We start from the raw sequence: 72,089 nt of genomic DNA on the forward strand, positions 1-72,089 counted from the left end.
AATAATCCAGTGTGGATATAGTCACTGAAAGTTGGTGAACACGCCTGTTGTCACCCAGGCAGAGAAGTGGTACTGAGAGAGAGGAGATATGTTGTTTTTGTCCAAGTTCAAGAACAAGACTTGCAGTCCTACCTTGGCCCTCGGCTGTCTCGGGAGCTGAACAGCCAGGACTCCAACAGCAGCTACACCACCCCCCCCCCCCCCCCCCCCCCCCCCCCCCCCCACCCCCCCCCCCCCCCCCCCCCCCCCCCCCCCCCCCCCCCCCCCCCCCCCCCCCCCCCCCCCCCCCCCCCCCCCCCCCCCCCCCCCCCCCCCCCACCCACACACACACACACTCCCTGATGGTGCTTTAGCACTTAACAGGGATTTATCGGTCCAGCCGATGAGATCAGATGAGATCAGCAGGGTTTAATACACAGCAGCCTCTCCTCTCTGACCAGGACCTGATACCACAGCAGCCTCTCTGACCAGGACCTGACACCACAGCAGCCTCTCCTCTCTGACCAGGACCTGATACCACAGCAGCCTCTCCTCTCTGACCAGGACCTGATACCACAGCAGCCTCTCCTTTCTGACCAGGACCTGATACCACAGCAGCCTCTCTGACCAGGACCTGATACCACAGCAGCCTCTCCTCTCTGACCAGGACCTGATACCACAGCAGCCTCTCCTCTCTGACCAGGACCTGATACCACAGCAGCCTCTCTGACCAGGACCTGATACCACAGCAGCCTCTCTGACCAGGACCTGACACCACAGCAGCCTCTCCTCTCTGACCAGGACCTGATACGACACAAGCCTCTCTGACCAGGACCTGATACCACAGCAGCCTCTCCTCTCTTACTAGGACCCGATACCACAGCAGCCTCTCCTCTCTGACCAGGACCTGATACGACACAAGCCTCTCTGACTAGGACCCGATACCACAGCAGCCTCTCTGACCAGGACCTGATACCACAGCAGCCTCTCCTCTCTGACTAGGACCCGATACCACAGCAGCCTCTCTGACCAGGACCTGATACCACAGCAGCCTCTCCTCTCTGACCAGGACCTGATACCACAGCAGCCTCTCCTCTCTGACTAGGACCCGATACCACAGCAGCCTCTCCTCTCTGACCAGGACCTGATACCACAGCAGCCTCTCCTCTCTGACTAGGACCCGATACCACAGCAGCCTCTCCTCTTTGACCAGGACCCGATACCACAGCAGCCTCTCCTCTCTGACTAGGACCCGATACCACAGCAGCCTCTCCTCTTTGACCAGGACCCGATACCACAGCAGCCTCTCCTCTTTGACCAGGACCCGATACCACAGCAGCCTCTCCTCTCTGACCAGGACCCGATACCACAGCAGCCTCTCCTCTCTGACCAGGACGGTTATGGTAACACTGGGGTTATGGTAACACTGGGGTTATGGGTTATGGTATCACTGGGGTTATGGTAACACTGGGGTTATGGTATCACTGGGGTTATGGTATCACTGGGGTTATGGTATCACTGGGGTTATGGTATCACTGGGGTTATGGTAACACTGGGGTTATGGTATCACTGGGGTTATGGTAACACTGGGGTTATGGTATCACTGGGGTTATGGTATCACTGGGGTTATGGTAACACTGGGGTTATGGTAACACTGGGGTTATGGTATCACTGGGGTTATGGGTTATGGTATCACTGGGGTTATGGTAACACTGGGGTTATGGTATCACTGGGGTTATGGTATCACTGGGGTTATGGTATCACTGGGGTTATGGTAACACTGGGGTTATGGGTTATGGTATCACTGGGGTTATGGTAACACTGGGGTTATGGTAACACTGGGGTTATGGTATCACTGGGGTTATGGTAACACTGGGGTTATGGTATCACTGGGGTTATGGTAACACTGGGGTTATGGTATCACTGGGGTTATGGTATCACTGGGGTTATGGTAACACTGGGGTTATGGTAACACTGGGGTTATGGTATCACTGGGGTTATGGGTTATGGTATCACTGGGGTTATGGTAACACTGGGGTTATGGTATCACTGGGGTTATGGTATCACTGGGGTTAGTGTATCACTGGGGTTATGGTAACACTGGGGTTATGGTATCACTCGGGTTATGGTTTATGGTAACACTGGGGTTATGGGTTATGGTAAAACTGGGGTTATGGTATCACTGGGGTTAGGTTATCACTGGGGTTATGGTATCACTGGGGTTATGGTAACACTGGGGTTATGGTATCACTGGGGTTATGGGTTATGGTAACACTGGGGTTATGGTATCACTGGGGTTAGGTTATCACTGGGGTTAGGTTATCACTGGGGTTATGGTATCACTGGGGTTATGGTATCACTGGGGTTATGGTATCACTGGGGTTATGGGTTATGGTAACACTGGGGTTATGGTAAAACTGGGGTTATGGTATCACTGGGGTTATGGTATCACTGGGGTTATGGTAACACTGGGGTTATGGTATCACTGGGGTTATGGTAACACTGGGGTTATGGTAACACGGGGGTTATGGGTTATGGTATCACTTGGGTTATGGTAACACTGGGGTTATGGGTTATGGTATCACTTGGGTTATGGTAACACTGGGGTTATGGTATCACCACAGCAGTGGACATGAGAGTGCCAGTGTACAGGGCAGGACTGGACTGGGGGACCAAGTGTACAGGGCCAAGCACCTGGGGTCTGTTGCATCTGCTGGGCTTATGACATAACGCTATGAATGTCCGACGTAGCATTCACTAGGTCAGACCAGCACATTATACCTGTTGCACCACCCAGACGTAGGCGGGTCCTTCCTTCTGCTACACCCGGGTCTAGATCCTACACTCGGTGAACAGGCATAGGTTTGAAACTCAGCGCCATCCTTCATTGTCTAGAGCAATGTGTGTGTGAGCGCTCCTCATCTCTGCTTTCTGCCTGCCTGTCGGTCTGGCTGTCCTCAGGTGAATCTGATTGATCCTGACCCCAAGTTAGAACAGCTCCAGATTACAGTGTTAGGATCAGTGAGCCAACCAACCTTCATGCTGTTACCTGAGGAGACCTGGGGATGTGACAACCGTTTGGACTACTGCACGGTTTCCCAAACTAGGTCCACATGGGTGCACATTTAGTTTTTTGCCCCAGCACTACACAGCTGACTCAAATAATCAAAGCTTGGTGATGAGTTGGTTATTTGAATCAGCTGTGTAGTGCTGGGGCAAAAACCTAAATGTGCACCAAGGGGGGGGGGGGGGGGGGGTTTGTGAAACCCTGGACTACTGCACCTTATAGACATGTGAAATGAAACCCTGGACTACTGCACCTTATAGACATGTGAAATGAAACCCTGGACTACTGCACCTTATAGACATGTGAAATGAAACCCTGGACTACTGCACCTTATAGACATGTGAAATGAAACCCTGGACTACTGCACCTTATAGACATGTGAAATGAAACACTGGACTACTGCACCTTATAGACATGTGAAATGAAACCCTGGCCTACTGCACCTTATAGACATGTGAAATGAAACCCTGGACTACTGCACCTTATAGACATGTGAAATGAAACCCTGGACTACTGCACCTTATAGACATGTGAAATGAAACCCTGGCCTACTGCACCTTATAGACATGTGAAATGAAACCCTGGCCTACTGCACCTTATAGACATGTGAAATGAAACCCTGGACTACTGCACCTTATAGACATGTGAAATGAAACCCTGGCCTACTGCACCTTATAGACATGTGAAATGAAACCCTGGACTACTGCACCGTATAGTCATGTGAAATGAAACCTGGCCCCATAATGTAAATAGTATACATGTGGATGACAGGACTCTTGTCTGGTGCCTGAATTGTGAAATAGTGTGTGAGTGGATATGTGCATGTGGAAGTGTGATTGTGTGGACTTACCACTGTCATTATTTTGGTTTGTTAGGTAGGAAAAGAGATGCCAATGCATAGGTTGGGTGAGGACATCAGAGGACTGTGTGACTCGTGATGTAACTCCTGGCCCAGTGTGACTCATGGTTTTACTCCTGGCCCAGTGTGACTTGTGGTGTAACTCCTGGACCAGTGTGACTCATGGTTTTACTCCTGGCCCAGTGTGACTTGTGGTGTAACTCCTGGCCCAGTGTGACTCATGGTTTTACTCCTGGCCCAGTGTGACTGTTACTCATTGGCGGTATTAATCTAGGTCTTCCGTAAGCCTACTGCATTAAGGCGACCTCTAAATCTATCTGTTCATTCAGCTTCTTTACCAGTCAGAGGTTAATGGAGACATAGACCTGCTTCAGGAGGAATTGTGATAATGGGGGGCACTAAAGAAACGAATGATTCTCTGCTAAAATCTGGGTAAAAGATTCAAAGGAATGTGAGTACTATTCACTACGTTTAGTAATGTCTTTCTTTTCTAAAGTCTACCAACCTTGCCAGCAGGCTTGTTAGTTAGACAAGCTACAGTGCATTCGGAAAGTGTTCAGACCCCTTGACTTTTTCCACATTTTATTACATTTCAGCCTTATTCTAAAGTGGATTAAATAATGTTTTTACCTCATCAGTCTACACACAATACCCCATAATGACAAATGAAAACAGTTTTTTAGAAGTTTTTGCTACTTTATTCAAAATAAAAAACAGAAATACCTTATTTACAGAAGTATTCAGACCCTTTGCTATGAGTCTCAAAATTGAACTCCAATGATCATATTTCCAATGATCATCCTTGAGATGTTTCTACAACTTGACTGGAGTCCACCTGTGGTAATTTCAATTGATTGGACATGATTTGGAACGGCACACACCTGTGCCTTTTCTGGTCCCACAGTTGACAGTGCATGTCAGATCAAAAACCAAGTCAAGAGGTCGAAGGAATTGTCCGTAGAGCTCCTAGACAGCACTGAAGGTCCCCAAGAACATAGTGGCCTCATCATTCTAAAATGGAAGAAGTTTGGACTCTTCCTAGAGCTGGCCACCCGGCCAAACTGAACAATCGGGGGAGAATGGCCTTGGTCAGGGAGGTGACCAAGAACCCGAAAGTCACTCTGACAGAGCTCCAGAGTTCCTCTGTGGAGATGGGAGAACCTTCCAGAGGGACAACCATCTCTCAGGCCTTTATGGTAGAGTGGCCAGACGGAAGCCTCAGTAAAGGCACAAGACAGCCTGCTTGGAGTTTGCCAAAAGGCACCTAAAGGACTCTCAGACCATGAGAAACAAGATTCTCTGGTCTGACGAAACCAAGATTGAACTCTTTGGCCTGAATGCCAAGCGTCACGTCTGGAGGAAACCTGGCACCATCCCTACGGTCAAGCATGGTGGTGGCAGCATCATGCTGTGGGAATGTTTTTCAGCGGCAGGGACTGGGGGACTAGTCAGGATCGAGGCAAAGATGAACGGAGCAAAGTACAGAGAGATCCTTGACGAAACCTGCTGCAGAGCGCTCAGGACCTCAGACTGGGGGCGACAGTTCACCTTCCAACAGGACAACGACCCTAAGCACAAAGCCAAGAAAACGCATGAGTGGCTTTGGGACAAGTCTCTGAATGTCCTTGAGTGGCCCAGCCAGAGCCCGGACTTGAACCCGATCAAACATCTCTGGAGAGACCTGAAAATAGCTGCGCAGCGACACTCCCCATCCAACCTGACAGAGCTTGAGAGGATCTGCAGAGAAGAATGGAAGAAACTCCCCAAATAAAGGTGTGCAAAGCTTGTAGCGTCATACCCAAGAAGACTTGAGGCTGTAATCGCTGCCAAACGTGCTTCAACAAAGTACTGAGTAAAGGGTCTGAATACTTACGTAAATGGAACGTTTCCGTTTTTTTTATTTATACATTTGCAAACATTTCTATAAACCTGTTTTTGCTTTGTCATTATGGGGTATTGTGTGTAGATTGGTGAGGGGAAAAACAATGTAATCAATTTTATAATAAGGCTGTAACGTAATTTTAAAAAAGTCAAGGGGTCTGAATACTTTCCAAATGCACTGTAGCTACTCTAACTTGATAGCCTGAAATGGCTCTTGGTAGTTAGTTGAGGCTAGCTAAAGCCAACTTCATAAAATTGCTATGTGGCTAGTAGTATTACAGAGAAACAACAACAACATATCTTTTTTATTATTCCTATTTTTTAAACAGGACACATCTGAGGGCATGATGCCTCTGCCTAGAGGATAATGTACTGGGGCCTTCTGTCACTCAAATGCATGTGTAACAGTTTAACTTTAGTCCGTCCCCTCGCCCAGACCCGGGCGCGAACCAGGGACCCTCTGCACACATCAACAACAGTCACCCACGAAGCATCGTTACCCATCGCTCCACAAAAGCCACGGCCCTTGCAGAGCAAGGGGAACCACTACTTCAAGGTCTCAGAGCAAGTGACGTCACCGATTGAAACGCTATTAGCGCGCACCACCGCTAACTAGCTAGCCATTTCACATCGGTTACACATGGCTCTTTATGACCTTTTTCCATTGCAGCACCAGTGTGTAACCAGTGATTACTGTTATTTTTGGGGAAGTGTCCATCACCCAGTGTGACACTAAAGACATGTGAAGAGGAGAATCAACAACTTCTGCATAATCAAAACAGTTGCTTTGTGAGAAAGTGTTAACCCTGGATCTTAATGCATGTTCACAGTTAGCCATTGGTATGTAAAGGAAACCATGTAGCCATACCAAACATAACATATCATACTACTACTATACTAATTTGGTATCCCAGAATTACGTTTACTATGTTATGTCTAGTCTATGAAACCAGGCTGTTATGATATGTCCCTGCTCAGTCTCTACAGTATCAGAAACATTGGCAGGGATACAGTAGCCTACACATGTGGAAACACACATCTCCACTTATCCACTGCTGCCTCTGGGTGGGAGGGCAGACCCCCTCAACACCACTGGTCCCGAGCCGTGAGAACGCACAAGGGTGAGGGAGGAGACACAGACTTGACGTCAAGGAAACCCTATCTCGCGCTGAGCCCTTCTTTATATAAATCTCGCCGTTGAAGAAATCCCATTATAACATTAGAGAGAGACCGATTTACGGGATTATACGCGCTCACAGTGTTCAGAGACCTCAACAACCAAACAGCCTCTTTCTTTCCCATCTCGAGGATTTAACTGTCTACCTGCACTGATGCGTGACTTCCACTGATGTGGGACAACTTCTGACGTTTGCTCGTAGCTCTTGATGAACTCTTATTCCTGAGTTTGTACATTCGGTTGTATCCAGTCTCAATCCATTTCACTCAATTATGGACTTTTACTTTCTGAGAATACTTTGGAGATTCTCATCTGTTCCATTATTTGTTTTATAGTCCAGTCCAAGGGTGTTTTTTCAGCGCACCTTTATTTTAAAGGGCGAGTTTTATTAGTTTGATTTATTTTATTATCTTATCATCATGCTGTTGAGCATGCGACGACATAGTCTGAGGCTGCAGCACCAACTCCACCGGTGGAGCATCAGTGATACCGGGAGCCACCTATCAGACAGCCTCGCGTCTCCAGCGTGCATGTCCCGCTCCAAATCCTGTACGAACTCCGCCGGGGAATCGGATGGGAGCCGCGACAGCTGGGCCTCTTTAGACTCCGCAGACTCCGTCATCTCCACTGGGTCTACCGGGAATGCCGGCGGCAGCACGAGACCGTTTCGCGTGGTGCTGCTGGGCGCCAGAGGGATCGGTAAAACCGCGATTGCCAGCATCTTCGCTGGAGCGGCAGACAGCATGGACAGTGACGAGTGCGAGCTCTATGGAGGTGAATGAATTACAATGCGCTTGATAAAAAGGAAAATATGTTTTATAGCGTAGGCCAATATTATGACTTTGTGATGGATGTATTTAATGCTTTTGTGCGTAATGGGAAACATCCACTTGGGCTCCTTTTTACGCATCCATCTTACATCAATATAAAAGTAAGATGCTTGAACAATTCTATTTGTATGAATCTAAATGTTGGTTGTGAATGTGGTTCTTAACACAGTGATTGGTTTGTTCTTCAGATGAGGTGTGTGAGCGGACCATCACAGTGGATGGAGAGAAAGCCACAGTCACTCTAGTGGACAACTGGGACTCAGAGGTAAGAGAGAAACTTCTAATGGTTACTTGATGAAACTCTAGTCTGTAGGCTTAGTCTCAACTCTGTCTTGCTGTGTGTGTGTTTTTGCCATACTCTAACAGTTTGTTTATATATCACAGCTCTAACGTAGTCTCTATTTGTGTTCCCTTCAGGATGAGGGAGGGTCGTCTCAGGACCAGTGTATACAGACAGGCGATGCGTACCTGCTGGTCTACTCTATAACTGACCGGTCCTCCTTCCTGCAAGCCTCAGAGCTACGTATATCCCTCCGCCAACACCGCCCTGCCCACCACACGCCAATCATCCTGGTGGGAAACAAGTGTGACTTGGTCCGCCGCAGAGAGGTGTCAGTTAACGGTGAGATTAGAGGCACAGGTGTGTGTGTGTGTGTGTGTGTGTGTGTGTGTGTGTGTGTGTGTGTGTGTGTGTGTGTGTGTGTGTGTGTGTGTGTGTGTGTGTGTGTGTGTGTGTGTGTGTGTGTGTGTGTGTGTGTGTGTGCGGCGTGCATGCGCATGTGTATACAGTTGATGTCGGAAGTTTACATACACTTAGGTTGGAGTCATTATAACTTGTTTTTCAACCACTCCACACATTTCTTGTTAACAAACTATAGTTTTGGCAAGTCGGTTAGGACATCTACTTTGTGCATGACACAAGTAATTTTTCTAACAATTGTTTACAGACAGATTATTTCACTTATAATTCACTGTATCACAATTTCAGTGGGTCAGAAGTTGACATACAGTAAGTTGACTGTGCCTTTAAACAGTTTGGAACATTCCAGAAAATTATGTCATGGCTTTAGAATCTCCTGATAAGCTAATTGACATTATTTGAGTCAATTAGAGGTGTACCTGTGGATGTATTTCAAGGCCTACCTTCAAACTCAGTGCCTCTTTGCTTGAAATCATGGGAAAATCAAAAGAAATCAGCCAAGACCTCAGAAAAAAATTGTGGACATCCACAAGTCTGGTTCATCCTTGGGAGCAATTTCCAAACGCCTGAAGTTACCACATTCATCTGTACAAACAATAGTACGCAAGTATAAACACCATGGGACCACGCAGCCGTCATATCGCTCAGGAAGGAGACGCGTTCTGTCTCCTAGAGATGAACGTACTTTGGTGCGAAAAGTGCAAATCAATCCCAGAACAACAGCAAAGGACCTTGTGAAGATGCTGGAGGAAACAGGTACAAAAGTTTCTATATCCACAGTAAAACAAGTCCTATATCAACATAACGTGAAAGGCTGCTCAGCAAGGAAGAAGCCACTGCTCCAAAACCCCCATAAAAAGCCAGACTACGGTTTGCAACTGCACATGGGGACAAAGATCATACTTTTTGGAGAAATGTCCTCTGGTCTGATGAAACAAAAATAGAACTGTTTGGCCATAATGACCATCGTTATGTTCGAAGGTTAAAGGGGGAGGCTTGCAAGCCGAAGAACACCATCCCAACAGTGAAGCACGGGGGTGGCAGCATCATGTTGTGGGGGTGCTTTGCTGCAGGAGGGACTGGTGCACTTCACAAAATAGATGGCATCATGAGTGAAGAAAATTATGTGGACATATTGAAGCAACAACTCAAGACATCAGTCAGGAAGTTAAAGCTTGGTCGCAAATGGGTCTTCCAAATGGACAATGACCACAAGCATACTTCCAAAGATGTGGCAAAATGGCTTAAGGACAACAACGTCAAGGTATTGGAGTGGCCATCACAAAGCCCTGACCTCAATCCTATAGAAAATGTGTGGGCAGAACTGAAAAAGCGTGTGCGAGCAAGGAGGTCTACAAACCTGACTCAGTTACACCAGCTCTGTCAGGAGGAATGGGCCAAAATTCACCCAACTTATTGTGGGAAGCTTGTGGAAGGCTACCCAAAACGATTTAAAGGCAATGCTAGCAAATACTAATTGAGTGTATGTAAACTTCTGACCCACTGGGAACGTGATGAAAGAAATAAAAGCTGAAATAAATAATTCTCTCTACTATTATTCTGACATTTCACATTCTTAAAATAAAGTGGTGATCCCCAACTGACCTAAGACAGGGAATTTTTACTCGGATTAAATGTCAGGAATTGTGAAAAACTGAGTTTAAATGTATTTGGTTAAGGTGTATGTAAACTTCCTACTTCAACTATATGTTACAGAGGGCTGTGGGTGAGCTATGGTGTTTGGTGGTGTGTTTATGAGTTTCTCAGCAGCGATCTGACTGTGACTGTTATTCTCTCCAGAGGGCCGTGCGTGTGCTGCAGTGTTTGACTGTAAGTTCATTGAGACGTCAGCAGCAATGCAACACAACGTCTGGCCAGCCTTCCATGGCATTGTACAGCAGCTACGACTACGCAGAGACACCAAGGAGAACAACGACCGCCGCAGACACACACACTCACACACACGCCGCGACAGCATACCCAAGAAGGCCAAACGCTTCCTGGACAAGATGGTGGCCAAGAACAATGCCAACGTCGCATTCCGTCTGAAGTCCAAATCCTGCCATGACCTTTCAGTGCTCTAAGACCCAGGACACACACACAACCCCACCCCTACTGCAGTCTACATTAGACTCACCCCTCAAAACTGTCACCCCATTCGCCAGCCTCTGTGACGGTCTGGAGAATCAACCAATGGACATGCAGTGTTCTGACAATCTCAGCCGACAGAGAGATTGAAATAGGAAAAGAGAGAGAGGTGCTAGATAATTAGTGATCTCTAATCCTTTTAGGGTCATGAGAGAGATGTTAATTCCTGTCCTTTTTTCATCCCTCACTGAGACTCTCTCCTTCTCTCTATCATCCCTCGTTCTCTCTCCCAAGTGCTTTACCTAGGTTACCCGGACAATTTGAAGCCTGATAACAAGGTGTTTGTATGTCCATGGTTTTGTACATAGTCCTATCTGTCCGATTGAGATAACTGACAATCTGCACTGCTCATCTTGTGTATGTTCTGCTGTGTGTGGATATTTACCGTTGGTTTTGTTTAGCAGTGGAATAAAATCCATATTTCCTTTCAAATGTCATTTCGTTCACTTGTTGTCTTGCTAGACTCCAATAACATCACAAACACGCTATTGGAACATGACACAGAGCAGTTATATCCTCCCCTCAGAGGTAACTCCTGTGTGTGTGTGTGTGTGTGTGTGTGTGTTCCCACCAGGATGATTGGCACTGACCCCCTAGACACCTGGGATTGGGGCCAGGGCAGTAGCGTGTGTGAGAGAGGGATAATTAGGACACACAGACATGTCTTGTATAGTGGCCTTACAAAATACTTTTAAACTGGAAGAACTTGTCCCGATTGGTATTTTTAAATCACTGATGAATGATCTTGAGACTGATTCCCTGACCTGTCAATGTTTTTAATTTGCTGTTTTTGATTTTTGTTATACTCTTGTGAATTTGATTGTTTTTACTAGATGACTTGTAGTTTTTCATGTTGTTTGTCTGTAATTTTTGTAATGACTTGGTGCTGCCTATCTTGGCCAGGATGCTCTTGAAAAATAGATTTTAAATCTCAATGAGCCCTTCCTGGTTAAATAAAGGTTAAATAAAATAAAAAAATTGATTGTGAGGAGGTGTCAAGAACCAGGAAGTGGTTCGATAGAAGCCTGATTAAATTGTGTTTGTCTGTCTGTGTGTGTGTCAGGGGCATAGGCATGGGTGGGCTGGGGTGTACACAGGCCCATCCACTAGGGAGACAGGCCCTGCCAGGTCCACCCAATTAGATTGAGCAAAAACAAAAAAATGCAGGCCTACCCACAAACAAATTTCTGGCTATTCCCCTGGTGTATGTGTATGTGTGCATGCGTGTGTCATGACTTCCGCCGAAGTCCTCTCCTTGTTCGGGCGGCGTTCGGCGGTCGACGTCACCGGCTTTCTAGCCATCACCGCTCCATTTTTAATGTATCCATTTGTTTTGTCTTGTTCCCTGCACACCTGGTTTTCTGTTCCCCATCATGTCTTTGTGTATGATTGTTTTGTGTTATGGGTATTTGGATATTGTGGACTTTATTACGCGCATTTATTTCTGTCTATGTTCCGTGTTTTAGGCACATTTATTGTTATTTTTGTGCTGTTTTCTTAACCGGAATAAATTGCGCCTGTTCACTACACTCTGCTCTCCTGCACCTGACTTCGCCTCCGATACACACTCATAACAGCATGTGTATTTGCGTTCCTTATCTCAGAGGCAAGGTAGGTTAGGTTGATATCCTAATCTTGTTTCAGTACTTCAACACTGATTGATCAAAGTAGATCATTATCGATTATGGATCACCTACTGAACGAGTCAGCAGGGAGATGAATACCTTCATCCTCATCATCATCATTGAAGGGTTTGCAGGATGGCAGCACTATTACTGACCAACCTTTCACGGAGGGACAGAGAACTACAGAGACATGGGTTTGTGCTTATACATTTGCGTAATTCTCAAATAACCACATGGTACCTTTAGATTAGACCAGTGGTTTTTAACTTTTTGGTTTATTTTTTATTTTACCTTTATTTAACTAGGCAAGTCAGTTAAGAACAAATTGTTATTTACAATGACGGCCTACCCCGGCCAAACCCAGACGACGCTGGGTCGATTGTGCTCCGCCCTGTGGGACTCCCAATCACGGAGGTGATGCAGCCTGGAGCCTTTTGAATCTTCTTGTGATGCTAAGTGCACAACACCAAGTCAGCAACTGTAAATACGACCAGATCACCTGGCCTGTCTGACTATTTGGGATACAGTTCCTTATTCCACCAATCAGCACACTGTATCTGTTCATTATTACAGGGGACATGTCAGAGGTGTGTGTGTCTGTGTGAGAAGCAGTCATATCTGTGTCTCAGCTAAGCTCCTCTAAACAGCTTACTACTAGACATTCTCAGACAGGAAGCAGTTCATAAAGTCAAAGGTTAAAGTCCTCTTTGAGTGAGAAACTTTTCCAGTCCTTTGTAATCCCCACCTCCACCCTTACAGATTGTTCAGTCTGCCTGCTGGTTCTGACTGTGTGGTGTTGAGTCCAGTAGCCAGTTGTATGGTTCTACAGAGATGAGCCTTTAGCTTGTAGTAACAGTAAGAACTCTAATAGGGGCTTAGCACTGAATATTCATACATTACAACCTACAGTACTTTGGTTCCTGTGTCCTGTTCATGGTTACCATTCTGTGACGATCATGTTATATTAATTTATTACATCCTTTAGTTACACTCACTTCTCCTGTCCCCCTGTTTCTCTATTGGCTCGGCCTGTTGTAGGGGCGGGGAGATTAGACAATGAATAGGTTCAATAAAGCATTGTGTGTTAATGTTGAGTTAACGTTTGACCAGGCTGGATGGGGCAGTAGTGATCACACTACAGTCCAAGGAGTGAAACGCGAACTCTTTTAAGCAAGGTATGTCTCTCCCTCTTGCTCTCTCACTCTTTCTCTCCCTATCTCTCTTTCTCTCTCTGTCTTTTTCTGTGTCTGAATGTTGAGTTGAAGCCTGTATCTATATGTTGGTTACTTCTGTTTTCTATATGCGTGTTTAATATTGAGCATTTTCCATTAGGGGATTTCTTTTGGGTGTGTGTTGTGATCTTGACTTGACTTTGCCAGGGCCTGTGTGTATATATGGCATCTTGAAGTCTGTGTTATTGAGCACCACTGTCCTGGGGTCTCTGGAGCCTCTGGGCTCTGGTTTCTGGGTCAGACACAGGAGCCTGGTTTTGATCTGTCTGGTCTGGTCTGGTCTTGGGGGCAGAAAGACACTAAAGGTCACTCAGTGTCGGCCTTCTAGAGACAGGCCTACATCAGGCCTCACACACAGTTTGAAAAATGCATTCTACAGGTCGAGATGAATCTGTTTTATAAGGGAGACATGTCCCAACATGTCAGAGTAGTGTGTTTCCTTTAGTCCTCCATCTGGTGCTTGTCTGGGAGTGCCGGTTTGCTGTGTTCTGATCCCCATGTGTTGTGCATGATTAGTTATTGCGATTCTGGCGTGTGTCAGTCAGCCAATCAGTCAGTCAGTCAGCCAGTCAGCAGGGACAGAACTCCTGGAGACACAGAGAGTGCAGAGAGCCAGCAGAAGAGAGATGTAACAAGTGACTAACAGAAGACAATTTGTGTTTTAGGAGAAGGTTGTAGAAAAGGTCATAGCAGTAGGTAGATAGTGAGACAGGTAATGGAAGTTCTATGTAGGCACCACAGGCGGCTGGTGGCACCTTAGTTGGGGAGGACAGGCTCCTAGTAATGGCTGGCATGGAATAAATGGAATGGTATCGAACACATCAAAAACATGGTTTCTATGTGTTTGATTCCATTCACTCCATTCCAGCCATTATTATGAGTCATCCTCCCCTCAGCAGCCATCTGTGGTAGGGAACATGGAGTGTAAATGGAGTGTCAGGTGGAGCGTATCGTGCTGTGAGGAAAGCAAAGGTCGTCTGCAGCGGCAAGCCTCAAAGTCACATTCACACTCTTAATATCTCCCTATCACCTCTCTCTGCCCTCTGCAAGACTGGTCATACACATGTACTGGACACACTATAGACTCACATGTACTGGACACACTATAGACACACATGTACTGGACACACTATAGACTCACATGTACTGGACACACTATAGACTCACATGTAGTGGACACACTATAGACTCACATGCACTGGACACACTATAGACTCACATGTACTGGACACACTATAGACTCACATGTACTGGACACACTATAGACTCACATGTAGTGGACACACTATAGACTCACATGTACTGGACACACTATAGACTCACACGTACTGGACACACTATAGACTCACACGTACTGGACACACTATAGACTCACATGTAGTGGACATATTTTAGACTCATGTACTGGACACACTATGTACTGGACACACTATAGACTCACATGTACTGGACACACTGACACAGATAGAGAAACAGGTAAAACACACTGACACAGACAGAGAAACAGGTAAAACACACTGTACAGACAGAGAAACAGGTAAAACACACTGTACAGACAGAGAAACAGGTAAAACACACTGACACAGACAGAGAAACAGGTAAAACACACTGTACAGACAGAGAAACAGGTAAAACACACTGTACAGACAGAGAAACAGGTAAAACACACTGTACAGATGCACATCCTGTTGAGGTGTATTCTATCTAGTCTGTTGTCGTTGTACATAACAGAATGTCCTGTAGCCTGTCATGAAGACGTGTACATAACAGAATGTCCTGTAGCCTGAAATGGAGACGTGTACATAACAGAATGTCATGTAGCCTGTCATGAAGACGTGTACATAACAGAATGTCATGTAGACTGAAATGGAGACGTGTACATAACAGAATGTCATGTAGCCTGTCATGAAGACGTGTACATAACAGAATGTCCTGTAGCCTGTCATGGAGACGTGTACATAACAGAATGTCCTGTAGCCTGTCATGAAGACGTGTACATAACAGAATGTCCTGTAGCCTGAAATGGAGACGTGTACATAACAGAATGTCCTGTAGCCTGTCATGAAGACGTGTACATAACAGAATGTCCTGTAGACTGAAATGGAGACGTGTACATAACAGAATGTCATGTAGCCTGAAATGGAGACGTGTACATAACAGAATGTCATGTAGCCTGTCATGAAGACGTGTACATAACAGAATGTCATGTAGCCTGTCATGGAGACGTGTACATAACAGAATGTCCTGTAGCCTGAAATGGAGACGTGTACATAACAGAATGTCCTGTAGACTGAAATGGAGACGTGTACATCACAGAATGTCCTGTAGCCTGAAATGGAGACGTGTACATAACAGAATGTCCTGTAGTCTGTCATGGAGACGTGTACATAACAGAATGTCCTGTAGTCTGTCATGAAGACGTGTACATAACAGAATGTCCTGTAGCCTGAAATGGAGACGTGTACATAACAGAATGTCCTGTAGCCTGTCATGGAGACGTGTACATAACAGAATGTCCTGTAGCCTGTCATGGAGACGTGTACATAACAGAATGTCCTGTAGTCTGTCATGGAGACGTGTACATCACAGAATGTCCTGTAGCCTGTCATGGAGACGTGTACATAACAGAATGTCCTGTAGCCTGAAATGGAGACGTGTACATAACAAAATGTCCTGTAGCCTGAAATGGAGACGTGTACATAACAGAATGTCCTGTAGCCTGAAATGGAGACGTGTACATAACAGAATGTCCTGTAGCCTGAAATGGAGACGTGTACATAACAGAATGTCCTGTAGTCTGTCATGGAGACGTGTACATAACAGAATGTCATGTAGTCTGTCATGGAGACGTGTACATAACAGAATGTCCTGTAGCCTGTCATGGAGACGTGTACATAACAGAATGTCCTGTAAACTGAAATGGAGACGTGTACATAACAGAATGTCCTGTAGCCTGAAATGGAGACGTGTACATAACAGAATGTCCTGTAGCCTGAAATGGAGACGTGTACATAACAGAATGTCCTGTAGTCTGTCATGGAGACGTGTACATAACAGAATGTCCTGTAGCCTGAAATGGAGACGTGTACATAACAGAATGTCCTGTAGCCTGTCATGGAGACGTGTACATAACAGAATGTCCTGTAGCCTGAAATGGAGACGTGTACATAACAGAATGTCCTGTAGCCTGAAATGGAGACGTGTAGATAACAGAATGTCCTGTAGCCTGTCATGGAGACGTGTACATAACAGAATGTCCTGTAGTCTGTCATGGAGACGTGTACATAACAGAATGTCCTGTAGTCTGTCATGGAGACGTGTACATCACAGAATGTCCTGTAGCCTGTCATGGAGACGTGTACATAACAGAATGTCCTGTAAACTGAAATGGAGACGTGTACATAACAGAATGTCCTGTAGCCTGAAATGGAGACGTGTACATAACAGAATGTCCTGTAGCCTGAAATGGAGACGTGTACATAACAGAATGTCCTGTAGTCTGTCATGGAGACGTGTACATAACAGAATGTCCTGTAGTCTGAAATGGAGACGTGTACATAACAGAATGTCCTGTAGTCTGAAATGGAGACGTGTACATAACAGAATGTCCTGTAGTCTGTCATGGAGACGTGTACATAACAGAATGTCCTGTAGTCTGTCATGGAGACGTGTACATCACAGAATGTCCTGTAGCCTGTCATGGAGACGTGTACATAACAGAATGTCCTGTAGCCTGAAATGGAGACGTGTACATAACAGAATGTCCTGTAGCCTGTCATGGAGACGTGTACATAACAGAATGTCCTGTAGCCTGAAATGGAGACGTGTACATAACAGAATGTCCTGTAGCCTGAAATGGAGACGTGTACATAACAGAATGTCCTGTAGCCTGAAATGGAGACGTGTACATAACAGAATGTCCTGTAGCCTGAAATGGAGACGTGTACATCAGAAGGCTGACGTTTTGATTGTGTGTGTTATGGAGTATATTTACATCTTAGTCATTTAGCACTCTATTATTCAGAGTGACTTACAATAAGTGCATTCATCTTAAGACATCTTAAAACATATCACAATGGTATCAGGTACATTTTCCCTCAACAAAGTATTTATCAGCAAAGTCAGTGCTAGTGGAGAAAAAGAAGTGACTTTTTTGTGGTGGGGTTTCAGATGTTTTCGAAAGATGTGCAGGGACTCTGCTGTATATATACAGTTGAAGTCGGAAGTTTACATACACCTTAGCCAAATACATTTAAACTCAGTTTTTCACAATTCCTGACATTTAATCCTAGTAACAATTCCCTGTTTTAGGTCAGTTAAGATCACCACTTTATTTTAAAAATGGGAAATCTCAGAATAATAGTAGAGAGAATGATTTATTTCAGCTTTAATTTCTTTCATCACATTCCCAGTGGGTCAGAAGTTTACATACACTCAATTAGTATTTGCTAGCATTGCCTTTAAATCGTTTTGGGTAGCCTTCCACAAGCTTCCCACAATAAGTTGGGTGAATTTGTGGCCCATTCCTCCTGACAGTGCTGGTGTAGCTCAGTCAGGTTTGTAGGCCTCGTTGCTCGCACACGCTTTTCAGTTCTGCCCACAAATTTTCTATGGGATTGAGGTCAGGGCTTTGTGATGGCCACTCCAATACCTTGACTTTGTTGTCCTTAAGCCATGTTGCCACAACTTTGGAAGTATGCTTCCATTTGGAAGACCCATTTGCGACCAAGCTTTAACTTCCTGACTGATGTCTTGAGATGTTGCTTCAATATATCCACATAATTTTCTTTCCTCATGATGCCATCTATTTTTTTTACCAGTCCCTCCTGCAGCAAAGCACCCCCACAACATGACGCTGCCACCCCCGTGCTTCACTGTTGGGATGGTGTTCTTCGGCTTGCAAGCCTCCCCCTTTTTCCTCCAAACATAACGATGTTCATTATGGCCAAACAGTTCTATTTTTGTTTCATCAGACCAGAGGACATTTCTCCAAAAAGTATGATCTTTGTCCCCATGTGCAGTTGCAAACCGTAGTCTGGCTTTTTTTATGGCGGTTCCTTGCTGAGCGGCCTTTCAGGTTATGTCAATATAGGACTTGTTTTAATGTGGATATAGATACGGTCGTACCTGTTTCCTCCAGCATTTCACAAGGTCCTTTGCTATTGTTCTGGGATTGATTTACACTTTTCACACCAAAGTACGTTCATCTCTAGGTGACAGAACGCGTCTCCTTCCTGAGCGGTATGACGGCTGCGTGGTCCCATGGTGTTTATACTTGCGTACAATTGTTTATACAGATGAATGTGGTACCTTCAGGCATTTGGAAATTGCTCCCAAGGATGAACCAGACTTGTGGAGGTCTGCAATTATTTTTCTGAGGTCTTGGCTGATTTCTTTTGATTTTCCCTTAATGTCAAGCAAAGAGGCACTGAGTTTGAAGGTAGGCCTTGAAATACATCCACAGGTACATCTCCAATTTACTCAAATTATGTCAATTAGCCTATCAGAAGCTTCTAAAGCCATGACATCATTTTCTGGAATGTTCCAAGCTATTTAAAGGCACAGTCAACTTAGTCTGTGTAAACATCTGACCAACTGGAATTGTGATACAGTGAATTATAAGTGAAATATTCTCTGTAAACTTGTGTCATGCACAAAGTAGATGTCCTAACCAACTTGCCAAAACTATAGTTTGTTGACAACAAATTTGTGGAGTGGTTGAAAAACGAGTTGTAATGACTCCAACCTAAGTGTATGTAAACTTCCGACTTCAACTGTATATAGACAGTGCCTTCGGAAAGTATTCAGACTCATTGAATTTTTCCACATTTTGTTACGTTACAGCCTTATTCTAAAATGGATTAAATAAATGTTTTTCCTCATCAATCTACACACAATACCCCTGTCGTGTCTTTACTGTCATTAAATTGAAGACTTAGTTTTTATCAAAGATTCTCTGTAATTAGTTATTACGCGATCAACTAAATAATAATGTAACAAATTAACTAGGAAGTTGGGGCACCAGGGAAAGTATTCAGATTACAAAATTATAATTTCCCAATATAACCTTTCAGATATTTTCATATCTGATCAATAGTCTTCTGATTAATGATTTATTTATTTTACCTCACGTTAGTCTCATTCCAAACGTCGTAAATTGTTGTTATCTGCACAAACCCAGTCTTCACTATGAGTCATCCATACATCAATTGTCTTAAATCATTTATTTATTACTAACTAAGTAATTCACAGAAATGCATAAACAAACAAACAAACTTAAAATGGTTATATGAAATGATAGGAGAATATGCCCTATTGGGCTAAACCGGCATGGCGGCATGTTAAACAAAGGGAAAATGGGGGGGGGGTCTACCAAGAAGTCACTACAGAGTTCATAATTATAACAATTGACATGCTAATCCTTTACACATGAACGCTCACTCATTCGGGAACAATTACAATCAATATATATATATATTTACGCTCAGTGTGTCGTCTTGATCGCTGGAGAAAAGTTAGTTTCTGTTGGAGAGTTTCGTCCGTCTCTGTCTTGGTTATTGTGGATAGTTCAGAGTGACATTCGTTATAGAATGGATGTTTCGGCGGTTGTCATTCTTCGCGTTCAATGATACCGAATTCCTTGCTGCAGACTAGTAATCAATATCAAAGACTTGTTCTTATTCTGTCTAAGAGTCTCTTCTGTCTCTTTAGTCTAAGAGTTTAACCACGTGGTATGGTTAAAAGATTCAACAATGGTACACAACCTTCGTTCCCCTCCTAATGGAGAAAAACATGGTCTAGTGATAATTTCTCAGAGTTGGGTTTTATTCGGAAATGCAGAAAAGGGCTGTCCCAGGATGTCTGACCCTAACTGGGATCAGGGCGGTCCTCGGATTTAGTTCAAATCAAAAGGGAATTGTATTTCTCTTCAGTAAACAGTCCAAAATCATATTACACAATTATACAAACAGTATCATACTCACTCATTCATCTTATACAACAATTAGATGTAAACCTCATATCTGAGGCTATTATATAAACAGCGTTATGGTAATGTAGCCACACAGTCTCCCATGAGTTTCCCAAGTTGTGACAAACGGACCAGTTAATAGCTGGAATCTTCACCGATCTTTTATACTTTTTCCGGAACATGAAATCTGTTCGTACCTCAAGTTCTGTGAGGTGGAAGAAATCCCTTTGTTCTCTATGAAAGTTTACCCTCTCTCTAATACTGTGTGTCCATGATGAGATTCTCAGGAATTTACGACGTCTCTCTGTGACCACAGCAGCCTAGTTGTAGGAGACAGGGAGAGGCAGGGAGAGGGGGATGGGGCTTTCTATACCCAAACAGGCAACGTCATGACACCCCATAATGACAAAACAAAAACAGGTTTTAGAAATGTTTGCACATGTATAAAAAAATAAAAACAGAAATACCTTATTTACATAAGTATTCAGACCCTTTGCTCTGAGACTCGAATTGAAGCATCCTGTTTCCATTGATCATCCTTGAGATGTTTCCACAACTTGATTTGAGTCTACTTGTGGTAAATTAAATTGATTTGACCTGATTTGGAAAGGCACACACCTGTCTATAAAAGTTCCCACAGTTGACAGTGCATGTCAGAGCAAAAACCAAGCCATGAGGTTGAAAGAATTGTCCGAAGAGCTCTGAGACAGGATTGTGTCGAGGCACAGATCTGGGGAAGGGTACCAAAAAATGTCTGCAGCATTGAAGGTCCCCAATAACACAGTGGCCTCCATCATTCTTAAATGGAAGAAGTTTAGAACCACAAAGACTCTTCCTAGAGCTGGCCATCTGGCCAAACTGAGCAATCGGGGGAGAAGGGCCTTGGTCAGGGAGGTGACCAAGAATCCGATGGTCACTCTCGCAGAGCTCTAGAGTTCCTCTGTAGAGATGGGAGGAACTTCCAGAAGGACAACCATCTCTGCAGCACTCCACCAATCAGGCCTTTATGGTATAGAGGCCAAGCAGATGCCACTCCTCAGTAAAAGGCACATGACAGCCCGCTTGGAGTTTACCAAAAGGCACCTAAAGACTCTCAGACCATGAGAAACAAGATTCTCTGGTCTGATGAAACCAGATTTGGCCTGAATGCCAAGCGTCACGTCTGGAGGAAATCTGTCATAATCCCTACGGTCAAGCATGGTGGTGGCAGCATCATGCTCTGGGGATGTTTTTCAGCGGCAGGGACTGGGAGACTAGCCAGGATCGAGGCAAAGATGAATGGAGCAAAGTACAGAGAGATCCTTGATGAAAACCTGCTCCAGAGCTTTCAGGACCTCAGACTGGGGGTGAAGGTTCACCTTCCAACAGGACAACGACCCTAAGCACACAGCCAAGACAACGCAGGAGTGGCTTCAGGACAAGTCTCTGAATGTCCTTGAGTGGCCCAGCCAGAGTCCGGACTTGAACCCGATTTAACTTCTCTGGAGAGACCTGAAAATAGCTGTGTAGCGACACTCCCCATCCAACCTGACAGAGCTTGAGAGGATCTGCAGAGAAGAATGGGAGAAACTCCCAAAATACAGGTGTGCAAAGCTTGTAGCGTCATACCCAAGAAGACTCGAGGCTGTAATCGCTGCCAAAGTTGCTTCAACAAAGTACTGAGTAAAGGGTCTGAATACTTATGTAAATGTGATATTTCAGTTTTATGTTTGTAGTAAATTAGCAAAATGTTCTAAAAACCTGTTTTTGCTTTGTCATTATGGGTGTTGTGATGTCATTATGGGGTGTTGTGATGTCAATATGGGGTATTGTGTGTAGATTGATGAGGGGGGAAAAAACTATTTAATCAATTTTAGAATAAGGCTGTAACATAACAAAATGTGGAAAAAGTCAAGGGGTCTGAATACTTTCCGAAGGCACTGTATATATATTTGTAAGGTTGACAGGTGTGTGTTGTGAATCCTCATGAGTGTTTATAGTGAAGGAGTGTCAGTAGAGATAAGACTTGGCTCTCAGTAGATGTATTCTGTTCCTCATATCTGTCTCTGTATGACTGTGCTGCTGTTGGGGCAGGGAGGAGCTCACAGACGGACACTATTTCAATCTACAGTAATACACACACAACTTTAGGGTGGTTTTACTCTCTCTGTTCCCCCGCCCTAAGCTGCTATATCAGGCTCTGAGGTCACTGTCAGGTCATGGGGGGGGGGGGGGGTCGCACACCTGAGTGACCTTTCACTAACGAATGAGTCACGTCTGGAGGGGGAGGGGGGTGGTGGTCATCCAGTCATCTTCAAAAGGGAATACTTCCTCTAGATAGCCTAGCTACCTGTCCCCTCTCTGCCCCTAGAGCTTAAAACTCCCATGTATGGTCAGTCATGGCTGCCGCTGGCTCAAACTTTCTGTTTCTAACCAGGGGCGGGGCTTTCTGGTTGAGTGGGAGGAGTCCTGCACATGAAGGCCATTGACTTCCCCATCAGCTCAAAGTCTGTCTGATAGAGAGAGAGATAGTGTGGCCCTGGCAAGGGACAGTTGTACTACAGTAACACTCCCTTAGTGGATCCCTGTTAGTGCTACTAAGAGAGAGAGATAGTGTGGCCCTGGCAGGGAACAGTTGTACTACAGTAACACTCCCTTAGTGGATCCCTGTTAGTGATACTAAGAGAGAGAGATAGTGTGGCCCTGGCAGGGAACAGTTGTACTACAGTAACACTCCCTTAGTGGATCCCTGTTAGTGATACTAAGAGAGAGAGAGATAGTGTGGCCCTGGCAGGGGACAGTTGGACTACAGTAACACTCCCTTAGTGGATCCCTGTTAGTGCTACTAAGAGAGAGAGATAGTGTGGCCCTGGCAGGGAACAGTTGGACTACAGTAACACTCCCTTAGTGGATCCCTGTTAGTGATACTAAGAGAGAGAGATAGTGTGGCCCTGGCAGGGAACAGTTGTACTACAGTAACACTCCCTTAGTGGATCCCTGTTAGTGATACTAAGAGAGAGAGAGATAGTGTGGCCCTGGCAGGGGACAGTTGGACTACAGTAACACCCCCTTAGTGGATCCCTGTTAGTGCTACTAAGAGAGAGAGATAGTGTGGCCCTGGCAGGGGACAGTTGGACTACAGTAACACTCCCTTAGTGGATCCCTGTTAGTGATACTAAGAGAGAGAGATAGTGTGGCCCTGGCAGGGGACAGTTGTACTACAGTAACACCCCCTTAGTGGATCCCTGTTAGTGATACTAAGACAGAGAGAGATAGTGTGGCCCTGGCAGGGGACAGTTGGACTACAGTAACACTCCCTTAGTGGATCCCTGTTAGTGATACTAAGAGAGAGAGAGATAGTGTGGCCCTGGCAGGGGACAGTTGGACTACAGTAACACCCCCTTAGTGGATCCCTGTTAGTGATACTAAGAGAGAGCCTGTTTGCCCTTGACTCTAGTCCTTCAGGTGAATTAGTAACAGACTCTACTACCAGGGAATATGCTGAAAAACTAACCACTTCTCACCACTGGTGGACCACTACACACACACACACACACACACACACACACACACACACACACACACACACACACACACACACACACACACACACACACACACACACACACACACACACACACACACACACACACACACACACACACACACACACACCTAGACCAGGGTTTCCCTAACTCGGTCCTGGGCCACCCCCTGGGTGCACATTTTGGTTTTTGACATAGCACTACACAGCTGATTCAAATAACCAACTCATCATCAAGCTTTGATGATGTTTCCCAAACTCTCATCTTCACATGACAATGTTACACAAACAAAGGACCAACCCTATTCAGGAACCAAATCCTAGAGGATGGGTTGGTGCACTGTAGTCAGAGTGCTAGGGAGGAAAAACAAAACGTGCACCGGGGGGCAGGGGCAGGGGGGGGGGGGGGGGGCGGGGGGGGGGGCGAGGGATGAGTTTGGGAAGCCCTGACCAACACAACCTCTCATTGACAAAGGGTTTATTACAGTCTACCTCTGTGTTTTCTAATCCTCCTCCACCCAATCCTCTCCCTCTCCTCTTCCTCCTCTCCTCTCAGAGTCTCGTGCCTGAAGCTCATCATGGCAATTCCCATAATTCACCTGCTGCTGCTCAGTCTCCTCATCGCCACTGTGAGTTCACTCCGACCTCAAATATTTTAAGTTATACTCTATTACTCTACATACATGAACTCTTACGTTGATATTTGATTGTCACTGAGGAGTGAGACTTCTCTGGGTTCTATTCCGGTTTGTTTCTGCTAGGTGAGCTTTGGCTCTGGTTGGCTTGGAAACGAGCCACAGGGCGTTGTGCCGCCCTCTGTGACTTATTAGCGTTACTGAAAGATTGAATGAAGGACAGACGCACAGGCTCACACAGGCCAGACAGTCTCCTTCAGTGGAAATCTGTAGAGTCGGTCAATGAGTAACTGTCCTTCTGCAAGGAGAGAGAGAACGTCTACCGCATGCTGTAGTGTTTTGTCCTTGAGAACACCAAGGGTTTTACATTTTCATTACAGCCCAATACTGGCACACCGGATTCAACTAATCAAGGTGTTCATTTATAGTTGAGTGATTGAATCAAGAGTGCAAGTACTGGGCTGGTGCAAAAATGTGCAACTCAGGAGCTTTTCAACGACTGGAGTCCAGGAACACTGGTCTACTGTATATTCATCACGTGTTGTGATAGGCTGCTGGGAAAGGCCTGGAGAAGGGACCACTGGAGAACAAGGTTCTAGACGTACCAGAGGGGACACCTGTACCTTACGCCCTCTACCAGGTAACACACACACACACACACACACACACACACACACACACACACACACACACACACACACACACACACACACACACACACATACACATACACACACACACACACACACACACACACACACACACACAACTGTCCCCTTAATTTCTGGTCTTTGTATTAATACATTCTCTGTCCGTCTGCAGTTCCAAGCGTCCCACCTCGAGGTTGATGGGTTCAGATTGACAGGAGAGACTGAAGGAAAGATCAGCATCTCAGAGGACGGCTGGCTCTACCTGGAACAGACCCTGGACTGGGCCCACACACAGACACATACTCTGGAGGTGACACACACACACACACACACACACACACACACACACACACACACACACACACACACACACACACACACACACACACACACACACACACACACACACAGACACATACTCTGGAGGTGACACACACACACACACTGTAGAAGTTAACACACACTGTAGAAGTTGACACACACAGACACACACTGTAGAAGTTAACACACACACACACACACACTGTAGAAGTTAACACACACACACACACACACACACACACTGTAGAAGTTAACACACACTGTAGAAGTTAACACACACGGACACACACTGTAGAAGATAACACTCACAGACACACACTGTAGATGTTAACACTCACAGACACACACTCTAGAAGTTAACACTCACAGAAACACACTGTAGAAGTTAACACACACACACACACACTGTAGAAGTTAACACACACACACACACACACACACACACACACACACACACACACACACACACACACACACACACACACACACACACACACTGCAGAAGTTAACACACACACACACACTGTAGACGTTAACACACACAGACACACACTGTAGACGTTAACACACACAGACACAGACACACACTGTAGAAGTTAACAGACACAGACACACACTGTAGAAGTTAACACTCACAGACACACACTGTAGAAGTTAACACTCACAGACACACACTGTAGAAGTTAACAGACACAGACACACACTGTAGAAGTTAACAGACACAGACACACACTGTAGAAGTTAACAGACACAGACACACACTGTAGAAGTTAACACACACACACACACACACACTGTAGAAGTTAACACACACAGACACACACACTGTAGAAGTTAATACACAGACACACACTGTGGAAGTTAATACACAGACACACACTGTAGAAGTTAATACACAGACACACACTGTAGAAGTTAACACACACAGACACACACACTGTAGAAGTTAACACACACACACACACACACACACACACACACACACACACACACACACTGTAGAAGTTAACACACACAGACACACACTGTAGAAGTTCACACACAGGCACACACACTGTAGAAGTTAACACTCAGACACACACTGTAGAAGTTAACACACACAGACCCACACTGTAGAAGTTAACACACAGACACACACTGTAGAAGTTAATACACAGACACACACTGTAGAAGTTAACACACACAGACACACACACTGTAGAAGTTAATACACAGACACACACTGTGGAAGTTAATACACAGACACACACTGTAGAAGTTAATACACAGACACACACTGTAGAAGTTAACACACACAGACACACACACTGTAGAAGTTAATACACAGACACACACTGTGGAAGTTAATACACAGACACACACTGTGGAAGTTAATACACAGACACACACTGTAGACGTTAACAAACACAGACACACACTGTAGAAGTTAAAAAACACACACAGACAAACACAATGTAGTTAACATACACGTGATACAAGTTAGTATTTGATGTCCATCCATGTCATGGATGTGGATAGACAGGAGATGATGTGGAAACTGCCCACTAGGGGCAACAGTGAGTGATGTTACCTTCAAGTAGGTTTTGGTTTTATGGACGGGGATGGTGGATGGGCCTAAGCATCTGCCTCTGATTCCAAAGGTTGCATGTTCAAATCCAGCAAAAAAAGTTGTTTCTGATTTTTTTAAATGAAACCTATCCCAAACCTTAACCCTTACCTTAACCAATCAGAGTTAATGTCTAACCTTAAGAATTTGGAGTTAAGCTTAACCCTAACCTTAACAATTCTAACTTAACACCTAAACTTAACCTTAAACACTTCCAAATTTGACATTTGTAACAACTTTAAAATGTGACGTCTAATTCTGACGTGAGACTGTGAGAGCTGGTAGGTACAGACACACAGACATTGTCGATTCACAGATCTGACAAGTATCTGCATGCACACACATACACCAAGACATTTAGTATAGACCCACACACACATCCCAGCTTCATGTTGTTGTTGTTGTTGTTGTAGCTGGAGGCCTTAGTGGGTTCAGAACCAGTAGAAGGTCCAGTCAGCATCACCATCAACGTGTTGGATGTCAACAACCACGCCCCCTCCTTCAACCAGACAGACTACATCGGCATCGTCAAGGAACGTACCCCCGCAGGTCTGTCTGTCTGACTGACTGTCTGTCTATCCGTCTGTTTGTCTGTCTGTGTGTGTGTTCATTATGTGTGTGTGTGTTGCAGGTGTTCCATTTGCGCGTGTGTTTGCTACTGACCTGGACGACCCAGAGTCTCCCAACGCCCATCTTAGTTACACCCTGGTCTCCCAGATCCCCAACAGAGACAACACCCTGTTCTTCCAGATCAACAGCAACACAGGAGAGATTTCTACTACTGCCGAGGGTAACACACACACACACACACACACACACACACACACACACACAAACGCATGCACACAGGTGCACAAACACACACACAAACACACACACACACACTCCCGGAGATCCTCAAAGTGCACACACATAGATCATCCCAGATGTTGTGGTCTCTAATCTCATCCTGTATGAGTGCTAATCTGTGAGTTCTGCATCCTTTAATCTCACACCAGCCCAGATTACCACAACACAACTCTCGTGCTCCAGATTAACACATGCTTGGTGTCAGATTGACCACATGTACCACGTGATTATATTACTGATTACGTGTGTGTGTGTGTGTGTGTGTGTGTGTGTGTGTGTGTGTGTGTGTGTGTGTGTGTGTGTGTGTGTGTGTGTGTGTGTGTGTGTGTGTGTGTGTGTGTGTGTGTGTGTGTGTGTGTGTGTGTGTGTGTGTGTGTGTTCCTGAAGGAGAGCGTCTGCTGAAGGCCAGAGAAAGTGTTATTCATTCCAGAGGAGGGGACTTCAGTGATTCTCTGAAGAAGAGGTTTGATGACTACTGCACCCCCACAAAGGACATCCCTTATGAACTCAACCCCTTCTACAGCTGTGTGCAGAGAGCAGGTCTGTGTGTACTTCACTATATTTACTTGTAGTTTAAGATGAAACCATAAAATCACTATTGTCAGGTAAGCCTGACCAAGATGGTCCAAATAGATAGATGATTGAGCCCATAGCAGACCACAAGGGGGGCGGATAAAGAGAAAAAGAGGAGGGCATTTCAGAGAGGAAGCAAATAGAGCAGAGCACATGCAGACACTTGGAAACATGTCAGGCAGAGAGAGGGGGGGGGGGGGTAAAGCGAGAGATAGGGATAGAGAGAGCGAGAAGGATAGAGAGAGTGAGAGGGATAGAGACAGAGGCATAGAGAGCGAGGGATAGATAGATTAATTCAAGTGATTAAGGCTGATTAAGAGGTTAATGGTGTGATTGAGAGGCTGCTGAACAGAACCTCCTCTACATAATGTTGTTGAGTTCAGCTGTGGCCACTGGCCAGAGCAGCCTGACCTCTCACCTCTGACCCCTGTGTTATCACACAGAGAGCCCCGAGGTCACTCTCAGGTATTCCCGTATAGTACACTACTACTAGTACACTACCTTTGTCCAGGGCCCTACGTTTGGCCAGTTCATCCATAGACATACAGGGCGACAATCAAACACAGTGTGCCATATGGGAAATAGGGCATCATTTGGGCCTGTCTTCTTCGGTGGTGCCTGTGTATTGACTGTGAATGGTCTTGTTTCTTCCTCTGGGGTTGTAGAGTCTCGGAGGCTGAACCCTCTGGAAGACCCAGACTTCACGCTGATTGTTCGTGTGGAGGACATGGGCGGGGAGTCGGTGAACGCTCTCAACGGTAATGCGAGGGTTAAAATTGTCGTGCAGGAGAACCTGTGGGTCAATCCTGGACCGATCAACCTCAGAGAACAGTTGAAAGGGATATACCCCATGCACATCGGCAAGGTACGGCAGGGGTGGAAATCACACTCACACAATCACTATAGGTGCCCCAGTACCTAACTAAGGAAACTGTTTAGAAAACACTAAGGACCTAAGGAGGCTGTTTAGAAAACACAAATGACCTAATTAGGCTGTTTAGAAAATACTAAGGACCTAAAGAGACTCTTTAGAAAACACTAAGGACCTAAAGAGACTCTCTAGAAAATACTAAGGACCTAAAGAGACTGTTTAGAAAACACTAAGGACCTAAAGAGACTCTTTAGAAAACACTAAGGACCTAAAGAGACTCTCTAGAAAACACATAATCAGCATGCATACCTTAAATTTGATCTCCTATTGACATCACTGCATGATTAAAGGAAAATGTTACATATAAAGCAGTTAAGATACAGTACATGTCTAAAGCTGTCTGTCTGTCTGTCTGTCTGTCTGTCTGTCTGTCTGTCTGTCTGTCTGTCTGTCTGTCTGTCTGGTCTGTCTGGTCTGTCTGGTCTGTCTGGTCTGTCTGGTGTGTCTGTGTGTGTGTGTTTGTCTGTGTGTGTGTCCGTCCGTCTGTCTGTCCGATGTCTCCCTGCAGGTCCAGTCTAATGATCCCAGTGCCTTCTACAGGCTGGTACAGAAAGAGCGGGAGCTGACGTTCCCCTTCAATGTCACAGAGGAAGGAGACATTCTGCTGACTGAGGAGCTGGACAGAGAGGACAAGGCCATGGTAACCAGCTAGTCCTCCTCATCACAATCACTATCTAACACTCTGGTCCCAAGCATCATTATTTAATGGAGTACTGTCCATCACTGGATAGTTCACATAAAAATAAATGTGTGTGTGTGTGTGTGTGTGTGTGTGTGTGTGTGTGTGTGTGTGTGTGTGTGTGTGTGTGTGTGTGTGTGTGTGTGTGTGTGTGTGTGTGTGTGTGTGTGTGTGTGTGTGTGTGTGTGTGTGTGTTCCAGTACATCCTGGTGGTGTTCGCTGAGGATAGCTATGGTAACCAGGTAGACCCTCCCCTGGAGGTGCAGGTGGTGGTGGACGATGTGAATGATAACGCTCCAATCTGTGAGGAGGAACTCAGTGTGTTTGAAGTGCAGGAGAACGAACCCACAGGTAACTAACTACTGGATGTGTGTGTGATAGGTTGGAGATGTGTGATACACTACACAGCCAAAAGTATATGGACACCCCTTTAAATTAGTGGATTTGGCTATTTCAGCCATAACAGTGTCGTGTCTTTGGCATCATTAAACTGAAGACTTATTTATCAAATAACTCTCTGTAATTATTATTACGCGATTAAACTGATTAATCAGGTAACTGTAATTAACTAGGAAGTCGGGGCACCAAGGAAAATATTCAGATTACAAAGTTATAATTTTCCTAATACAACTTTCCAGATATTTTAATATCTGATCAATTAGTCTTCTTAATTAATGAATTATTTATTTTACCTCACGTTAGTCTCATTCCGAACATCGTAAATTGTTGATCTGCACGAACCCAGCCTTTACTATGAGTCATTCATACATCAATTGTCTCAATCATTTATTTATTAACTAACTAAACAATCACAGAAGTGCACACACAAACAAACAAAGTAAATATGGTTACAAGAAATTATAGGGGAATTTGCCCTAGTGGGCTAAACCGGCATCGCGGCTTGTTAGACAGAAGGGAAATGGGGGTCGATAACACTACAAAGTTGATAATTATAACAATTGAAATGCTAATCCTTTGCACATGAACGCTCACTCATTCGGGTACAATTGCAATCAATATATATATTTACGCTCAGTGTGTCGTCGGGATCTCTGTTGAAAAGTTTGTTTCTGTTGGAGAGTCTGTCCGCCCTCTCTCTCTCTCTCTCTGTCGTGGTTAGAATGTATAGTTCAGAGTGACATTCATTCATGTCGTTATAGAATAGATGTTTCGGCGGTTGTCGGTCTTCACGTTCAATGGTACCGAATTCCTAGCTGCAGACTAGTAATTAATATCAAAGACTTGTTCTTATTCTGTCAGTATCGATAGTCTAAGAGTTTAACCACGTGTGGAGGCAAACTGGTCTGGTCTCAAACCTTGGCCCCCTCGTGGTGAGGTAAGCTGGTCTCAACCTTAGTCCTCTCGTAATTGAGAGAAACATGGTCTGTTGAGAAATTCTCAAGGTGGGGGTTTTATTCGGAATAGCAGAAAGGGCTGTCCCATGAGCCAGATCATGCCTGTGTTCATGGGGGCGTGCCAGTAACTTAAGTGAAACTTTACACAGAAATACAATTCTCTCACATTACATCATTACATAGCATCCCATAATTTCACAAATAGTTTAATCTTTCCTCATTCATCCTGTACAACAATTAGATGTAAGCCTCATATCTGAGGCTATTGTATAAACAGCGTTATGGTAATGTGGCCGTATTGTCTCCCATGAGTTTCACAAAATTGTACCAAACGGACCAGTTCGTAGCTGGATTCTTCACCGATCTTTTATACCTTCTCCAGAACATAAATGTTGTGACCTCAAGTTCTGTGAGGTGGAAGAAATTCCTTTGTTCTCTCTGAAAACTCACTCTCTCTATACTGTGGCCATGAGGAGACAATCTCCTCCAGGAATTTACAACCTGGGGTCGCAGCAGCCTGAGTGTAGGAGACAGAGAGAGGGGGATGGTGCTCGCTGTACCCAAAGAGGGCAACGTCATGACAGCAACAAAGGGGGGACCAACTCCATATTTATGCCCATGATTTTGGAATGAGATGTTTGACGAGCAGGTGTCCACATGTTTACTTTTACATTTCATTGACCATGATGTGCATTCCATAAATGTGTGAAAAGTCTCGTATCTTGTGACTTTGATGTTAGGACTGATATTAGGACTGTGTTGTGACTGATGTTAGGACTGTGTTGAGACTGATGTTAGGACTGTGTTGAGACTGATGTTAGGACTGTGTTGAGACTGATGTTAGGACTGTGTTGTGACTGATGTTAGGACTGTGTTGTGACTGATGTTAGGACTGTGTTGAGACTGATGTTAGGACTGTGTTGTGACTGGTGTTAGGACTGTGTTGAGACTGTTGTTAGGACTGTGTTGAGACTGGTGTTAGGACTGATGTTAGGACTGTGTTGTGAATGATGCTAGGACTGTGTTGTGACTGATGTTAGGACTGTGTTGAGACTGGTGTTAGGACTGATGTTAGGACTGTGTTGTGACTGGTGTTAGGACTGTGTTGTGACTGGTGTTAGGACTGTGTTGTGACTGGTGTTAGGACTGTGTTGTGACTGATGTTAGGACTGTGTTGAGACTGATGTTAGGACTGTGTTGAGACTGATGTTAGGACTGTGTTGAGACTGATGTTAGGACTGTGTTGAGACTGGTGTTAGGACTGTGTTGTGACTGATGTTAGGACAGTGTTGTGACTGATGTTAGGACTGTGTTGTGACTGATGTTAGGACTGTGTTGAGACTGGTGTTAGGACTGTGTTGAGACTGATGTTAGGACTGTGTTGTGACTGATGTTAGGACTGTGTTGTGACTGATGTTAGGACTGTGTTGTGACTGATGTTAGGACAGTGTTGTGACTGATGTTAGGACTGTGTTGTGACTGATGTTAGGACTGTGTTGTGACTGGTGTTAGGAATGTGTTGAGACTGATGTTAGGACTGTGTTGTGACTGATGTTAGGACTGTGTTGTGACTGATGTTAGGACTGTGTTGAGACTGGTGTTAGGAATGTGTTGAGACTGGTGTTAGGTCTGTGTTGAGACTGGTGTTAGGTCTGTGTTGAGACTGGTGTTAGGACTGTGTTGTGACTGATGTTAGGACTGTGTTGAGACTGGTGTTAGGTCTGTGTTGTGACTGATGTTAGGACTGTGTTGTGACTGATGTTAGGACTGTGTTGAGACTGGTGTTAGGAATGTGTTGAGACTGATGTTAGGACTGTGTTGAGACTGGTGTTAGGAATGTGTTGAGACTGGTGTTAGGACTGTGTTGAGACTGATGTTAGGACTGTGTTGAGACTGGTGTTAGGACTGTGTTGTGACTGATGTTAGGACTGTGTTGAGACTGATGTTAGGACTGTGTTGAGACTGATATTAGGACTGTGTTGAGACTGGTGTTAGGACTGTGTTGTGACTGATGTTAGGACTGTGTTGTGACTGATGTTAGGACTGTGTTGTGACTGATTATAGGACTGTGTTGAGACTGATATTAGGACTGTGTTGAGACTGGTGTTAGGACTGTGTTGAGACTGGTGTTAGGACTGTGTTGAGACTGGTGTTAGGACTGTGTTGTGACTGATTATAGGACTGTGTTGAGACTGATGTTAGAACTGTGTTGTGACTGATGTTAGGACTGTGTTGTGACTGATGTTAGGACTGTGTTGAGACTGGTGTTAGGAATGTGTTGAGACTGATGTTAGGACTGTGTTGTGACTGATGTTAGGACTGTGTTGAGACTGGTGTTAGGACTGTGTTGTGACTGATGTTAGGACTGTGTTGAGACTGATGTTAGGACTGTGTTGTGACTGGTGTTAGGACTGTGTTGAGACTGATGTTAGGACTGTGTTGTGACTGGTGTTAGGACTGTGTTGAGACTGTTGTTAGGACTGTGTTGAGACTGGTGTTAGGACTGATGTTAGGACTGTGTTGTGAATGATGCTAGGACTGTGTTGTGACTGATGTTAGGACTGTGTTGAGACTGGTGTTAGGACTGATGTTAGGACTGTGTTGTGACTGGTGTTAGGACTGTGTTGTGACTGGTGTTAGGACTGTGTTGTGACTGGTGTTAGGACTGTGTTGTGACTGATGTTAGGACTGTGTTGAGACTGATGTTAGGACTGTGTTGAGACTGATGTTAGGACTGTGTTGAGACTGATGTTAGGACTGTGTTGAGACTGGTGTTAGGACTGTGTTGTGACTGATGTTAGGACAGTGTTGTGACTGATGTTAGGACTGTGTTGTGACTGATGTTAGGACTGTGTTGAGACTGGTGTTAGGACTGTGTTGAGACTGATGTTAGGACTGTGTTGTGACTGATGTTAGGACTGTGTTGTGACTGATGTTAGGACTGTGTTGTGACTGATGTTAGGACAGTGTTGTGACTGATGTTAGGACTGTGTTGTGACTGATGTTAGGACTGTGTTGTGACTGGTGTTAGGAATGTGTTGAGACTGATGTTAGGACTGTGTTGTGACTGATGTTAGGACTGTGTTGTGACTGATGTTAGGACTGTGTTGAGACTGGTGTTAGGAATGTGTTGAGACTGGTGTTAGGTCTGTGTTGAGACTGGTGTTAGGTCTGTGTTGAGACTGGTGTTAGGACTGTGTTGTGACTGATGTTAGGACTGTGTTGAGACTGGTGTTAGGTCTGTGTTGTGACTGATGTTAGGACTGTGTTGTGACTGATGTTAGGACTGTGTTGAGACTGGTGTTAGGAATGTGTTGAGACTGATGTTAGGACTGTGTTGAGACTGGTGTTAGGAATGTGTTGAGACTGGTGTTAGGACTGTGTTGAGACTGATGTTAGGACTGTGTTGAGACTGGTGTTAGGACTGTGTTGTGACTGATGTTAGGACTGTGTTGAGACTGATGTTAGGACTGTGTTGAGACTGATATTAGGACTGTGTTGAGACTGGTGTTAGGACTGTGTTGTGACTGATGTTAGGACTGTGTTGTGACTGATGTTAGGACTGTGTTGTGACTGATTATAGGACTGTGTTGAGACTGATATTAGGACTGTGTTGAGACTGGTGTTAGGACTGTGTTGAGACTGGTGTTAGGACTGTGTTGAGACTGGTGTTAGGACTGTGTTGTGACTGATTATAGGACTGTGTTGAGACTGATGTTAGAACTGTGTTGTGACTGATGTTAGGACTGTGTTGTGACTGATGTTAGGACTGTGTTGAGACTGGTGTTAGGAATGTGTTGAGACTGATGTTAGGACTGTGTTGTGACTGATGTTAGGACTGTGTTGAGACTGGTGTTAGGACTGTGTTGTGACTGATGTTAGGACTGTGTTGAGACTGATGTTAGGACTGTGTTGTGACTGGTGTTAGGACTGTGTTGAGACTGATGTTAGGACTGTGTTGTGACTGGTGTTAGGACTGTGTTGAGACTGTTGTTAGGACTGTGTTGAGACTGGTGTTAGGACTGATGTTAGGACTGTGTTGTGAATGATGCTAGGACTGTGTTGTGACTGATGTTAGGACTGTGTTGAGACTGGTGTTAGGAATGTGTTGAGACTGATGTTAGGACTGTGTTGTGACTGATGTTAGGACTGTGTTGTGACTGATGTTAGGACTGTGTTGAGACTGGTGTTAGGAATGTGTTGAGACTGGTGTTAGGTCTGTGTTGAGACTGGTGTTAGGTCTGTGTTGAGACTGGTGTTAGGACTGTGTTGTGACTGATGTTAGGACTGTGTTGAGACTGGTGTTAGGTCTGTGTTGTGACTGATGTTAGGACTGTGTTGTGACTGATGTTAGGACTGTGTTGAGACTGGTGTTAGGAATGTGTTGAGACTGATGTTAGGACTGTGTTGAGACTGGTGTTAGGAATGTGTTGAGACTGGTGTTAGGACTGTGTTGAGACTGATGTTAGGACTGTGTTGAGACTGGTGTTAGGACTGTGTTGTGACTGATGTTAGGACTGTGTTGAGACTGATGTTAGGACTGTGTTGAGACTGATATTAGGACTGTGTTGAGACTGGTGTTAGGACTGTGTTGTGACTGATGTTAGGACTGTGTTGTGACTGATGTTAGGACTGTGTTGTGACTGATTATAGGACTGTGTTGAGACTGATATTAGGACTGTGTTGAGACTGGTTAGGACTGTGTTGAGACTGGTGTTAGGACTGTGTTGAGACTGGTGTTAGGACTGTGTTGTGACTGATTATAGGACTGTGTTGAGACTGATGTTAGAACTGTGTTGTGACTGATGTTAGGACTGTGTTGTGACTGATGTTAGGACTGTGTTGAGACTGGTGTTAGGAATGTGTTGAGACTGATGTTAGGACTGTGTTGTGACTGATGTTAGGACTGTGTTGAGACTGGTGTTAGGACTGTGTTGTGACTGATGTTAGGACTGTGTTGAGACTGATGTTAGGACTGTGTTGTGACTGGTGTTAGGACTGTGTTGAGACTGATGTTAGGACTGTGTTGTGACTGGTGTTAGGACTGTGTTGAGACTGTTGTTAGGACTGTGTTGAGACTGGTGTTAGGACTGATGTTAGGACTGTGTTGTGAATGATGCTAGGACTGTGTTGTGACTGATGTTAGGACTGTGTTGAGACTGGTGTTAGGACTGATGTTAGGACTGTGTTGTGACTGGTGTTAGGACTGTGTTGTGACTGGTGTTAGGACTGTGTTGTGACTGGTGTTAGGACTGTGTTGTGACTGATGTTAGGACTGTGTTGAGACTGATGTTAGGACTGTGTTGAGACTGATGTTAGGACTGTGTTGAGACTGATGTTAGGACTGTGTTGAGACTGGTGTTAGGACTGTGTTGTGACTGATGTTAGGACAGTGTTGTGACTGATGTTAGGACTGTGTTGTGACTGATGTTAGGACTGTGTTGAGACTGGTGTTAGGACTGTGTTGAGACTGATGTTAGGACTGTGTTGTGACTGATGTTAGGACTGTGTTGTGACTGATGTTAGGACTGTGTTGTGACTGATGTTAGGACAGTGTTGTGACTGATGTTAGGACTGTGTTGTGACTGATGTTAGGACTGTGTTGTGACTGGTGTTAGGAATGTGTTGAGACTGATGTTAGGACTGTGTTGTGACTGATGTTAGGACTGTGTTGTGACTGATGTTAGGACTGTGTTGAGACTGGTGTTAGGAATGTGTTGAGACTGGTGTTAGGTCTGTGTTGAGACTGGTGTTAGGTCTGTGTTGAGACTGGTGTTAGGACTGTGTTGTGACTGATGTTAGGACTGTGTTGAGACTGGTGTTAGGTCTGTGTTGTGACTGATGTTAGGACTGTGTTGTGACTGATGTTAGGACTGTGTTGAGACTGGTGTTAGGAATGTGTTGAGACTGATGTTAGGACTGTGTTGAGACTGGTGTTAGGAATGTGTTGAGACTGGTGTTAGGACTGTGTTGAGACTGATGTTAGGACTGTGTTGAGACTGGTGTTAGGACTGTGTTGTGACTGATGTTAGGACTGTGTTGAGACTGATGTTAGGACTGTGTTGAGACTGATATTAGGACTGTGTTGAGACTGGTGTTAGGACTGTGTTGTGACTGATGTTAGGACTGTGTTGTGACTGATGTTAGGACTGTGTTGTGACTGATTATAGGACTGTGTTGAGACTGATATTAGGACTGTGTTGAGACTGGTGTTAGGACTGTGTTGAGACTGGTGTTAGGACTGTGTTGAGACTGGTGTTAGGACTGTGTTGTGACTGATTATAGGACTGTGTTGAGACTGATGTTAGAACTGTGTTGTGACTGATGTTAGGACTGTGTTGTGACTGATGTTAGGACTGTGTTGAGACTGGTGTTAGGAATGTGTTGAGACTGATGTTAGGACTGTGTTGTGACTGATGTTAGGACTGTGTTGAGACTGGTGTTAGGACTGTGTTGTGACTGATGTTAGGACTGTGTTGTGACTGATGTTAGGACTGTGTTGAGACTGGTGTTAGGAATGTGTTGAGACTGATGTTAGGACTGTGTTGAGACTGATATTAGAACTGTGTTGTGACTGATGTTAGGACTGTGTTGTGACTCATGTTAGGACTGTGTTGAGACTCATGTTAGGACTGTGTTGAGACTGGTGTTAGGACTGTGTTGTGACTGATGTTAGGACTGTGTTGTGACTGATGTTAGAACTGTGTTGTGACTGGTGTTAGGACTGTGTTGTGACTGGTGTTAGGACTGATGTTAGGACTGTGTTGTGACTGATGTTAGGACTGTGTTGTGACTGATGTTAGGACTGTGTTGTGACTGATGTTAGAACTGTGATGAGACTGATGTTAGGACTGATGTTAGGACTGTGTTGTGACTGATGTTAGGACTGTGTTGTGACTCATGTTAGGACTGTGTTGAGACTCATGTTAGGACTGTGTTGAGACTGGTGTTAGGACTGTGTTGTGACTGATGTTAGGACTGTGTTGTGACTGATGTTAGAACTGTGTTGTGACTGGTGTTAGGACTGTGTTGTGACTGGTGTTAGGACTGATGTTAGGACTGTGTTGTGACTGATGTTAGGACTGTGTTGTGACTGATGTTAGGACTGTGTTGTGACTGATGTTAGAACTGTGATGAGACTGATGTTAGGACTGATGTTAGGACTGTGTTGTGACTGGTGTTAGGAATGTGTTGAGACTGATGTTAGGACTGTGTTGTGACTGATGTTAGGACTGTGTTGTGACTGATGTTAGGACTGTGTTGAGACTGGTGTTAGGAATGTGTTGAGACTGGTGTTAGGTCTGTATTGAGACTGGTGTTAGGTCTGTGTTGAGACTGGTGTTAGGACTGTGTTGTGACTGATGTTAGGACTGTGTTGAGACTGGTGTTAGGTCTGTGTTAGGACTGTGTTGTGACTGATGTTAGGACTGTGTTGTGACTGATGTTAGGACTGTGTTGTGACTGATGTTAGGAATGTGTTGTGACTGATTATAGGATTGTGTTGAGACTGATATTAGGACTGTGTTGAGACTGGTGTTAGGACTGTGTTGAGACTGGTGTTAGGACTGTGTTGTGACTGATGTTAGGACTGTGTTGTGACTGATGTTAGGACTGTGTTGAGACTGGTGTTAGGAATGTGTTGTGACTGATTATAGGACTATGTTGAGACTGATGTTAGGACTGTGTTGAGACTGATATTAGAACTGTGTTGTGACTGATGTTAGGACTGTGTTGTGACTCATGTTAGGACTGTGTTGAGACTCATGTTAGGACTGTGTTGAGACTGGTGTTAGGACTGTGTTGTGACTGATGTTAGGACTGTGTTGTGACTGATGTTAGAACTGTGTTGTGACTGGTGTTAGGACTGTGTTGTGACTGGTGTTAGGACTGATGTTAGGACTGTGTTGTGACTGATGTTAGGACTGTGTTGTGACTGATGTTAGGACTGTGTTGTGACTGATGTTAGAACTGTGATGAGACTGATGTTAGGACTGATGTTAGGACTGTGTTGTGACTGGTGTTAGGAATGTGTTGAGACTGATGTTAGGACTGTGTTGTGACTGATGTTAGGACTGTGTTGTGACTGATGTTAGGACTGTGTTGAGACTGGTGTTAGGAATGTGTTGAGACTGGTGTTAGGTCTGTGTTGAGACTGGTGTTAGGTCTGTGTTGAGACTGGTGTTAGGACTGTGTTGTGACTGATGTTAGGACTGTGTTGAGACTGGTGTTAGGTCTGTGTTAGGACTGTGTTGTGACTGATGTTTGGACTGTGTTGTGACTGATGTTAGGACTGTGTTGTGACTGATGTTAGGAATGTGTTGTGACTGATTATAGGATTGTGTTGAGACTGATATTAGGACTGTGTTGAGACTGGTGTTAGGACTGTGTTGAGACTGGTGTTAGGACTGTGTTGTGACTGATGTTAGGACTGTGTTGTGACTGATGTTAGGACTGTGTTGAGACTGGTGTTAGGAATGTGTTGTGACTGATTATAGGACTATGTTGAGACTGATGTTAGAACTGTGTTGTGACTGATGTTAGGACTGTGTTGTGACTGATGTTAGGACTGTGTTGAGACTGGTGTTAGGAATGTGTTGAGACTGATGTTAGGACTGTGTTGTGACTGATGTTAGGACTGTGTTGAGACTGGTGTTAGGACTGTGTTGTGACTGATGTTAGGACTGTGTTGTGACTGATGTTAGGACTGTGTTGTGACTGATGTTAGGACTGTGTTGTGACTGATGTTAGGACTGTGTTGAGACTGGTGTTAGGAATGTGTTGAGACTGATGTTAGGACTGTGTTGAGACTGGTGTTAGGAATGTGTTGAGACTGGTGTTAGGACTGTGTTGAGACTGATGTTAGGACTGTGTTGAGACTGGTGTTAGGACTGTGTTGTGACTGATGTTAGGACTGTGTTGAGACTGATGTTAGGACTGTGTTGAGACTGATATTAGGACTGTGTTGAGACTGGTGTTAGGACTGTGTTGTGACTGATGTTAGGACTGTGTTGAGACTGATGTTAGGACTGTGTTGTGACTGATTATAGGACTGTGTTGAGACTGATATTAGGACTGTGTTGAGACTGGTGTTAGGACTGTGTTGAGACTGGTGTTAGGACTGTGTTGTGACTGATGTTAGGAATGTGTTGTGACTGATTATAGGACTGTGTTGAGACTGATATTAGTACTGTGTTGAGACTGGTGTTAGGACTGTGTTGAGACTGGTGTTAGGACTGTGTTGTGACTGATTATAGGACTGTGTTGAGACTGATGTTAGAACTGTGTTGTGACTGATGTTAGGACTGTGTTGTGACTGATGTTAGGACTGTGTTGAGACTGGTGTTAGGAATGTGTTGAGACTGATGTTAGGACTGTGTTGTGACTGATGTTAGGACTGTGTTGAGACTGGTGTTAGGACTGTGTTGTGACTGATGTTAGGACTGTGTTGTGACTGATGTTAGGACTGTGTTGAGACTGGTGTTAGGAATGTGTTGAGACTGATGTTAGGACTGTGTTGAGACTGATATTAGAACTGTGTTGTGACTAATGTTAGGACTGTGTTGTGACTGATGTTAGGACTGTGTTGAGACTGGTGTTAGGACTGTGTTGAGACTGGTGTTAGGAATGTGTTGAGACTGATGTTAGGACTGTGTTGTGACTGATGTTAGAACTGTGTTGAGACTGGTGTTAGGACTGTGTTGTGACTGATGTTAAGACTGTGTTGAGACTGATGTTAGGACTGTGTTGAGACTGATGTTAGGACTGTGTTGTGACTGATGTTAGGACTGTGTTGTGACTGATGTTAGGACTGTGTTGTGACTGATGTTAGAACTGTGTTGTGACTGGTGTTAGGACTGTGTTGTGACTGGTGTTAGGAATGTGTTGAGACTGATGTTAGGACTGTGTTGTGACTGATGTTAGGACTGTGTTGTGACTGATGTTAGGACTGTGTTGAGACTGGTGTTAGGAATGTGTTGAGACTGGTGTTAGGTCTGTGTTGAGACTGGTGTTAGGTCTGTGTTGAGACTGGTGTTAGGACTGTGTTGTGACTGATGTTAGGACTGTGTTGAGACTGGTGTTAGGTCTGTGTTAGGACTGTGTTGTGACTGATGTTAGGACTGTGTTGTGACTGATGTTAGGACTGTGTTGTGACTGATGTTAGGAATGTGTTGTGACTGATTATAGGATTGTGTTGAGACTGATATTAGGACTGTGTTGAGACTGGTGTTAGGACTGTGTTGAGACTGGTGTTAGGACTGTGTTGTGACTGATGTTAGGACTGTGTTGTGACTGATGTTAGGACTGTGTTGAGACTGGTGTTAGGAATGTGTTGTGACTGATTATAGGACTATGTTGAGACTGATGTTAGAACTGTGTTGTGACTGATGTTAGGACTGTGTTGTGACTGATGTTAGGACTGTGTTGAGACTGGTGTTAGGAATGTGTTGAGACTGATGTTAGGACTGTGTTGTGACTGATGTTAGGACTGTGTTGAGACTGGTGTTAGGACTGTGTTGTGACTGATGTTAGGACTGTGTTGTGACTGATGTTAGGACTGTGTTGTGACTGATGTTAGGACTGTGTTGTGACTGATGTTAGGACTGTGTTGAGACTGGTGTTAGGAATGTGTTGAGACTGATGTTAGGACTGTGTTGAGACTGGTGTTAGGAATGTGTTGAGACTGGTGTTAGGACTGTGTTGAGACTGATGTTAGGACTGTGTTGAGACTGGTGTTAGGACTGTGTTGTGACTGATGTTAGGACTGTGTTGAGACTGATGTTAGGACTGTGTTGAGACTGATATTAGGACTGTGTTGAGACTGGTGTTAGGACTGTGTTGTGACTGATGTTAGGACTGTGTTGAGACTGATGTTAGGACTGTGTTGTGACTGATTATAGGACTGTGTTGAGACTGATATTAGGACTGTGTTGAGACTGGTGTTAGGACTGTGTTGAGACTGGTGTTAGGACTGTGTTGTGACTGATGTTAGGAATGTGTTGTGACTGATTATAGGACTGTGTTGAGACTGATATTAGTACTGTGTTGAGACTGGTGTTAGGACTGTGTTGAGACTGGTGTTAGGACTGTGTTGTGACTGATTATAGGACTGTGTTGAGACTGATGTTAGAACTGTGTTGTGACTGATGTTAGGACTGTGTTGTGACTGATGTTAGGACTGTGTTGAGACTGGTGTTAGGAATGTGTTGAGACTGATGTTAGAACTGTGTTGTGACTGATGTTAGGACTGTGTTGAGACTGATGTTAGGACTGTGTTGAGACTGATGTTAGGACTGTGTTGTGACTGATGTTAGGACTGTGTTGTGACTGATGTTAGGACTGTGTTGTGACTGATGTTAGAACTGTGTTGTGACTGGTGTTAGGACTGTGTTGTGACTGGTGTTAGGACTGTGTTGTGACTGATGTTAGGACTGTGTTGTGACTGATGTTAGGACTGTGTTGTGACTGATGTTAGAACTGTGATGAGACTGATGTTAGGACTGATGTTAGGACTGTGTTGTGACTGGTGTTAGGAATGTGTTGAGACTGATGTTAGGACTGTGTTGAGACTGGTGTTAGGAATGTGTTGAGACTGATGTTAGGACTGTGTTGAGACTGATATTAGAACTGTGTTGTGACTAATGTTAGGACTGTGTTGTGACTGATGTTAGGACTGTGTTGAGACTGGTGTTAGGAATGTGTTGAGACTGATGTTAGGACTGTGTTGTGACTGATGTTAGAACTGTGTTGAGACTGGTGTTAGGACTGTGTTGTGACTGATGTTAGGACTGTGTTGAGACTGATGTTAGGACTGTGTTGAGACTGATGTTAGGACTGTGTTGTGACTGATGTTAGGACTGTGTTGTGACTGATGTTAGGACTGTGTTGTGACTGATGTTAGAACTGTGTTGTGACTGGTGTTAGGACTGTGTTGTGACTGGTGTTAGGACTGTGTTGTGACTGATGTTAGGACTGTGTTGTGACTGATGTTAGGACTGTGTTGTGACTGATGTTAGAACTGTGATGAGACTGATGTTAGGACTGATGTTAGGACTGTGTTGTGACTGGTGTTAGGAATGTGTTGAGACTGATGTTAGGACTGTGTTGTGACTGATGTTAGGACTGTGTTGTGACTGATGTTAGGACTGTGTTGAGACTGGTGTTAGGAATGTGTTGAGACTGGTGTTAGGTCTGTGTTGAGACTGGTGTTAGGTCTGTGTTGAGACTGGTGTTAGGACTGTGTTGTGACTGATGTTAGGACTGTGTTGAGACTGGTGTTAGGTCTGTGTTGAGACTGGTGTTAGGACTGTGTTGTGACTGATGTTAGGACTGTGTTGTGACTGATGTTAGGACTGTGTTGAGACTGGTGTTAGGAATGTGTTGTGACTGATTATAGGACTGTGTTGAGACTGATGTTAGAACTGTGTTGTGACTGATGTTAGGACTGTGTTGTGACTGATGTTAGGACTGTGTTGAGACTGGTGTTAGGAATGTGTTGAGACTGATGTTAGGACTGTGTTGTGACTGATGTTAGGACTGTGTTGAGACTGGTGTTAGGACTGTGTTGTGACTGATGTTAGGACTGTGTTGTGACTGATGTTAGGACTGTGTTGAGACTGGTGTTAGGAATGTGTTGAGACTGATGTTAGGACTGTGTTGAGACTGATATTAGAACTGTGTTGTGACTAATGTTAGGACTGTGTTGTGACTGATGTTAGGACTGTGTTGAGACTGGTGTTAGGAATGTGTTGAGACTGATGTTAGGACTGTGTTGTGACTGATGTTAGAACTGTGTTGAGACTGGTGTTAGGACTGTGTTGTGACTGATGTTAGGACTGTGTTGAGACTGATGTTAGGACTGTGTTGAGACTGATGTTAGGACTGTGTTGTGACTGATGTTAGGACTGTGTTGTGACTGATGTTAGAACTGTGTTGTGACTGGTGTTAGGACTGTGTTGTGACTGGTGTTAGGACTGATGTTAGGACTGTGTTGTGACTGATGTTAGGACTGTGTTGTGACTGATGTTAGGACTGTGTTGTGACTGATGTTAGAACTGTGATGAGACTGATGTTAGGACTGATGTTAGGACTGTGTTGTGACTGGTGTTAGGAATGTGTTGAGACTGATGTTAGGACTGTGTTGTGACTGATGTTAGGACTGTGTTGTGACTGATGTTAGGACTGTGTTGAGACTGGTGTTAGGAATGTGTTGAGACTGGTGTTAGGTCTGTGTTGAGACTGGTGTTAGGTCTGTGTTGAGACTGGTGTTAGGACTGTGTTGTGACTGATGTTAGGACTGTGTTGAGACTGGTGTTAGGTCTGTGTTGAGACTGGTGTTAGGACTGTGTTGTGACTGATGTTAGGACTGTGTTGTGACTGATGTTAGGACTGTGTTGTGACTGGTGTTAGGAATGTGTTGAGACTGATGTTAGGACTGTGTTGTGACTGATGTTAGGACTGTGTTGTGACTGATGTTAGGACTGTGTTGAGACTGGTGTTAGGAATGTGTTGAGACTGGTGTTAGGAATGTGTTGAGACTGGTGTTAGGACTGTGTTGAGACTGATGTTAGGACTGTGTTGAGACTGGTGTTAGGACTGTGTTGAGACTGATGTTAGGACTGTGTTGAGACTGGTGTTAGGACTGTGTTGTGACTGATGTTAGGACTGTGTTGTGACTGATGTTAGGACTGTGTTGAGACTGGTGTTAGGAATGTGTTGTGACTGATTATAGGACTGTGTTGAGACTGATGTTAGAACTGTGTTGTGACTGATGTTAGGACTGTGTTGTGACTGATGTTAGGACTGTGTTGAGACTGGTGTTAGGAATGTGTTGAGACTGATGTTAGGACTGTGTTGTGACTGATGTTAGGACTGTGTTGAGACTGGTGTTAGGACTGTGTTGTGACTGATGTTAGGACTGTGTTGTGACTGATGTTAGGACTGTGTTGAGACTGGTGTTAGGAATGTGTTGAGACTGATGTTAGGACTGTGTTGTGACTGATGTTAGGACTGTGTTGAGACTGGTGTTAGGAATGTGTTGAGACTGATGTTAGGACTGTGTTGAGACTGATATTAGAACTGTGTTGTGACTAATGTTAGGACTGTGTTGTGACTGATGTTAGGACTGTGTTGAGACTGGTGTTAGGAATGTGTTGAGACTGATGTTAGGACTGTGTTGTGACTGATGTTAGAACTGTGTTGAGACTGGTGTTAGGACTGTGTTGTGACTGATGTTAGGACTGTGTTGAGACTGATGTTAGGACTGTGTTGAGACTGATGTTAGGACTGTGTTGTGACTGATGTTAGGACTGTGTTGTGACTGATGTTAGGACTGTGTTGTGACTGATGTTAGAACTGTGTTGTGACTGGTGTTAGGACTGTGTTGTGACTGGTGTTAGGACTGATGTTAGGACTGTGTTGTGACTGATGTTAGGACTGTGTTGTGACTGATGTTAGGACTGTGTTGAGACTGGTGTTAGGACTGTGTTGTGACTGATGTTAGGACTGTGTTGTGACTGATGTTAGGACTGTGTTGAGACTGGTGTTAGGAATGTGTTGAGACTGATGTTAGGACTGTGTTGTGACTGATGTTAGGACTGTGTTGAGACTGGTGTTAGGAATGTGTTGAGACTGATGTTAGGACTGTGTTGAGACTGATATTAGAACTGTGTTGTGACTAATGTTAGGACTGTGTTGTGACTGATGTTAGGACTGTGTTGAGACTGGTGTTAGGAATGTGTTGAGACTGATGTTAGGACTGTGTTGTGACTGATGTTAGAACTGTGTTGAGACTGGTGTTAGGACTGTGTTGTGACTGATGTTAGGACTGTGTTGAGACTGATGTTAGGACTGTGTTGAGACTGATGTTAGGACTGTGTTGTGACTGATGTTAGGACTGTGTTGTGACTGATGTTAGGACTGTGTTGTGACTGATGTTAGAACTGTGTTGTGACTGGTGTTAGGACTGTGTTGTGACTGGTGTTAGGACTGATGTTAGGACTGTGTTGTGACTGATGTTAGGACTGTGTTGTGACTGATGTTAGGACTGTGTTGTGACTGATGTTAGAACTGTGATGAGACTGATGTTAGGACTGATGTTAGGACTGTGTTGTGACTGGTGTTAGGAATGTGTTGAGACTGATGTTAGGACTGTGTTGTGACTGATGTTAGGACTGTGTTGTGACTGATGTTAGGACTGTGTTGAGACTGGTGTTAGGAATGTGTTGAGACTGGTGTTAGGTCTGTGTTGAGACTGGTGTTAGGTCTGTGTTGAGACTGGTGTTAGGACTGTGTTGTGACTGATGTTAGGACTGTGTTGAGACTGGTGTTAGGTCTGTGTTGAGACTGGTGTTAGGACTGTGTTGTGACTGATGTTAGGACTGTGTTGTGACTGATGTTAGGACTGTGTTGTGACTGGTGTTAGGAATGTGTTGAGACTGATGTTAGGACTGTGTTGTGACTGATGTTAGGACTGTGTTGTGACTGATGTTAGGACTGTGTTGAGACTGGTGTTAGGAATGTGTTGAGACTGATGTTAGGACTGTGTTGAGACTGGTGTTAGGAATGTGTTGAGACTGGTGTTAGGACTGTGTTGAGACTGATGTTAGGACTGTGTTGAGACTGGTGTTAGGACTGTGTTGTGACTGATGTTAGGACTGTGTTGAGACTGATGTTAGGACTGTGTTGAGACTGATATTAGGACTGTGTTGAGACTGGTGTTAGGACTGTGTTGTGACTGATGTTAGGACTGTGTTGAGACTGATGTTAGGACTGTGTTGTGACTGATTATAGGACTGTGTTGAGACTGATATTAGGACTGTGTTGAGACTGGTGTTTGGACTGTGTTGAGACTGGTGTTAGGACTGTGTTGTGACTGATGTTAGGACTGTGTTGTGACTGATGTTAGGACTGTGTTGTGACTGATGTTAGGACTGTGTTGTGACTGATGTTAGGACTGTGTTGAGACTGATGTTAGGACTGTGTTGAGACTGGTGTTAGGAATGTGTTGAGACTGATGTTAGAACTGTGTTGTGACTGGTGTTAGGACTGTGTTGTGACTGGTGTTAGGACTGTATTGAGACTGTTGTTAGGACTGTGTTGACACTGGTGTTAGGACTGATGTTAGGACTGTGTTGTGACTGATGTTGGGACTGTGTTGTGACTGATGTTAGGACTGTGTTAAGACTGATTTTAGGACTGTGTTGTGACTGGTGTTAGGACTGTGTTGTGACTGGTGTTAGGACTGTGTTGTGACTGATGTTAGGACAGTGTTGTGACTGATGTTAGGACTGTGTTGTGACTGATGTTAGGACTGTGTTGAGACTGGTGTTAGGACTGTGTTGTGACTGATGTTAGGACTGTGTTGTGACTGATGTTAGGACAGTGTTGTGACTGATGTTAGGACTGTGTTGTGACTGATGTTAGGAATGTGTTGTGACTGGTGTTAGGAATGTGTTGAGACTGATGTTAGGACTGTGTTGTGACTGATGTTAGGACTGTGTTGTGACTGATGTTAGGACTGTGTTGAGACTGGTGTTAGGAATGTGTTGAGACTGGTGTTAGGTCTGTGTTGAGACTGGTGTTAGGTCTGTGTTGAGACTGGTGTTAGGACTGTGTTGTGACTAATGTTAGGACTGTGTTGAGACTGGTGTTAGGTCTGTGTTGAGACTGGTGTTAGGACTGTGTTGTGACTGATGTTAGGACTGTGTTGTGACTGATGTTAGGACTGTGTTGTGACTGGTGTTAGGAATGTGTTGAGACTGATGTTAGGACTGTGTTGTGACTGATGTTAGGACTGTGTTGTGACTGATGTTAGGACTGTGTTGAGACTGGTGTTAGGAATGTGTTGAGACTGGTGTTAGGAATGTGTTGAGACTGGTGTTAGGACTGTGTTGAGACTGATGTTAGGACTGTGTTGAGACTGGTGTTAGGACTGTGTTGAGACTGATGTTAGGACTGTGTTGTGACTGATGTTAGGACTGTGTTGTGACTGATGTTAGGACTGTGTTGTGACTGGTGTTAGGAATGTGTTGAGACTGATGTTAGGACTGTGTTGTGACTGATGTTAGGACTGTGTTGTGACTGATGTTAGGACTGTGTTGAGACTGGTGTTAGGACTGTGTTGAGACTGGTGTTAGGAATGTGTTGAGACTGGTGTTAGGACTGTGTTGAGACTGATGTTAGGACTGTGTTGAGACTGGTGTTAGGACTGTGTTGAGACTGATGTTAGGACTGTGTTGAGACTGATGTTAGGACTGTGTTGAGACTGATATTAGGACTGTGTTGAGACTGGTGTTAGGACTGTGTTGTGACTGATGTTAGGACTGTGTTGTGACTGATGTTAGGACTGTGTTGTGACTGATGTTAGGACTGTGTTGAGACTGATGTTAGGACTGTGTTGAGACTGGTGTTAGGAATGTGTTGAGACTGATGTTAGGACTGTGTTGTGACTGATGTTAGGACTGTGTTGAGACTGGTATTAGGACTGTGTTGTGACTGATGTTAGGACTGTGTTGAGACTGGTGTTAGGACTGTGTTGAGACTGATGTTAGGACTGTGTTGAGACTGATGTTAGGACTGTGTTGAGACTGATGTTAGGACTGTGTTGTGACTGATATTAGAACTGTGTTGAGACTGGTGTTAGGACTGTGTTAAGACTGATGTTAGGTCTGTGTTGTGACTGATGTTAGAACTGTGTTGTGACTGATGTTAGGACTGTGTTGTGACTGATGTTAGGTCTGTGTTGTGACTGATGTTAGAACTGTGTTGTGACTGATGTTAGGACTGTGTTGTGACTGATGTTAGGACTGTGTTGTGACTGATGTTAGGAATGTGTTGAGACTGATGTTAGGACTGTGTTGTGACTGATGTTAGGACTGTGTTGTGACTGATGTTAGGACTGTGTTGTGACTGATGTTAGGAATGTGTTGAGACTGATGTTAGGACTGTGTTGTGACTGATGTTAGGACTGTGTTGTGACTGATGTTAGGACTGTGTTGTGACTGATGTTAGGACTGTGTTGTGACTGATGTTAGGACTGTGTTGTGACTGATGTTAGGTCTGTGTTGTGACTGATGTTAGAACTGTGTTGTGACTGATGTTAGGACTGTGTTGTGACTGATGTTAGGACTGTGTTGTGACTGATGTTAGGACTGTTGTGACTGATGTTAGGACTGTGTTGAGACTGATGTTAGGTCTGATGTTAGGACTGTGTTGTGACTGATGTTAGGACTGTTGTGACTGATGTTAGGACTGTGTTGTGACTGATGTTAGGACTGTGTTGTTATATTAAAGGTATGTGTGTTCAGAGCTGAAGCATTCTAATAGTAACTCATATAACCTGTGTGATTGGTTCCTCTGGGTTCCAGGCAGCCCAGTTGGACATCTGATGGTGCATGATGCTGATGATGACAACACACCCAACGCGCTGCTCTCCTATTCGCTGGTGTCCCAAACCCCTTCCTCCGTCTTTACCATCGATGGCATCAGCGGCCGCATCCAGGCCAAGCAGATGCTCCAACGCAAAGACGCAACAGAGTACCACCTCACTGTCAGAGTAAACGACCCAGGTACATGCACACACACACTTGACCTTTGTCTAAAAGTTGGAACAGCACAGACACGTGTTTGCTTCAATGGGTCCTCACATACTGTTGTGTGTCTTCGCCAGGTTTCAGCACAGAATGTAAGGTCCTCATCAAGGTTATCGACATCAATAATGAGCTGCCCATCTTTGAGATGAATGACGTGAGACATACCTGAGACACACACCTGAGACATACCTAAGACACCTGAGTTTCATAGATGCTTTAGTTGGTATGGGTTGTTGACCTGTGACCTTTAATACTGTCTCTCTCTCTCTCTCACTTTCTCTCTCCCTCTCTCTCTGTCTCTCTCCCTCCCTCTCTGTCTCTCTGTAGTATGGTAGTCACAACCTGTCTGAAGACACAGCTCTAGGCCACACCCTCCTGACAGTGAAAGCCATAGACGCTGACGACCCTGGAACAGGAAGCTCCCGCATTGAGTTCCACATAACCGCTGGCAACGAAGACGGAGTTTTCGCCATGGAGACAGGCGACAATGGGGAGGGCAGGCTTGTTGTTGCTAAGGTAACTTCATACTGGAAGATTTTGATAGGTGATGATAAAGATGATAATCTTATCCTAGATCTATGGTTGTATTGATTATTAAAGGAAACGTCCACCAGCAGCCTGAAACAAACCCACAAAAACGCTTCCATTTTGCTCCAGAATGCTCACAGACCTCCCCATCTGCCTCCCTCCCCCTTCCCCTCTCTTTCCCTTCCTCTCCCCACCTCCCCCTCCCTTCCTCTCCCCTCTCTCTCACTTCCTCCCGCTCTCTCTCCCTTCCCTTCCTCTCCCCTCCCTTCCTCCCCCTCGATCTCCCTTCCTCCCTCCCCTCTCTCCCTCCTTCCCCCTCTTTCTCCAGCCTCTGAACTATGAGACTGCTTCATCCTATAAGCTACAGATTGATGCTCGTAACCCAGAGCCGCTGGTGAGCGGTCTCGAGTACGGCGCTGAGTCGTCCGCCGTGGTCTCGGTGGCGATCAGTGACGTTGATGAGGCTCCAGTGTTTGACATGGACATTCTGGATGTCACGGTGCCAGAGGACACCAAGGAGGGAGCTACGCTGCTCAAAATAGACGCCAAGGACCCAGAGGGCAAAGAGATACTGTAATCACATTATGAGAGGGATTGATGTTGTGTGTGTGTTATGGCTCTGATAGTGTATGTTTTGTGCTCTAACTGTGTGTGTATTGTAGGTTCAAGATGGAGGGAGACACTAAGGGTTGGTTGGAGATTGATCCTGCTACTGGAGAGATAAAGATAAAGAATAAAGCTGTGCTGGACAGAGAGACGGTGGAGGCCTTCCACTTTACTGTTGTCGCCTTCGAGAAAGGTGAAGAACACACATATGTATATTTCGGATACTTTTTGGACCCACACACTGCCAGTTTGAGTCCAGGTTAGAGAATATCCATAATGAATAATATCTCTCCACCCTCAGCCAATCCAGAGCTGTCCTCAGAGCGCGAGGTGTCTGTGAGGCTGCTGGATGTGAATGACAATGTCCCCAAGCTGACAGAGAACCAGGCCTTCATCTGTGTGAAGAAGCCCCAGCCTATAGTCCTGACGGCCCTGGACGCAGACGCAGACCCCTTCGGAGCACCTTTCACATTCAGCCTGGCCCAGGGCAAGAAGTCCCCCAACTGGGACCTAAGCGCTGTGGACGGTACACATTTGTTAGACAAGACTACATCTCCTAGAGATCCTGTCTATTAATGTGCTCCCGTGCTGATGTGGGATTGTGTCTCTTCCCTTGGTTTCCTGTAGGTACGTCTGCTAAACTGACCCTGAAGAAATCTCCCAGCGAGGACAAAACCTTCCTAATCCCCATCAACATCAAAGACAATGCTGGCATGGGCATCACACAGAAGTTTGAGGGTGAGTGGTTACAGCCAGCTTTGTGTGATAACACACATCACACACAATACCATGTAGCTGTGAGTGGGTGTCTTTTACCAATGTGTATTTGTCTCTGATGTGTGTGTTCTCCCTACAGTGCGAGTGTGTAACTGCACAGAGCTGGGATACTGTTTCACCGAGCCAGGCGTTCATGCAGGGGTGTTAGGAATGCCCACCACCATCGGAATCCTGGCTGGAACTGTCGGATTCATCGGTGAGTAACAGGCGCTGTTGTTCACTAGTGTTGTTGCTATGCACTTTAAGGGAAGAGGGCGGAATGGTACAATCGAGGATCGAGTATCTAACGAGTATCTAACGCAATTACGTAGGATTTTAGTTCTGGGTTTCCCATATTATTTTTTGACTGTTATTGATGGGTGATGTCACTTCCTCCCTAGCCCTGGTCCTGATCATCGCTTTCCATCGTATAAAGAAGGACAACCAGAAGAAAGCCTTGCTGGGAGAAACGGACGCCATTCTCTAGAAACACATGAGATAGCATGTGTTTGTTTAATTGTTATATTTCTGAAGAACAGATCTACTTTGATTGGTTGTATGCATATGTTATAAATACTACCTGGTTTCGTCATAATCATGCACTCATGCAGCTCAATAACTTATTTCCCTTGTCAGTGAATTTTGTCTGTATTTAGAATTTAGACTGTCCATTCTCAGCTGGTGTGTCTTGACTGGCTGTGTACTGTGTGATGGTTCAAACACTCCATTTCAAGCTGCTTGCTGTAATTGTGTAGACTGTTGCTCAGAGACTTCAGTTCACCGTTTGCCTCTGACTGTTTTTTTGTGGTTGATATGTCTTTATACTGATACTCCATGATGTTTTTTTAATGAGGCCTGATATTAGTGAAGATGCTAGCTAGCTGAGGGTTAAATTAGGACGGTTCCACCACTTTAGAATGGGAGAAAGACTGCATACAGTAAAGAGTAGAAATGACCATGGAAAAACAACCGATGTTGGAGACAGTTCCAACACCTAAACATCCCTCAGTTTAACCCTTGGTGTTAACTGTTTGACAAGCCCAGTGTAAATTGAGTGCCTGGTGAATGTCTGAGTGTGTACCATGTTTATTATAGTTTTGTGATTTTCTATTAAATTTGATTTCTATTACTTATTCAATAAAAAAGAAAAATCAGTTTAGTTTCCATTCTGTTTCAGACTTGATTTACTAGTTTTTATTCTGTTTCAGTACGATAAAAAACATATTTTGTTTTTATATTATTCAGTTGTAGTTTCAGTTTGTTGTATTTTTTGTGTGAGGGACAGAAAGTAGCCTCACGTGTCCTTATGCTAGGGGCCATGTATGTGATGTAGGACTATAGCAGGGGTACTCAAGTACTATTTGAGATGGTCCGGTCACACACATTTCCTAGGTGGCAAAAGTCCTGATGGATATTTTCATTTATCGGCGTAGTAACAAACCCCCACCTCGCAATCCATGCCACAACAAACTGTTCAAACCGTTCACACCCTTCTTGTTGGTAGAGAGAATCATTTGTCGTTTTAAAGCTCATTGTCGGCAATTCTACATATTATCCACGTCTTATGCGTGTTCACATGATACCGGGAGTTGAATCCTCAGCGAATTACAAAAAATAAAACAATAGCTATCTCCCCATCTTTATCCTGAAATTCTTTGTGGGTGCTGTACAGATGAACTTTGAGGTTGTGGGATGCAGGGTGGGATGCAGGGTGGTATGCTGCTGGCTGGCAGCAGTGGGATGCAGGGTGGTATGCTGCTGGCTGGCAGCAGTGGGATGCAGGGTGGTATGCTGCTGGCTGGCAGCAGTGGGATGCAGGGTGGTATGCTGCTGGCTGGCAGCAGTGGGATGCAGGGTGGTATGCTGCTGGCTGGCAGCAGTGGGATGCAGGGTGGTATGCTGCTGGCTGGCAGCAGTGGGATGCAGGGTGGTATGCTGCTGGCTGGCAGCAGCATACCACTCTAGATCCCACTGCTGGCTTGCCTCTGAAACTAAGCCCGGTCGGTCCTGGTCTGTCCCTGGATGGGAGACCAGATGCTGCTGGAAGTGGTGTTGGAGGGCCAGTAGGGGGCACTTTTGCCTCTGGTCTAAGGAGATCCCCAGGGCAGTGAAGGGGACATTGCCCTGTGTAGGGTGCTGTCTTTTGGATTGGATGTTAAACGGATGTCCTGACTCTGTGGTCATTAAAAAGCCCATTACTTATCATAAGAGTAAGGGTGTTAACACTGGTGTCATGACAAAATTCCCAAACTGGTACCATTCCCATCATGACCACCTAATCACCCCCCCCCCCCCCCCCCACCCCTCATTCTAATTGGCATATATCAATTAGCTGATGTTGCCGTTCATCACCCAGGTGGGTTCTACACATTGGAGGTGAGTTTCCCCCTACAATGTAAAGCGCTTGGAGTACCTCAGTTGGTAGAAAAGTGCCATATAAATCCAATAAATTATTATTAGCTTCTGACACTACAATACATTTGCTTTTGTCCTTTCCAGCAATGTACTCCAAATAATCCCATACACGGCTTTGTCTTTTGCAACCAACCACTGCTGGTGTTGTGTTTGCTGCTACCATTGTTCAAGCTCATGCTTCGTCCTCGGATTTCTTCCGTTAGCTAGCGATGCAGCGATGCACCAGCTAGGCCTATTTGAAACATCGCCATCTACTGGCAGCATTTACCCTCAGATTCAGAAGTTCAAAAACCCCATTAGAGAAAAAAGCTTCAAAACCCCATTCGATTTTTGTCCAAAGTTTAGAAGGAAAAAAACAACTGAACATAATTCATGATGGTTTTAATTTAGTTTGTTTTGCAGTCAAAGATAATAGTTCCAGTATAGTTTTAGTTTTTCAGTTTACTCAATTGTTTATCCAATTTTTGTTTTTAATTAATTTTCATTTCAGTTTTCATTTACTATTATAACCTTGGTGTGTGCAACACAGTAATGGAGAGAGGAGTGGAGAAAATGTCTATCTGAATAAAGGCTATCTGGACCTACTGCTTTTGAGTAAAATTGTGTGCTTTGGGCTGAGAGAGGAATGTAATATTATGTGCATGTGTGTGTGCTTTGGGCTGAGAGAGGAATGTAATATTATGTGCATGTGTGTGTGCTTTGGGCTGAGAGAGGAATGTAATATGTGCATGTGTGTGTGCTTTGGGCTGAGAGAGGAATGTAATATTATGTGCATGTGTGTGTGCTTTGGGCTGAGAGAGGAATGTAATATTATGTGCATGTGTGTGTGCTTTGGGCTGAGAGAGGAATGTAATATTATGTGCATGTGTGTGTGCTTTGGGCTGAGAGAGGAATGTAGGTGCGTGCTTGTGTATGTTTCTGAAAGGTGAGTGATGAGGTAACTGTAATAACCATTAAAACTCCTCTACTCTGGTCATAACTGCAGAGAACAGTCTGTCACGTTGATTGTACAGCAGCAGCTTTTTATACCTCTGTGAAAAGGCTTCTGATGAGGAAAACTCATTATAGGTGGTATTTAAGTGGTATAACACCTGAGAATTAATACATTAGTTTCTGTAGGTCTTTCTCTCTCTCCCTGTTTTTATGTCTACCTGTCATTCTGTCCTCAATGCTACTGAACTGAATGATGATGACTCGTCTCAGTGAGAGAGAAAGAAAGAGAAATAAAGAGAGAAAGAGAGAGGGGGAGATGGAGAAGGTGTTCTTCACCTTTCTTAAAGGTACTGGGAGAATGAAAGCAAATTATCTCTCTGCAAATTATTTCACAGCTACTCTTTCAAAATAATATTTATTTATTGTAAGACACATACTGATGTAATCAGTTAATGGCAGCACCTGTCAATGATTTAAATGGTTTCTTTGTCCAGATCCGTCTACACTTGTAAGATATCCAGACACAATGTGTGTCTGACTACCTCCGGAGGTGATCTGATCACAATGTGCCTTTTGACTGTCTAAAAATGTGGGCACAATCAGAATGTGGAGAAGATCAGGACAAAAGACGCAGGTTAGAACCATGTGTAACAGTATAACTTTAAACCGTCCCCTCGCCCCGACACGGGCGCGAACCAGGGACCCTCTGCACACATCAACAACGGTCGCCCACGAAGCATCGTTACCCATCGCTCCACAAAGGCCACGGCCCTTGCAGAGCAAGGGGCAACACTACATCTAGGTTTCAGAGCAAGTGACGTAACTGATTGAAACGCTACTAGCGCGTACCCGCTAACTAGCTAGCCATTTCACATCCGTTACACTCACCCCCCTTTCAACCTCCTCCTTTTCCGCAGCAACCAGTGATCCGGGTCAACAGCATCAATGTAACAGTATAACTTTAGTACGTCCCCTTGCCCCGACACGGGCGCGAACCAGGGACCCTCTGCACACATCAACAACAGTCACCCACGAAGCGTCGTTACCCATCGCTCCACAAAAGCCGCGGCCCTTGCAGAGCAAGGGGCAACACTACATCTAGGTTTCAGAGCAAGTGACGTAACTGATTGAAACGCTACTAGCGCGTACCCGCTAACTAGCTAGCCATTTCACATCCGTTACACATGCAGGTATAAACGGGCCTAGTGTGTGTGTGGAGACAGAGGCAGAGTGGAGTTTAGGTTTCAGAGCTCATAAAGTGCATCTAAGCATCAGACAACTTTTATTGTTTACGCCTGGGTCCACTCTGCTCTCGTAACCTGGTAACGCATTCCACAACAACAGACCCAAACACACCCACCAGAGAGACAGAGAGACACCGAGACAGAAGAGATAGTGATAGGATGTCGTTACTGTCACAAAACACAAATGTGTGCAGGTCAGTGTGTGTGTGTGTGTGTGTGTGTGTGTGTGTGTCATCACAGCTTCTCATGACCATCAACTGACCTCTGATCTCTCCGCCCATGCAACACATATCACCAGAACGGCCCTTACAGGGGTGTCCTTTAACTGTGTGGTGTGTGTGCATGTGCGTGTGTGCATGTGTGTGTTTTTGTTTGCCAGTTTGTGTGTGTGTGTTACAAATTCCTATTCAACTTAAAAAATCGAATGTAACACCATCAACACGCTGTTCAGCAAGACACAAAATACTGTTTTGTGAGGAAATGAAGGTCTTTTAACATTGACAATAGAGTCTACATGTTTGTTTTGTATATGTTTCACAAGAGTTTAGTTTTTCAGAACAAAAACACAACACGTAGCTACCAGGGTAAAACTGCACCTGCTAGATGTCCTCATGTAACTGTGACACGGCCAGAGGAATTCCTGTAAAGACATTACGAACACAAGTGACAAGCAGTGTGTGTGTGCAGAGGGGTGAGCCAGGGGACAAGGATGTGACATAACAGGAAGAGGCTCCTCCCCCCCGTCACCATCGCTGTTCCACAGGGAGATAGCAGGATAACGCAGGTCTCATGAGAGACTCACGCACACGGAAACAAGATGATGTTTACTATTAGTTAAGCACGAAGAGGTGTCAGAGCGTGGAGTCTGGGCTGTGTAGACACAACCCTTAAGGTAAACTCTGATCTGTGATCAGTAAATAACCTCCCAGTGGTGCGTTAGTGAGTGATGGTGGAGCGTTCTCCTTCAAGTGTTCCCGTAGCAACACCCACTCCTCCACTCCTGACAGGAAGTGGTGATGCGTGAGCGTTCCAGAGTGGAGCATCTGTTTCTGTGACTCAGTCCTTCTCACACACTCACACTGCAGGGCCACAGTCCAGAATCCCATTGGATCCCAGCAGGGAAGTTCTGGAACAGTAACACAGGGGTCAACACTGCCTTCTACTACTGGGCCTATTCTTGTCCACCAGCCGCCTCTATGTCTGATCTACTGTTGATGCCATTGTTATTTACCTGGGGACAAGGTCACTTTATGCCAGACTCGTGTGATGACTGAAGCTCTGAATGGGTGTTGATTACTATCAACTCAATAAATAAACATCACAACGAAAAATCTAATTGTATTTGTCACATGCGTCATAAGCAACAGGTGTAGACTAACAGTGAAATGCTTACTTACGGTTCCTTTTCTAACAATGCAGTTCACTTTTTTAATAGAAATAGTGACACGAGGAATAAATGAAAAACATGGCTCTATACAGGGATTACCAGTACAGAGCCGATGTGCAGGAGTAGATACAGTTGAAGTCGGAAGTTTACATACACTTAGGTTGGAGTCATTAAAACTCGTTTTTCAACCACTCCACAAATTTCTTGTTAACAAACTATAGTTTTGGAAAGTTGGTTAGGACATCTACTTTGTGCATGACAAGTAATTTTTCCAACAATTGTTTACAGATTATTACACTTATAATTCACTGTATCACAATTCCAGTGGGTCAGAGGTTTACATACACTAAGTTGACTGTGCCTTTAAACAGCTTGGAAAATTACAGAAAATTATGTCATGGCTTTAGAAGATTCTGATAGGCTAATTGACATCATTTGAGTCAATTGGAGGTGTACCTGTGGATGTATTTCAAGGCCTACCTTCAAACTCAGTGCTTCTCTGCTTGACATCAAGGGAAAATCAAAAGAAATCAGCCAAGACCTTAGAAAGAAATTGTGGACATCCACAAGTCTGGTTCATCCTTGGGAGCAATTTCCAAACGCCTGAAGTTACCACATTCATCTGTACAAACAATAGTACGCAAGTATAAACACCATGGGACCACACAGCCGTCATACCGCTCAGGAAGGAGACGCGTTCTGTCTCCTAGACATGAACATACTTTGGTGCGAAATATGCAAATCAATCCCAGAACAACAGCAAAGGACCTTGTGAAGATGCTGGAGGAAACAGGTACAAAAGTATCTATATCCACAGTAAAACGAGTCCTATATCGACATAACCTGAAAGGCTACTCAGCAAGGAAGAAGTCACTGCTCCAAAACCCCCATAAAAAAGCCAGACTACAGTTTGCAACTGCACATGGGGACAAAGATCGTACTTTTTGGAGAAATGTCCTCTGGTCTGATGAAACAAAAATAGAACTGTTTGGCCATAATGACCATCGTTATGTTTGGAGGAAAAAGGGGGAGGCTTGCAAGCCGAAGAACACCATCCCAACCGTGAAGCACGGGGGTGGCAGCATCATGTTGTGGGGGTGCTTTGCTGCAGGAGGGACTGGTGCACAAAATAGATGGCATCATGAGGGAGGAAAATTATGTGGATATATTGAAGCAACATCTCAAGACATTAGTCAGGAAGTTAAAGCTTGGTCGCAAATGGGTCTTCCAAATGGACAATGACCACAAGCATACTTCCAAAGTTCTGGCAAAATGGCTTAAGGCATTGGAGTGGCCATCACAAAGTTCTGGCCTCAAACCCATAGAAAAATTGTGGGCAGAACTGAAAAAGCGTGTGCGAGCAAGGAGGCCTACAAACCTGACTCGGTTATACCAGCTCTGTCAGGAGGAATGGGCCACAAATTCACCCAAATTATTGTGGGAAGCTTGTGGAAGGCTACCCGAAACATTTGACCCAAGTTAAACAATTTAAAGGCAATGCTACCAAATACTAAATGAGTGTATGTAAACTTCTGACCCACTGGGAATGTGATGAAAGAAATAAAAGCTGAAATAAATCATTCCCTCTACTATTATTCTGACATTTCACATTCTAAAAATAAAGTGGTGATTCTAACTGCCCTAAAACAGGGAATTTTTACTAGGATTAAATGTCAGGATTTGTGAAAAACTGAGTTTAAATGCATTTGGCTAAGGTATATGTAAACTTCCGACTTCAACTGTAACGTGACTACGCAACAGGATAGATAATAGACAGTAGCAGCATATGTGGTGTGTGAAAGTCTGTGTGTGTGTGAGTGGCGCCAGTATGCATGTGTGTGCGTGTTATATGTGTGTGTATGGCTGTGTGGTTAGAGTCCAGTGTGTGTGCATAGTGTCAGTACAGGAGAGTTAGTGCAAAAAAGGGTCAATGTTGGTAGTCCGGGTGTCCGTTTTACTAACTATTTAGCAGTCTTGTTTAGCAGTCTTATGGCTTGGTAGTAGAAGCTTTTCAGGGTCCTGATGGTTCCAGACTTGGTGTACTGGTACTTCTTGCTGTGGGCTAGCAGAGAGAACAGTCTATGGCTTGGGTGGTTGGAGTCTTTGACAATTTTTTGGGCCTTTCCTCTGACACCGTCTGGTATAGAGGTCCTGGATGGCAGGGAGCTCGGCCCCAGTGATGTACTGGGCCGTACACACTATCCTCTGTAGCGCCTTGCGGTCGGGTGCCTTGCAGTTGCCATACCAAGCACTGACGCAGCCAGTCAAGATGCTCTCAATGATGCAGCTGTGAGGATCTGAGGGCCCGTGCCAAATCTTTTCAGCCTCCTGAGGGGGAAGAGGCGCTGTAGTTCCCTCTTCATAACTGTGTGGGTGTGTGTGGGCCATGATAATCCCTACGTGATGTGGACACAGAGAAACTTGGACGCTCTGGACCAGCTCCAATACAGCCATGTCGATGTGGATGGGTTGAGCTCGGCCTTCTGTTTCCTGTAGTCCACGATCAGCTCCTTTGTCTTGCTGACATTGAGGGAGAAGTTGTTGTCCTGGCACCACACTGCCAGGTCTCTGACCTCCTCCCTATAGGCTGCCTCATCATCCTCTGTGATCAGTCCTACCACCAATGGTGAGGACTTGATGATGGTGTTGGAGTCGTGCATGGACACACAGTCGTGAGTGAACAGGGAGTACAGGGGGGGCCCCAGTGTTGACGGTCAGCGTGGTGGATGTGTTTTTGCTGCCTAGGGGCGGCCCGTCAGTAAGTCCAGGATCCAGTTTCAGAGGGAGGTGTTCAGTCCCAGGATCCTGAGCTTGGTGATGTGCTTGCAGGGGACTATGTTGTTGAATGCTGAGGTGTAGTCAATGAACAGCATTCTTACATAGGTATTACTTTTTTCCAGGTGGGTGAGGGCATTTTGGAGTGCAATAGAAATTGCCTCATATGTGGATCTGTTGGGGCGGTATGTAAACTGCAGTGGGTCCAGTGTGACCAGGCTTTCAAAGCATTTCATGGCTACAGATGTGAGTGCTGGGGTTAATAGTCAATTAGGCTTTGGCGTTCTTGGGTACAGGGACTATGGTGGTCTGCTTGAAACAAGTTGGTACAGACCGGGTCGGGGTAGGTTGAAAAGTCTTAAATCATCTCGGCTACAGAGAGTGAAATCACACAGTTGTCCGGAACAGCTGGTGCTCTCATGCATGGTTCAGTGTTCCTTGCATCGAAGCGAGCATAAAAGGCATTTAGCATGTCTGGTAGACTTGCGACATTGGGCAACACGCGGCTTGGTTTCCCTTTATAATCCTTGATAGTTTGCAAGCCATGCCACATCCGTCAAGTGTCAGAGCCGGCGTAGCAGGATTCGACCTTAGTCCTGTATTGATGCTTTGCCTGTTTGATGGCTCGTCTGAGGTCGTAGCGGGATTTCTCCTTGAAAGCGGCATCTCTAGCCTTTAGCTCAGTGCGGATGTTGTCTGTAAACCATGGCATCTGGTTGGGGTATGTGCGTACGATCACTGTGGGGACGACGTTGTTGATGCAATTATAAAGAAGCTGGTGACTGATGTGGTAAACTCCTCAATGTTATCATATGAATCCCAAAACACATTCCAGTCTGTGCTAGAAAAATAGTCATGTAACTTAGCACCTGCGTCGTAGGAACACTTCTGTATTGAGGGTGTCACTGGTACTTCCTGTTTGAGTTTTTGCTTGTAAGCAGGAAGCAGGAGGTTATGGTCTGATTTGCCAAAGGGAGGGCAAGGGGGGGCTTGTATGTGTTTTTGTGTGTGGCGTAAAAGTGATATAGAGTTCTGTCGCCTCTAGTTGCACAGCTGACATGCTGGTAGAAATGAGGTAAAATGGATTTCAGTTTCCCTGCATTAAAATCCCCGGCCACGAGAAACGCCACCTCTGGATGTGCATTTTATTTTTTGCTTATGGCCCTATACAGCTCGTTGAGTGCAGTCTTACACCTTGCCCAAACCGGCTACGCGCGTGCGCTATCGTGCATAAATGTATTTTGCCCCCCCACACCAAACGCGATCACGACACGCAGGTTAAAATATCAAAACAAACTCTGAACCAATGACATTAATTTGGGGACAGGTCGAAAAGCATTAAACATGTATGGTAATTTAGCTAGTTAGCTTGCACTTGCGAGCTAAGGTTAATTTGTCCTATTTAGCTAGCTTGCTGTTGCTAGCTAATTTGTCCTGGGATATAAACATTGAGTTTGTAACGATTGTTGTCTGGAGAAGGAGAGGAGGACCAAGGTGCAGCGTGGTAAGTGGTCATATTTTTAAATAAAATACGAAAACACTTGACAAACAACAAAAACGACAAATGAACAGTCCTGAAAGGTGAAACAAAACACTAAACAGGAAACAACCACCCACAAACAAAAGTGGGAAAACAGGATACCTAAATATGGCTCCCAATCAGAGACAACGATAGACAGCTGCCTCTGATTGGGAACCACACCAGGCCAAACACACAGAAACAGAAAACCTAGACCTACAACATAGAATACCCGGACATAGAATACCCACCCACATCACACCCTGACCAAACTAAAAATAGAAACATACAAAGCAATCTACGGTCAGGGCGTGACAGAGTTGTTATTTTACCTGAAATGCACAAGGATCTCTACTCCGACAATTAATCCACACATAAAACGGCCACCCGGATAGTTTCTAGTCATCTCTCCTCCTTCCAGGCTTTTTCATCGTTTAAATTATATGGTGATCGCATCCAAACTTTCATTGTATTACCACTACTACCAGCAAAACAATTCGTCTTTCTATCACCCACGTGGGTATAACCAATGAGGAGATGGCACGTGGGTACCTGCTTCTATAAACCAATGAGGAGATGGCACGTGGGTACCTGCTTCTATAAACCAATGAGGAGATGGGAGAGGCAGGACTCGCAGACGCTCGTTGGCGCGCGCAAGCAGTGTGGGTGCAATAATTGAATAACATGGATTTCTAAATTTATTTTGTGACGCTCGCGCACGCGACGTGTCCGGTCTGGTCAGCATGTTAGTGCCAGCATCGGTTTGTGGTGGTAAATAGGCAGCAACTAAAAATATAGATGAAAAATCTATTGGTAAATAGTATGGGCTGCAGCTTATCATGAGGTACTTTAATTCAGGCAAGCAAAAACTCGAGACTTCCTTAACATTACAGATTGCGCACCGGCTGTTGTTAACACCGCTACGCCCTTCGTCTTACCCGAGTCAGCCGTCTGGTCTTGACGATGCATAGAACAACCAGCAAGATGTATATTATCCATGTTCTCGTTCAGCCACGACTCGGAGAAACACCAAATATTAAAAATGTTCAGGTCCCGTTGATAGCATAGCCTTGAACGGAGCTCATCCAGTTTGTTTTCCAGTGACTGCACGTTCGCCAATAGAACTGAGGGCAACGGTGGTCTATTTGCTCTCCACCGTAGTCTCGTCAGGATGCCGCCTGCCTCTCCTTGGGCTTGGTCCGGAGGAAACACAACATCCAGAGCTGCCTACTCGTTGAAGTAGAAATGTTGATCCAGATGGAGGTTAGCGATCGCTGTTCTGATGTCCAGCAGATGTTTTCAGTACTAGGAATGATGGCGGAGACATTATGTACAAAAAAAAAGTTAAGATCAGCGTAAAAAGCCCACATGAAATAGGTCAGGAGCCCGAAAGACGGTAACAAGAACAGTCCAATAACACCAGCATAAACAGGTAACAACACATTCCAATAACACCAGCATAAACATGTAACAGTCCAATAACACCAGCATAAACACGTAACACATTACAATACCACCAGCACAAACACGTAACACATTCCAATAACACCAGCACAAACACGTAACACAGTCCAATAACACCAGCATAAACACGTAACAGTCCAATAACACCAGCATAAACACGTAACAGTCCAATAACACCAGCATAAACACGTAACAGTCCAATAACACCAGCATAAACACGTAACAGTCCAATAACACCAGCATAAACACGTAACAGTCCAATAACACCAGCATAAACACGCAACAGTCCAATAACACCAGCATAAACACGTAACACAGTCCAATAACACCAGCATAAACATGTAACATCACAGTCCAATAACACCAGCATAAACACGTAACAGTCCAATAACTCCAGCATAAACACGTAACACATTCCAATAACACCAGCATAAACACGTAACAGTCCAATAACTCCAGCATAAACACGTAACACAGTCCAATAACACCAGCATAAACACGTAACAGTCCAATAACTCCAGCATAAACACGTAACACATTCCAATAACACCAGCATAAACACGTAACATAACAGTCCAATAACACCAGCATAAACACGTAACAGTCCAATAACACCAGCATAAACACGTAACAGTCCAATAACACCAGCATAAACACGTAACAGTCCAATAACACCAGCATAAACACGTAACAGTCCAATAACACCAGCATAAACATGTAATACAGTCCAATAACACCAGCATAAACACGTAACACAGTCCAATAACACCAGCATAAACACGTAACACAGTCCAATAACACCAGCATAAACACGTAACAGTCCAATAACACCAGCCTAAACACGTAACAGTCCAATAACACCAGCATAAACACGTAACACATTCCAATAACACCAGCATAAACACGTAACATTCCAATAACACCAGCATAAACACGCAACAGTCCAATAACACCAGCATAAACACGCAACAGTCCAATAACACCAGCATAAACACGCAACAGTCCAATAACACCAGCATAAACACGCAACAGTCCAATAACACCAGCATAAACACGTAACAGTCCAATAACACCAGCATAAACATGTAACACAGTCCAATAACACCAGCATAAACATGTAACAGTCCAATAACACTAGCATAAACACGCAACACAGTCCAATAACACCAGCATAAACACGTAACACAGTCCAATAACACCAGCAAAAACACGCAACAGTCCAATAACACCAGCATAAACACGCAACAGTCCAATAACACCAGCATAAACACGTAACAGTCCAATAACACCAGCATAAACACGTAACAGTCCAATAACACCAGCATAAACATGTAACACAGTCCAATAACACCAGCATAAACATGTAACAGTCCAATAACACTAGCATAAACACGCAACACAGTCCAATAACACCAGCATAAACATGTAACAGTCCAATAACACCAGCATAAACACGCAACACAGTCCAATAACACCAGCATAAACACGTAACACAGTCCAATAACACCAGCAAAAACACGCAACAACAGTCCAATAACACCAGCATAAACACGTAACACAGTCCAATAACACCAGCATAAACACGCAACACATTCCAATAACACCAGCATAAACACGTAACACATTCCAATAACACCAGCATAAACACGCAACAGTCCAATAACAAAAGCATAAACACGCAACACATTCCAATAACACCAGCATAAACACGTAACAGTCCAATAACACCAGCATAAACACGTAACACAGTCCAATAACACCAGCATAAACACGTAACACAGTCCAATAACACCAGCATAAACACGTAACACAGTCCAATAACACCAGCATAAACACGTAACAGTCCAATAACACCAGCATAAACACGTAACAGTCCAATAACACCAGCATAAACACGTAACAGTCCAATAACACCAGCATAAACACGTAACACATTCCAATAACACCAGCACAAACACATAACACATTCCAATAACACCAGCATAAACACGTAACATCACAGTCCAATAACACCAGCATAAACATGTAACACAGTCCAATAACACCAGCATGAACACGTAACAGTCCAATAACACCAGCATAAACATGTAACAGTCCAATAACACCAGCATAAACACGTAACACAGTCCAATAACACCAGCATAAACACGTAACAGTCCAATAACACCAGCATAAACACGCAACAGTTCAATAACACCAGCATAAACATGTAACAGTCCAACAACTCCAGCATAAACACGTAACAGTCCAATAACACCAGCATAAACACATAACACAGTCCAATAACACCAGCATAAACACGCAACACAGTCCAATAACACCAGCATAAACATGTAACACAGTCCAATAACACCAGCATAAACATGTAACAGTCCAATAACACCAGCATAAACACGTAACACAGTCCAATATCACCAGCATAAACACGTAACACAGTCCAATAACACCAGCATAAACACGTAACACAGTCCAATAACACCAGCATAAACACGTAACAGTCCAATAACACCAGCATAAACACGTAACAGTCCAATAACACTAGCATAAACACGTAACACATTCCAATAACACCAGCATAAACACGCAACACATTCCAATAACACCAGCATAAACACGCAACACAGTCCAATAACACCAGCATAAACACGTAACACAGTCCAATAACACCAGCATAAACACGTAACACATTCCAATAACACCAGCATAAACACGTAACACAGTCCAATAACACCAGCATAAACACGTAACACATTCCAATAACACCAGCATAAACACGTAACAGTCCAATAACACCAGCATAAACACGCAACACAGTCCAATAACACCAGCATAAACACGCAACACAGTCCAATAACACCAGCATAAACACGTAACAGTCCAATAACACCAGCAAAAACACGTAACAGTCCAATAACACCAGCATAAACACGCAACACATTCCAATAACACCAGCATAAACATGTAACACAGTCCAATAACACCAGCATAAACACGTAACACAGTCCAATAACACCAGCATAAACACGTAACAGTCCAATAACACCAGCATAAACACGCAACAGTCCAATAACACCAGCATAAACATGTAAAAGTCCAATAACTCCAGCATAAACACGTAACACAGTCCAATATCACCAGCATAAACACGTAACACAGTCCAATAACACCAGCATAAACACGTAACACAGTCCAATATCACCAGCATAAACACGTAACACAGTCCAATAACACCAGCATAAACATGTAACACAGTCCAATAACACCAGCATAAACACGTAACACAGTCCAATAACACCAGCATAAACACGTAACAGTCCAATAACACCAGCATAAACACGCAACAGTCCAATAACACCAGCATAAACATGTAAAAGTCCAATAACTCCAGCATAAACACGTAACACAGTCCAATATCACCAGCATAAACACGTAACACAGTCCAATAACACCAGCATAAACACGTAACACAGTCCAATATCACCAGCATAAACACGTAACACAGTCCAATAACACCAGCATAAACACGTAACACAGTCCAATATCACCAGCATAAACACGTAACACAGTCCAATAACACCAGCATAAACACGTAACATAACAGTCCAATAACACCAGCATAAACACGTAACAGTCCAATAACACCAGCAAAAACACGTAACAGTCCAATAACACCAGCACAAACACGTAACACAGTCCAATAACACCAGCATAAACATGTAACACAGTCCAATAACACCAGCATAAACATGTAACACAGTCCAATAACACCAGCATAAATATGTAACATAACAGTCCAATAACACCAGCATAAACACGTAACATAACAGTCCAATAACACCAGCATAAACACGTAACAGTCCAATAACACCAGCATAAACACGCAACACAGTCCAATAACACCAGCATAAACACGTAACAGTCCAATAACACCAGCAAAAACACGTAACAGTCCAATAACACCAGCATAAACACGTAACAGTCCAATAACACCAGCATAAACACGCAACAGTCCAATAACACCAGCATAAACACGCAACAGTCCAATAACACCAGCATAAACATGTAACACATTCCAATAACACCAGCATAAACACGCAACACATTCCAATAACACCAGCACAAACACGTAACAGTCCAATAACACCAGCATAAACACGTAACACAGTCCAATAACACCAGCATAAACACGTAACACAGTCCAATATCACCAGCATAAACACGTAACACAGTCCAATATCACCAGCATAAACACGTAACAGTCCAGTAACACCAGCATAAACACGTAACACAGTCCAATAACACCAGCATAAACACGTAACACAGTCCAATATCACCAGCATAAACACGTAACACAGTCCAATAACACCAGCATAAACACGTAACACAGTCCAATATCACCAGCATAAACACGTAACACAGTCCAATAACACCAGCATAAACACGTAACATAACAGTCCAATAACACCAGCATAAACACGTAACAGTCCAATAACACCAGCAAAAACACGTAACAGTCCAATAACACCAGCACAAACACGTAACACAGTCCAATAACACCAGCATAAACATGTAACACAGTCCAATAACACCAGCATAAACAGGTAACACAGTCCAATAACACCAGCATAAACACGTAACAGTCCAATAACACCAGCATAAACATGTAACAGTCCAATAACACCAGCATAAACACATAACACATTCCAATAACACCAGCATAAACACGTAACAGTCCAATAACACCAGCATAAACATGTAACAGTCCAAAAACCCCAGCATAAACACGCAACAGTCCAATAACACCAGCATAAACACGCAACAGTCCAATAACACCAGCACAAACACGTAACACAGTCCAATAACACCAGCATTAACATGTAACAGTCCAATAACACCAGCATAAAGAAAATAGCCCATGAAGTACCCTCCTTCCAAACACAACCTTACTTCAGAAATACACTCATTATGCCAGTAAGACATGCTGAGAATGATAAACACAATACCCACTGACACACACGATGCAGGTATGCACACACACACACACAAATTCCCACCATCAAAACAGGTCTACACACCCAAACACATAGATTGGTAACTAAGGACAGAAAAACCTAGGAGAATACCAATCCTGCCTAGAGGTCACTGAATCAAATAAATTAAACACGTGTGCATGCGGACGTCTCAGTCATATTTCTGTGTAAGGGATCTTCCAATAAGGTTCTCTGACTACTAGCGCCATCTAGTGGCTGACAATGGACACGTCTGAGTTACTGACTGACTCCACCGCAGAATGAGTGCCGTGTGTGACCATAATATGAACCAGACTGGTTACATTACAAGGACTCTCCTTGCTATCAAAGTAGCCAAAAAAAGTACCACTGATTACTGATCTAACTACACAAACTAGAAGATAACTCCGTTTCAGGCAGACAGGGACACAGATTAAGCCTACTACAGAGCTGCAAAGCAATAGGGGGTTGTTGTTGGGGAGAGTGCGGAGCGAGAGGGTGAGCTGTACTCTGTACTGCCTTGGTCACTGTGGCCGCGTGTGACTAGGAGAATCTGTCAGAGAAATTACCATGACCTGAACACACACAAATACACACCAGTGTAACTTGACACCTCGCTGGCTGACCTCTGGAATGGACTCAAGTCTGCCTTGACCTTCTGAGAGCACCACGGGCACACAGTCCGGTCTGACCACATTCCAGGGGTGTGGCAGGAGAGAGTTAAAGACAGAGGCACTGCAGAACAGCACAACCAGGCAGCAAAACGTACAGACAGGCAGAACACAATCTAACATGTGTAGTAGCCATTGTGTATAGTCAGTGTTTTATTAAAATTTTCCAAATACAAAAAAACTTTAATCTCAAGCCCAAACAGGTAAAGACACTGTACATACATACCTGTCACATCTCATATAATTGTGGATAAATACCTGCGACATATTAAAAGTTGCATAAATAACCTTCAAGTATTCAGCCAGCGTCCAGACAGAGCCACCTTCAGTTTTACATTCTATCCTCTCCTAAATATACACCACCATAAGATAAACAACCTCATATTATGCACACCCTTCATTTGACCTATAAAAGCCTAGAACCACACCACCATGGTTAGTGTCCTACCAACAATGACTAATTCTGTCTCTGTTTCAGTCACTCCTGGAGGTTTGGCATGAACATGACAGGAGATGGTTACAGTTCAATTTCTAATTCCATGGTTACCTCAGACAGAGATCTGACACCAGGCTAGCAATGAATCACTGTTAAAAACTAAAAAGTTTACTTTTTAAAACATTTTTGATAAAATACACACCATGTAAGCATGATGACGTTAGTATACCATATCCCCCCGTATGAGCGTATAATTGTCAAAAAAACGAGAGGTTCAACCACTATGTTCCTTTGAAACATGTATACTCCGCAACCCTAAAACAATAAGCGTCTGATCACACACCCCTCTCTCTCCCTCCTCTACAGAATACCACCACTCCTTCAGTCTGCTGTAGAATCAGACACACTCAGCGCATAACAAACCTGATTGCTTTGGGTGAGTAGTTGTGATAGAGGTGTTGGATCTAAAGCCTGCACACTACGTAGCTCTACTGGTTCCTATCTTAGTGATGCCGTCTGTCTCAGAGCAATAAAATCTGCTCAAATCTGCTTTATAGACACAGGCAGTTATTCCTCTCTAAGGTTGACAAAACAGTCAACGTTTGAAATCAGATTAAAAACATTTTAAATAAACATTATTCAAAATATAAGATAACAAGAAGTGTGCCTGGGAGCTCTTGGCTGTCTGTCTGTAACAAGTATAAAGGACACTGATCCATCCAATGACAGAACACAGACAGACAGAGCCCTACTACGTAACAGCAGAGCCATGCGGTAGAGCCAGGATGGAGGCCAGTTGCAGCTCTAGAGCAAGACAGATGCTGCAACTGCACAGCACAGAATCTGTGATATGAAAGAGGGATGTTTGTAGAGTAGACAGGCCAGATTGAACAAACACAAAGGCTGCCACCGTATCATTACCTCAATGCTCAGACAACATAGTTATAAAGCAGCAAACTCTTTTGGCACAAATGAAAGTTTCCTATGGGCAGACTGTGACAGAGCAGAGCAGCTGCAGGGAGGTTGATCAAATATCCTTTAAAAGCTTCATACACACACAAGGCCACAAAAGAGCCAACTTGTGATCAGTTTCAGCAAGCATTTGAACAATCCACATGACCAGGACTGTGTGCTCACATGTGCACATACTGTACACGCACCTCTTCAATAACAACCCTAAAATAAGGAGTCTGAAGGTAGACAGTCCTCCCTCTGCAGGGTTAGTCCATAAACAGTATGTTTTGTGCACGTTTGGTAAAATAAAAATGAGGGCTTAACCATGTGTCTGTAGCAAGACCCAGTCCTCACATCAGTGTTTTTCCTCCTAAATAGTAAACTTCCTGTTCATGTCCACATTCCCCTCTGATAGGCTGAGCTGGCTCAGGACTCCCCCCCTTGGCGCTGGTGTCCAACCACGTGTGGGTTGAACTGTGTGATGATGATGGTGATGTCGTCACGGTACATGCGGGCCAGTTCCTCAGGCAGAGACAGCATCTTGGACAGCGTCTCGTGGTCCACTGCTCCAAACTCATTGTTGCCCACTGCGTGGCGAATCAGGTGGGTGGCAGCGTTCTGGTCCTGGAACGCCAAGGAGGCACGGGCCTTCCTCTCAGCCAGCAGCCCCTGCATCTGTCCCAGGGTGACATGGTAACCCCCCACGGTGAGGGGCTGGCGCTGGTGGACCCCCGTTAGATACTCCCCTACGATCCGGACCACCTCCTGTCGGTGGAGCGTCTCCCACAGCCCGTCTGTACCCAGCACCTGCGGAGGAGCGACAAAGACCCTTAGTTAACAAAAGGAAACTTCTAACTACATAACTTCAGATATTGTTATGTTTTAATGGAGCACAATGCAAGTTTCTGTTCAAGAAAAGACAACAAAGCCTAATCAATCAATCAATGAAATCATGAATTGGTCAATCAGTCAATTGACCAATCCTTTGTCTCTCACCAGGAAGCGGTCCTGAGGTCGGAGGCGGTGGTGTGTGATCTCAGGCTCGGCCGTGAGGTAGGGAGGGGTGTGGTAATTGGGGGGGATGAACTTGGTGTGTTCGTTGTCATGGAGCTGGTCTGGTCCTGACTCCAACACACCTCGCTGCAAGTCAATGCTCCACTTGAACTTCACATCTCCAAACGCACGGAACGGCATCAGCAGGCCCAACAACCG

General features: G+C 44.5%; 3 protein-coding genes across 3 annotated transcripts in view; 2 read left to right on the plus strand and 1 right to left on the minus strand.

Moving 5' to 3' along the window:
* The first annotated feature begins 7,030 nt into the window (after positions 1-7,030).
* LOC120031470 (GTP-binding protein GEM-like) lies at positions 7,031-11,078 on the plus strand. Its single transcript, XM_038977246.1, has 4 exons — positions 7,031-7,737; positions 7,982-8,058; positions 8,211-8,415; positions 10,294-11,078. The coding sequence occupies exons 1-4, from the start codon at positions 7,383-7,385 to the stop codon at positions 10,575-10,577; spliced, it is 921 nt and encodes a 306-aa protein (XP_038833174.1). The 5' UTR covers positions 7,031-7,382; the 3' UTR covers positions 10,578-11,078.
* A 2,287-nt stretch (positions 11,079-13,365) lies between these two features.
* Positions 13,366-53,749, plus strand: cdh17 (cadherin 17, LI cadherin (liver-intestine)). The gene is made up of 19 exons (XM_038977224.1): positions 13,366-13,441; positions 24,548-24,620; positions 25,177-25,266; positions 25,449-25,586; positions 27,617-27,752; positions 27,835-27,993; positions 28,440-28,592; positions 29,291-29,490; positions 30,065-30,196; positions 30,436-30,586; positions 49,956-50,156; positions 50,258-50,334; positions 50,508-50,696; positions 51,037-51,281; positions 51,371-51,507; positions 51,616-51,840; positions 51,942-52,052; positions 52,171-52,287; positions 52,472-53,749. The coding sequence occupies exons 2-19, from the start codon at positions 24,570-24,572 to the stop codon at positions 52,555-52,557; spliced, it is 2,598 nt and encodes an 865-aa protein (XP_038833152.1). The 5' UTR covers positions 13,366-13,441; positions 24,548-24,569; the 3' UTR covers positions 52,558-53,749.
* A 15,862-nt stretch (positions 53,750-69,611) lies between these two features.
* Positions 69,612-72,089, minus strand: part of LOC120031461 (pyruvate dehydrogenase [acetyl-transferring]-phosphatase 1, mitochondrial-like) — a 6,543-nt gene continuing 4,065 nt past the window's right edge. The window contains exons 8-9 of the mRNA XM_038977231.1: positions 71,874-72,089; positions 69,612-71,684 (exon numbers count right to left, since the gene is read on the minus strand). The exon at positions 71,874-72,089 is cut by the window's right edge and continues 3 nt beyond it. Coding sequence (XP_038833159.1) covers positions 71,304-71,684; positions 71,874-72,089 — 597 coding nt within the window. The 3' untranslated portion in view covers positions 69,612-71,303. The remainder of the gene's footprint in view (positions 71,685-71,873) is intronic.

Source organism: Salvelinus namaycush, chromosome 37 (assembly GCF_016432855.1).
Source record: "Salvelinus namaycush isolate Seneca chromosome 37, SaNama_1.0, whole genome shotgun sequence".
In the NCBI taxonomy this organism is placed as follows: Eukaryota; Metazoa; Chordata; class Actinopteri; order Salmoniformes; family Salmonidae; genus Salvelinus; species Salvelinus namaycush.

Bases quoted from the DNA above. Each gene is read 5' to 3' on its own strand.
- LOC120031470 (XM_038977246.1), top strand. From the start codon at position 7,383: ATGCTGTTGAGCATGCGACGACATAGTCTGAGGCTGCAGCACCAACTC. The intron at 7,738-7,981 runs GTGAATGAATTA...TTTGTTCTTCAG, and splicing joins CGAGTGCGAGCTCTATGGAG to ATGAGGTGTGTGAGCGGACC. The intron at 8,059-8,210 runs GTAAGAGAGAAA...TGTTCCCTTCAG, and splicing joins TGGACAACTGGGACTCAGAG to GATGAGGGAGGGTCGTCTCA.
- cdh17 (XM_038977224.1), top strand. From the start codon at position 24,570: ATGGCAATTCCCATAATTCACCTGCTGCTGCTCAGTCTCCTCATCGCC. The intron at 27,994-28,439 runs GTAACACACACA...GTGTTCCTGAAG, and splicing joins GATTTCTACTACTGCCGAGG to GAGAGCGTCTGCTGAAGGCC. The intron at 51,508-51,615 runs GTGAAGAACACA...CTCCACCCTCAG, and splicing joins TGTTGTCGCCTTCGAGAAAG to CCAATCCAGAGCTGTCCTCA.